We start from the raw sequence: 71685 nt of genomic DNA on the forward strand, positions 1-71685 counted from the left end.
GTTTTGTATACATTTTGTGCTATAAACACCGATTTCAGAGAGTTTGTGAAAAGGAGTAAATTGGGTAGAACCTCAAAGGTGGAAGTTGTTAATTTTCTCATTTGGGTCTGTGTGGTCATCTTTGCATCTATTCTGAGATCCCAAGTACAGAATCCAACTTTTACTTCTTTTTTCCTGTGTCATAAGAAATAATAGCTCGAGTTATTATTTCAATTTTATGCACTGTAATTTGAACTCTGCTCTTCCCTCCCTTTTTTTTTTTTATTTTGATCTCTTTTGACAAAGAAAAGTAAAATACTAAGTTTGAACTCTTAATACATTGTGAAAATAGTACCCCATCCACCCCACTTTGTGTTTCCATGTCTCAAATAATATTCAAAGATTGGCTGTCAAGTGCATAGCAAAGATCATAACTAATTTGTAAGGTGAATTGAAAGGAAATGGCATTTATGAATGTATGAACCAAAATACTTCATGTTCCCAACCAGGATTCAGCAATCCTGGTTGCTCATGGATAGTCCAGTGTGGAAAATGAGAAAATTAGATGCTCTGTTAAGTATTTATATATTCCGTATAAAGTGTGACTACTCTTTTCTATCTTTAAATTATAACCAGCAAATAGCCAAGAAACTGTCTTATCAAATAAATTTCATAATAAAACATAGATAATACATATATGTAGCACAAAACAAGTTTTATTCTGGCCTAATAGCAAAGGTTATCAAGCTAAATGTACCATAAATTCTCACAGTATTGCAATCAAGGCAATAATGCCACTCCTTCAGCTGGACATCAGTTTGGTATGTACAGTTTTAGGTATTCTCATCCTCTTCCTTTTTTACCACCAAAACTACAAACCTTGCTTTCACTATGTCTAAAATTCCTTTCAAAAATTAGTGACAATAAGGCCTGCATAAATCCTGCAACTCAGTAACAACAAAAAAAAGATGTTTTGGTGCAAGAGTATTTTGTATAGTTTTATCTACAAATTTGCCTACTCTTTTTCTAAGTAACCATACTTAAAACTGAGGTAAAGCATGTGTTGTACTCTCTCACTGTAAGCAGGAAATATCCATCCCACTCTCTGTGTTTGTTGTCCCGTGAGGCAAGATGTTGTCCTCTGAATTCTCCCTCTCAGAAAACACACCCTAAAAGCAAGAATCACTATTACGGTAGTCTGACCATAATTTTTCTAGATTACAGGTAATTCAAGCTGTTATCTGTAACAGGTTGTGATACCACACAGAGGAGCTGGCATCACATGAGGCCAGATCACTGACTGACATCAAAAGGGGCCAACAGTGTTTTCAGTTCTTTTTATCCAGGCAGCGCCAGCTGCATTAGCAGTGATTTCCATTCAAAAGCTCAGTGGCAGCAGGTCATAGAGGGGACAAACAGAAGTGACAATTTTGCATCTTGTGAAAAAAAGATCAAATGATTTAAAACATCAGTGCCAACCCTTTTAAGATCAGCTCTAGCAAGTCTGAGAAGTGAAACTTCTGACATCAGTTTTGTTTGTTTACTTTGCAGCAAAGTTTCGAGCTGCAAATCCCTCTTCTGAATCCTGAGGTTCACTGATTCTGATTGCTGGCCTAGAGTATAAATGCTGAAGTGTTTTGTTGTTTTTTTTTTAATTTTCTTTTCCTTGCTAATTGGCTAAGCCCCAAAAAACCAATTAATGTTTCTCAGTAATATTTACAGAGATTTTCAATCTGTAAACATAAATACCATGGTGATGTTTTGCATTTTTTTAAAGAAGCCTAAAGACTTCTTTAAGATTCTTTCTGCCTAAACCATGTGAATCAGTGAAATAGCAGTTGGAATAAAGGAGCAATAATTGACTGATCAGTTTTTTCCATACCTACTAGGATGTGTTTTCTGTTGAAATATTCTTGGTCTTGATACGTACTTGTGAAACCCTCCTGCCCTTCAAAGATTTGTGGGAAGGGACCACTATCAGAGTGGAGGAAGTCACTAATGAATTTAATGTATCAGAAACACAAATATCAGCTCTCCAAATATCGTGTCTTACCCAGAACTTCTGCAGATCTGGGCAGTCACTGACATGGATATTGATTACAATTTCTTTTAAAAGACTTTTTGTTCTTATTTCCTTTGAGAAGTGACAACTATCTCCAGCAATTATAAAGTTAAATTTCCTGTTCCACTGGCACTGAACTAGATAAGATTACACTCAAAGGTTTAGAGGGTCTAGGAAACTTTGATAAGAAGAAAGGACTTCTGAAGTATCCAAAATATAGCTGCTGGAGGTAAAATACCTGCCCAGGTGTGTTGGGGGTTTTTGCCTGTATTCTATCTGATGTTTCTTTAGCAGTTTATGATACAACTTGGGCAGGACGAAGCTTGTTACAGATAAAATCTGTCTTCCATAACTCAGTTTCTGTGGCTTTGCAACTTTTGTGAACACAGTACGGAAAATACCACTCTGCACCCAGAGTTCACTCCAGTTGATGAACTTGGAGTGTAACTGTTCTTGACACCTTTCCTTGCCCACCTCTTCCCACTGTGCTGCTGCCCACAAAGTGCAAAGCAATTGTCAGTCCCTTTCACATGTACTCTTCTTAAAGAAAGCACCTTTCCTGTGAGTGACCCTCTTGGCAATGCATCATCTGGAGATGCAGTTGTGTGTTAAACAGGGCAAGGATAATGTTGGTTGGTCCCAGGTAGCAGGATGGATAATTTCCTTCCATAATGCAATCTAGCTTTGTACAAGTTCTTCCTCAGCCTGTCAGCTGGTGTGATTACACCTAAACTGAGAAACACAGTCTAGGGTACTGGAAAAGAATGAGAGTTTTTTGAAGATTCATTGAATATAGTTACTGTTTTACTCCGCTTTAGAGGCAGACAGCTTTAATCCTTATTTATCTGTATGAGGTAAACTGCTCTGCTTAATTTCTCAGTTGTTTCTATGTGGGTAAACACAGGAAAAGTTATCTTAATTATCTTTTTAAATGACCACTCAAATGGTGCTATATTTCTCATCAGACCTTCTTACTGCTCAAAATTAATGTGGCTTAACTGTTTTTGTAATTTACTTAGAAAGTGCTTTAATAATTTAATTTAAGACTCCTGGCTGAAAGTATCCAAGTTCTAATTTTAATAAATCCATAAACTGTGTGTGCTTGTACTCATCTTCTAGAGCATTCTCTTTCTGACACATCCTCATCCTTGTACTTTTTCTGTTTGTTACACTGCTATCATGATTCTATATCTGTTTAGTGAAGGACATAATGTGAGTATATTTACCATATGGTTGCTGGGAGCAAGATGAATGGGGAGCTGACTAAGAATATATGTATTACTTATTCACCAAGCTAACTGAAGATAGAAATACTCACTGGCAGGAATAGTTTTAAAACATTATTTGTAAATGTAAATGATTTGGCTTCTTTAGATACTTTAATCCCTTACAGGAGTAAGAATCTGAGCTTGTGCTGAGATTTTTTTAGTGCAGCTTCTGACCTGCAAAGGTAGACAAACTAAACTGCCTCCTTTAATCAGAGCAAGCTTTAAACTTTCCTTTTTTTATAAGCTTTTATACCAGTTATTTAGGAAACAACAATGACAAACCTGCTATTTACTAATGGAACCAGATGAATTATGAGGATGTGAAGCCAGCACCCCATAGCTGTGCTCTCAGCTAACCCTCTGAGAGCTGCTGCATTCAATAAATGAATGAGTCAATAAAGAATACAGTATGGATAAAACACTGAGTGACATTCATCCCAGATAAAACTGACCTTAAGTCAGTGGTTATGTCCTTTAGTGTTTGTTTAGGGCCTAAACAGAGTTCCATTGCTAAAAACACAATACTAGGATTTTGTAGAAGGAATACCAGGAGTTTGTAGAAGGAATTAAAGCTTTTGGTTAGCTCAAGAGTGGGATTTATGTCTCTTCAATACTTCAATCCCAGGAGGCTCAGATCTTGCAGTATCTGAAGAACACCTAACCCAGAAATTACCTGTAGAACTCACCCTGTATAAACTTTTGTAAATTCAAGCCAATATCATCTCAATCTAGGGATCCAACTATTCACACATAAAACAAGTGTATCTGTGGGCAGAGGACTTAACTCAGATTCACTGCATGTGGGACTTCTGCCTCAGACACACAGCATGTAAATGCTAAGCCTGGAATTCTTGCAAAATTAGTATCATTTTAGAAAATCATTTATGTTAACCAGAATAACTACCTAGGATTAAATTATGCTTATTTATACTGTTTCCACTTAAAGAAAATAAACCACCACCACCACCAAACAAAACCCAGCAAAACCCAAAGCAAACAAACACCCTAAACTTAAACAAATGACCAGAAAAAATAACAGAGAAAAACCCGCTTCCTTTTTACCAAGGAAAAAATTGCTCCAGTTGGAGAGTGCTCTGTTTACAGGCATTTTACAATAAGTACATGTACAGCTGAACTCCCCCATATCCCCATATTCACCTTGCAACCCTTCTTGAGATTGCTCCCCAACCAGAATACAGTGATTCCCACAGCTCCATGTGAAGCTGAAAAGCCAAACAAGCCCAGAAACTTGCAAAAGAACTAAGTTTTCATAATCTTTTATTTTCAGACCTTCCATTTTTACTCAAAATTTCAAAAGAGAATACAGAGAAATGGGACCATGCTATTCAAGCATATGTCTGAAGTATTTTTTACCTTTTGTTAATGATTGTTAATTTTCTGTTCATTAAACTTGTGAAGCTGGCTAACAGGAAATAATTCTATGGCGCTGAAATGGCTTGTATTGCCTCAGAGAATTAATTCTTTTCAATCCACAGAACACATTTAACATTTTCATAGAATCATAGAATACTTTGGGTTGGAAGAGACCTTTAAAGCTCATCTAGTTCGATCCCCCTGCAATGAGCAGGGTCATCTTCAACTAAATTAGGTTGCTCAGGGTCTTGTCCAACCTGACCTTGAGTGTTTCCAGGGATGGGGCATCCACCACCTTTCTGGGCAACCCGTGCCACTGTTTCACACCACATTGTAAAGAAATTCTTCCTTATACCTAGCATGAATCTACCTTCTTTTAGTTTAAAACCATTGCCCTCTGATCACTTTTGTGGCCCTCCTCTGGACCAGCTTTTCTGTATGACATAAAATCATGGCACATGAAGCCAGAAGTACCTACTAGTTAATAGAAGCCACTTTCAGAGTCAGATCCAGCCTTCTTTTTTTTGAAACATCTGACAGTCTTCCAATGTTTGTCCTGATTTAGGTCATGTTCTGGTAGTGGCTTTGGTTCTCTTCTCCCATCTCTCTTCCCAAAGCACTTCCTTTATGTAATTTCTTTAAAAACAAAAGAGATTTCACCAAAATAGGGAAAAAATTACAGCTGCACTTGAGCAGCTGCACTCGCTTTAAGTGGATTAGGGACTAAAGAATGACAGTATACAATTAATATACAGAAATGCAAAACAATTTTAACATACTCAAAGTAGGCCAGATTTAATAAAGGGAACCATAGATCAAACTATGGAAATGCTGTTTATTGTAATCTAATGGTTTAACGGTCTCAAACCTACTTAAAAATACAGGTTTGTAATAATATGCTCTTACATACAAATAATTTTTTTTTTAAATTAAAAAAAGGTTTTGAACTTTTTAAATGTGTAACAAGGGAAAACAGAAGGACTTCACTGCCTTCCAAAGGTTAACCTGGATTTATATCTATTTGCCTGATTTCCCTGTGTTTTTGCTTCCTCCTAAGGACTGAAAGGCAAAGTAGATTTTCCTCATTCTTTTTTTCACTCAAGTGGATCTTTGATCCTTAAATATCAGAAAATGTGGTTCTATCAGAAATCTAGCAGATAATTAATGCTTTCTTTTTTTCATTAATAGAAATCATATTAACAACAACCACTAATAACTATTATGCCTGAATATTACCTTAAATTGTAAGAAGACATTCTGTTCTTCTGCCCATGGAAAACTAAGGCACAGAGCAAGGAGCAGCTCTTTACATCCAACAAAAGCCCTTTGCTACAAGCAGATAAATGTATATAAATGTTCTGTGGTATATTCCTATTGTTTCTTCACACACAAACCACGACACAGCATCCTCTTCGCTGAGAAAGAAAATACAAAATTAGTTTGGTAAGATCATGTGCAGCATTTCAGTAATAGTAATTTCCCACCCATGCTTCTGAGTTCATCAATAACACTTATTTTTTAAGGAGTAATGCAATGCAGCTATAGGACATTCAGATGCTCTTCCAGCTCAACCAACTGTACTTTGTGTTCAGCTGCAGTAGGTGTCTCTGAATATGATAAGTATTTCATATGGAAGATGATTGCCACAAACCCACTTAAGCAGGCAGATTACACTGGAATCAAGCCAATACATCCTAAAACTGATACAAGGATTATTACTTCTTAAACACCATACAATTAAACCACAGAACTCATTGAAATGTGCTACTAGAGGGCCTAAAAGCTGTCAAAATTAGACATTAACATAGAAAATAGAAATTTTAATAACTATAAAAATTACAAATTATAGACATGCTCTAAGGTAACTCAAACATGAGCTGGCAGTGGTTAGGAGAAAGAAAAACTCCTCTCCTGGCAAATAATGAAAATTAAAAATTTGAAATCTTTCCTACTTTACAATAAAGGTGGTGCTAACCAATGCCAGAAACAGAACATTGCAGCGCAGCACACTCACTCTGCTGAGCTAAGGACCATGAAAAAATATGTCATTTTAGAAAACTAGAGAATGTGAAAATATTGCAGCTTATATATTTCACTGAACTGGACCTGACAAGAAGACAGTCACTGCTGGGTTTATTTTTCGGTTGGTTTGTTGTCCTAAACCATTCTGGGAATACATATGCAATCTTCCTCTTTGCAAGTTATGATGATTATGCATTAGTACAATTATATCAGCTAAAAATATTCCCAGTTCTAAATAGGCTTGTGAAAGCAAAGCAAGCTGTGCTGCTATGGGCACTGCCTCGCTTCCCTCACGGCCTGTACAAACACTCCCTGGTGAAATCTCACTATCTCTGACACTTGACTATTCCAAGCAGTTTTCACTGGCTAATTCTCAAGTCACACCCCAAGTATCTTTCCAGATTTCAGAGGGAAAACGACCGTAAGAGTCCCATGCAATTGTAACTGCCAGACGTATTGTTACACTTGAGAAATCCAGTAAGCCTTCTGAGTCTTAAATTGGGAATCAGGAGGTGGATTTTTTAATATATTTTTTTAGTATGTCTGGTTCTGAGGAGCAGGAATCCAGCTGGTGAGTTAAGGTATTAGATGCAGCATTTCAGAAGACAACGGAATGAAAGCAAAATAATTTATTATATGGAAGGCTCAGTGAAATCTGCTGCAAAGGATTTTCCAAAGGAAGGGGAAAGAGAAGGGACCTCCCAGGTGGCTTAAAGTGCACCACTGTCTAGAAGGGTTGGAATGATCTTGCCTCAGTGAGTATTGTTAAATCAGTGTCACTCAAAGTCACCTCTATAGATATACAGAAGTTTAATAGCAATACTCTGCAAATTAAAATCCTGTAGAGAACAAGCACAAAGCCTTCTGCAATGCTTTGACACCATCCACGCTATATTGTACAATTTAAGCACATACCCAATGTATTATTAGTGCATTTTTCCAAGAGACAGTGCAAACAATTCCTCTAAAAGTCAATCTGCACAGTATGAATGGGTTTGCTGTTAAGAACATTCTGCTTCAGTAGAAGTGCCAAAAGAAATGTTTAAATGAAAAATAGAGGTGTATTTTTCAGTTTGGGTTTGGGTTTTGCTTTTTTTTCTTCTTTTCCCAGGCCTTTTTTTTTCTACAGTACAGCTCTCCTTGAGACAGGCTTCTATCACAGGTAAAACTAAAGGAGTACATTTCACATTTGGTTAAATGTGTGTGCCAGCTACTTCATTCATTGGGTGGGTCACGATGGCTTCGGAGAAAAATAAGGCTGCGAATAAAGGCACAGGCTGAAAAACTGCTGGGGAAATTAGAAGGTGCAGGAGGTGATTATGTTGGAGAAATTAACATGGGATAAACTAGGGTATGAATTGCCAGTGCATTACTTACTCGGCAGTAATTCTCTACACGGGTGCTTCGGCTCACATTATCTGCATGTCCACGCTGCTTTAATGGGGCACCCTGAATAAAGGCAGCCCAGCCAGGCCCCTGGCCAGCATGGGATGATGCAGGATGCACTGGGGTGCTGCAGTGCCACACAGCCCAGCCACCCTGTCACCAGCACTGTCTGGAACCCCCACCCAGCAGGGCCCAGCCTTGGAATCACTGCAAGGCAACCTATTCCACTGGGTAAGTCGTGGTGATTCCAGCTCGGCAACAGTAAGGGAAAGCTCCCAGCTCTGAAAGCTCCTTTCCCACATCTCGTGGGCTCCTTCCATAGGAGCCTGCCCGGCTTCTGAGCTCTCCCATATGTGCAGCAAGGGACATCTCTCTTCCTCTCAGCCAGATGATGCATCTGAGCAGCAACTCCTGCTCCTGTGCCACGCAGCCTGCAACGCAGAGGGTTCCTCAGGACACTTGATAGACATCCCTTCTCAAAATAACCGGTGCCAGTGCACTCGGGCTGGAATTATGCATCAATTCTGCAAGTTCAGACTTGCAGGAACAAATCCAGAAGCACCACTATGCCAATTGGAAACCACCTGATTTGAATTAAAGCATCACTGGTGTCCAGTGCAAGCGGAGGAGAGAAAGGGGGAAAATACAAAGGGGAGGTAGAATTTGGACAAATCACAAAGGGGACTGATGGATGCAAGGTGGCACTGCAACTGCTAGACATAAAATTCCTTTTTGGTTTTTTGGTTGTATTGTTTGTTTCTTTGGTTGGTTAGTAGGATTTGTTTGTTGGGGGGACAGGGGCTGTGGGGTTTTTTGGTTGGTAAAGTCAAGGGGATACACTGAAAAAAATATTCTTTTGGTAAATTTTTTCCCAAATAGTCAAACGAACGATTGGGCTGCTACATTCTCAGATATGAATAATGGTGTCTCCTATGCCAAGAAGTGAAGGAATTTAAGGAGAAGGTGAGACGCATGAAATAGAAGGCATTTCACAATTTTTTTTGTCCTCTGCATTACGGTTCACTGCCTTCATCAATTGTATTCATGCAGCAGGTCTCTGAGGCTGATAAAGTGTGGCACATCTGAAGGGATGCTATGAGCAGCCAAGCACAGAAACTTCTTTGGTTCCCACCTGCCAAAGTCAGTGTGAGCTATGGAACACCATATATCCTGCTGAATCCTTCAGCATTCAATCCTAAAAAAAAAGACCATAGCTTTAAGAAAACATTGCTGTTCTCCTACTGACCAAATGTTGGGGGATTTTCTGTTGTTATAGTAATAAGTATTTTATAGTATGCTTTAAAATAAACAATGAAATGTGACACTTTGTCACTATGCACCTACGATGTTTTGCAGGTTTCCCAATCCGTTCTCTTCCTGTCCTTCCCCCCCAAATATATATAAATTCTTAGTTTTCACTTACAGTTTAACAGTACTGGAATGCTTGTGCTGGAAACACTGAATGAGAATATTCTGCCACCCAATCCAAAACAAAACCCCTGCTTTCACTTCTGTTTTTAAGATTTGCAAGTAATTTTTTATACTTTTTACCCTGTTCAATAACCTTCATCAGTTTTAACACTGGTTTAAATCTTGTTGACTTTGCTGTTTCCTCTGTCGCTGAGGCCCACTGTCGCCTCCTTTCAAGCTGGATTCCATGGATTTCAATGGTGTTCTGCACAGTTCTGTTCTTGCAGACTTACCCGTGAAGTCCAAGCTGTTGCAGTAGTGTGGTTATTGTTACATGTGGCAAAGTGTCATTATATAAAAATTCTGGTATGACAAGTACGTGTCACAGTTGTGTCACCTTTATTTAACATGTATGAGCTCGAAACTTTCAGGTAGTTTGCTTGAGATTTTCCTTAACACAATCCAGTGAGTAAATTATGCTTAATGCTTACAGGTATGATATGGGCAAACCTACCTTGAAGAAGCTTCATCCCAGAGATGCAACAGAAAAACTCCTGTATGACAGCCCCCTTTAGGCCTTACATAACCCTTGGGACACGATGGCACGCTGTGTTGAAAGCATTAGGAATGAGGTTGGCTTTGGAAAGAAGCTGGAAGTTGTGCAGGATCATGTGTTGGGACTTGCCATCTGCACAGCTCAGGAGTTACTACAAGGATCACTTTCTCCCAGTCATCTGAACCGTGAGTCACACAAACCGAAAGCGGAAGGCGGATGTGTGAACAAAGCAGATGTGAATGTTCCTGGGGCTTCTACTCACCTTTCCAGAGCCCTTGTTTTCTGCCCTGCCCCATCCAGGGCAACTACATTTAAACCTTTGGGAAGGTAAAGCTAGCTAAGCTACCTTAGCCACCGCCTGGGATGATGGCCGGGCTGATAAAGGATAAAACCCCTCACGGGTGACTCTCTGGAAGTCTCCATAGTCAAACTTCCACCTACAGCTGGAAGCCTGGCCATCTTTGTTTTGTTCAACTGAGCAGGAAGACTCCACTACCTGAGTGCTTACCACGAAACACGAATGTGTTTTCCGAGCACTGGCTGTCCGAGGGGTGTCTGCAGCCCCGGACAGGCCAATTCACGGTCAAAAGCACATGCAGAGAAATAGTTTCCAAACCCCAAAAGCAAACCTGAAACTGGATCTGTACAGGCAGCCTCTTGGAGCTCAGATAGCAAACTTCGTCCTCCGGGTCTGATTGCAAGCTCAGGGCTACCGTCTGCTATCGGCTCATTTTTTTTTACCTCAGCCGAATCCGAAATGTGGGCTGACGGAGGGAGCTTAAATAAATTTATTAAACAAAATTTTAAAAACCACAAACAAACAAAAATCTTATGAACATATATACTAGCATATATATTAAAGTACCCTTCTGTGAACGTGCCTGCAGCTCCCACGGCAGGCCCCTGGCTCTGGAGCTCTGAGAGCTGCAGCTCGGCAGCGAAAGGCGCAGGGACACGGCGGCCGAGCAGCCGCCATGAAGCAGCTGCGCCGCTTGCGCAGACCCCGATGCCCTGCGCGGCGGCGCCGGCAACCCCTGGCGTAGCAGCATTCGTGAATATCGGTGCTGCACTGCGGCGGCGGCACGGCGCAACCAAACCTCCTCCCTCCGCCGCCCACCCCGGTCCTGGCACCGCCCCCTTCCTCGGCTGTGATTGGCAGGACGGGTGGAGCGGTCGGCGGCGATTGGCGGGTGCTGGCGGGAGGTGGGGTAGGTTGTGTGAAGGGTGATAAAGTTAGTGGGGCTGCTGAGGAGCGCCCGAGACGCGGCGGCGGCGGTCGGCGCTCTATGGAGGTGGCGGGGGGAGGCGTCGGGCCGGTGCTGCTGCTGCTGTGGTGACTCGGAGACTCGCCCTGTCCCGCGCGCTCCCCCCTTCCCCTCCCCAGCCCCGGTCCCCGGCTCCCTTCCCCTCCCCCCCCTTCTCTTGCCTTTTCCCCTGCCCTTGGTAGCCGCCGGGACCCGGGGAAGCTGACAAGGCCTTAGGGAAGGTGAGAAATGCGGGAATAGCGGGAGAAGCGCGGGTTTGGGGCCGGGAGTGAGCGGCTACTGCTGCAGCTGCAGCCTAAAATGGCGGCTGCCCGGACTGGCCGCCATTTTCTTGTCAGTTGCTTGTCTGTTTCTCCCGCACAAAATGGCGGCCCGGGCCGGTGGCCGCTCCCGTTGCCGGCTTTGCGAGCCCCGCCGCCTCTGAGCGAAGGGCTGGAGGAGCTTGGCAGCCCCCGCCGGTCGCGGAGGGGAGGCTGAGCGGCGGCGTATCAGGTTAGAGCGAGGGAGACGGTGTCGGGCAGTGCCTGTCCGTACGGGCCATGCCTTTAGTTGCCTCGGGTCGGCTGCAGGATGGTGGTCTGGCCGCGGTCTGCGGGCGGCCGCACTGCCCCCCAGGTTTCCCTTGGAGGGAGTAGCCGCGGTTACACATAACGGGCTGCTGGCTGAGGATCCACATTGCCGGTGGGGAGGTGACGAGATGAGTTTCTAACTCTCCTTTTACTATTGTTCACTGCCTTCCCTTCGCGGGAGGGGAGAGCGGGCTGCCGAAGCGCCGCGTCAGCCGGCAGCAGCCTCGCCCACGTTTCCTGTTCGGGGGCTCGGGCGCCGCGGTGCGGGGCGATACCGCCTGCTTTTTCCCCCTCGTGCCTCCCGGGGCGGCCGCCGTGGTGCGGGGGAGCGGGTCCCGCCCGGCGCCCCGGCGGAGAACAAAGAGCCGGGCGGGCGCGGGCAGCGGGCGGCGCCCGCCGGGCGGGGCGGGGGGGGGCGGCGGCGCAGCTCGGCGCCTGCGGGGGGCGCCCTCCGCGGCCGAGCCTTTTGTTCGCCGCCGCCGCCATGTTGTCCCCGCCGCTCGTGCCCGCGCCGGGCGGGCGGGGGGCACTGGCCGCGCCCGGCTCCGGGAGGGCTCCGGGCGCATCCGGGACACTTGCAGGCTTCGGTCCCCCGGGCGTTTCTGGCCTCGTGCTCGCCTTTCTGCTACGTGAACAGTGCGTTGAGGTTTTTCCTGCAAGCTGGAAGTTGAGGTGGTGGGTGGATTTGGTAGCTTAGTACGCCATTTGGACGCAGAATACGCGCCTTTTACTACATTAAGCTTGTGTTCTGTTGTCTGATTAAAGCTTTTCACTTTAGAATTCGGCCGCTTTGTCGTGCCATTATAAATCAGAGTTTCTAAATAACGTCAATAAAGGACTCATTGTGCTTTCTAATCAGAAAAAAAGTACTTTAGTTCTTTGCTGCGAGGACTCTTGGCTTTTGGGTAAACTTCAGGGTTTTGCTCAGTCCATGATTCCCGTGTATATTTCCCCTCACCCTCGCTGGAAAACACGGCTAAAATGATGAAATCGGCCTTTCTGTGACTGTCCCAAATATTGCATGAATGAAAGTTTTCTTACTTGTTGTAAAGTTCGGTGTTGGAGGGTTCTCAGTCTCAAACATACATCTGTACTTTTTAAATTGAGACTGTATGGCTCATAGTAAACAAGTATAATATGAATGCTTGGTTTGTCTTTCTAGGTTTTGTTTTTCCCTACCCCGTCAATTTAATTTTATTCTTTTGAAGATTCTTCGTTGTCAAGCCGCCAAAGTGGAGAGTGCGATTGCAGAAGGGGGTGCTTCTCGTTTCAGGTACCTTTTATTTGTTTGATGAGTAGCTCCTAATAGAAAATCTCCTTTGAGGAGATCTTGAATTAGTGTAATGTTCATACCAGAACTGAGCTATTTGGACTTACCAGGATTCCGTGTTTGTTTTTAACAGTGCTTCTTCAGGCGGAGGAGGTGGTAGGGGTGCACCTCAGCACTATCCCAAGACTGCCAGCAACAGGTATGTGATCTTGCTCTTTGATTTGCATGATTTCAAAGTCAGAGTATGCTTGGCAGTAAACATAGAACTGAAAGTAGGCTAACTTTAAAGTTGTACCAGAAGTACCCACTGAATTAAAGACCTTTGAATGTTTTCCAGTCTGTGCCCTTGAAAAAGTTACCTAACGGTCAATAGGATGTTCATGAGCTTGTTCATTTATTTAACTTAAAAAGTGTGAAGAGTTTTATTTGGGTGCCAGGGATTGTTGCTGTTGAGTACTTCTCTGTGCAGCAGATGTTGCAATGTTGGTAGGGGCAATTGCGAGCTCTTAATAAAGCAAGTAATGGAATTGGTTTTAGTAAGGCAACACTGAAAGGTTAAAAGGGCAGTTCTTTCAATCACTTGTTTCTGTTTTAACAACCTTATTCTTCAAAATTTTGTAGCGAGTTCCTGGGGAAAACCCCAGGGCAAAACGCTCAGAAATGGATTCCTTCACGAAGCACTAGACGAGATGACGACTCCGCAAACGACAAAGAACGACATGATGCAATCTTCAGGAAAGTAAGAGGGTAAGTTCTTAAAGAAATTACTTCTTTCCTTATGTTTTCAATAACAGTGTGTACTTAAGAGATGAGCTGGAGGAAAGGAAGATGTGGGCCTTGAGTTCGGGGGAGGTGTTGACTTTAGCAAGGAACCAACCTGATAACATAGCAAGAAACACTTAAAATAATTCTTGTAAGCAGGTTAGTGTTTTCAGTGATAGTTCACACTCTGAAGATCTCAGAAAAAACCAGTTGAATGGAGATTGCACTTTTCAATTTTTGATAGACTTAGAAAGTGAAAAGTTGAGTCTAAAGTGACTCATGGCATGCTTACAATCTGTATATTCTGTGTTTTTGGTTTTTGTTCCTCTGTAGCATACTAAATAAGCTTACTCCTGAAAAGTTTGACAAGCTATGCCTTGAGCTCCTCAATGTGGGTGTAGAATCTAAGCTCATCCTAAAAGGGGTCATACTGCTGGTAAGCTGGTTGCATTTCTTATAACTACAAATTTCTTGCATGCTAAAAAGCAGGGGGTTGGTTGGTTATGATGGGATACAGAAGTAGCATGAATGCTTTTGTGTATTTGGATTATTCAAACACCACCTCCCACCCCTGCTTTCTGTGTAAAAAAGGATCTGATAGGGAGGAAGTAGATTTAATGCTTCAAGTTTCTCATTTAGAAGTCTCCACAGTCACTAAACGTGATTGGGGTTTCTGTAATTACTTTTCTAATAATCTAAGATGCTAGTTAGCTGTCTTATTTGCTTGGCCTCCCCCTTTTCCTCTTTTCCTGAGGAGCAAGGCTCTTGGTTTTGGAAAGGCTACCACTGGTGACCTTCTGGGACACTAATGTAACTGTTACATCACTTTTTTAAACAAAATCAGATTGGTGATACTAAACTAGGTGTTGGGATAATAAACTCATGTTTTTTTAGCCAAGGATTATACAGGCTTTTCAGTAGCATGCAATGGTTTTTGTCCTTTGCTTCAGCATTAAGACTGGTGTTGTACTACACTGTTTGTCTTTTATTCAGCAGAAAACAGGATACTTTAAATGAGAGTGGTAGTATAATCCATTCTGTGTCTTGTAACTCACTTTGCTAATAACAAAAGCACCCTACTGCTGCCTTGCTCAACCTGAATTTCTGTAGATCGTAGACAAAGCCCTTGAAGAGCCCAAGTATAGCTCGCTGTATGCTCAACTATGTCTGCGACTGGCAGAAGATGCACCCAACTTTGATGGCCCATCAGCAGAGAGTCATCCAGGACAGAAGCAAAGCACAGTGAGTGCATCTCTCAATCTGGAATGGTAAATTTTTCATGCATTTGTAGCTGCCCTGATGAGCTTAACTGTTTTCTTTGTTTTTGTAGACATTCAGACGCCTCCTAATATCTAAACTTCAAGATGAATTTGAAAACCGAACCAGAAATGTTGATAGTAAGTTTTAGAACCGCTTTACTACTGAATCTATTTTGTCGTCTTTTCCCACAGCCATGTAAAACAGGCTTCTTTGTTTTCCAGTCTATGATAAGCATGATGGTCCCCTCCTCCCTGAGGAGGAGGAACAGAGAGCCATTGCCAAGATCAAGATGCTGGGGAACATCAAATTCATTGGAGAACTTGGCAAGCTTGATCTTATTCATGAATCTATCCTTCATAAGTGCATCAAAACAGTGAGTATTCAGACTGGGTGGGGGCTAGGAGCAAAACAGCTTAAAAACTGAAAAGAAACCCAAAACACAAAAAACCTAAAAAAAAAAAAAAGCAAATGTTAATGCTGCTTTGGGAGTCTTAGAGCAGGAGCATAAAATGCCACATAAATGTTTCTTGACTATTATCCATTGCCTACTTTTGTCTTTTGGCATGAATAAGAAGTAAAATCAGCTTTATTCAAAGCCATAGGATTTGTCTCCAAGGGAAAATGTAATTTGGTGTAGACAGAAGTGTGCCATAGGTGCATCAAAGTAGATATACTTATGAATTGGCAGTTCCTAAAGTTCAATTTTTAAGTCCATTTGCCTTCAGAACAAAACAATGTTTTTGTATGTGTCAGTGTACAAAGTTTGTATTTATAAAGTTTTTAAATTCTAAGTTTCTCCTTTAATTTTTCAGCTTTTGGAAAAGAAGAAGAGAGTTCAACTCAAAGATATGGGGGAGGATTTGGAGTGCCTCTGTCAGATAATGAGGACAGTGGGACCTAGATTAGATCATGCGAAAGCCAAGGTATGTGCCTATCCAGTGCAGTCATTAACCTAATTAAATTGTGTGGCTAAGACTTTGATTGCCTGAACCTTCTGTATTCAGTATTCATAAGTACAAAACAGAGGTTTGATTTTTTTCAGAGAAAGAGTGCCAACTATGGCTTGTAGACCAATTCTCTTGATAGAAAAAAGCCAATCTTTGAAACAGTTTTAAATGTTTAAAATTGTTTTAAACATTTCACAAAGATGTAATTGGGGTCATCAGGACGTAAAAGTGAGACTGTTGTTTTTCTAAACACTGCTTGAAAAGATGTGCTGAGGAACTAACTAGGTGATGTGAGAGACAGGAATTTGGAATGTAAGTTTAAAATGAACAGAATTTTGGCTGTGTTGCTTGTTTCTGATTCAAATACCTTGATGCATTAGATCTTTCAACTTTCTCGTCAAGGAGCTGGAGATGGCAGGAAAGGGCAGCTTGTTGCATTATTTTGTCATGACAGTCTTGAGTGAAAACATTCAAGGCACTGATAGAATTATCCCAGCTTGTAACTTTTGTTCCCCCAGTCCTTAATGGATCAGTACTTTGCCCGTATGCGCTCCTTGATGTCAAGTAAGGAATTGCCAGCAAGGATTCGTTTCCTGCTGCAGGTATGATGATAAAATGGCTTCCTTCTGTTTTTTTCTTGTAAGATTGTCTTGAATTCTTTCCTAATATCCTGTTCTGTTTCAAGGATACTGTGGAGTTGAGAGAACACAACTGGGTTCCTCGCAAAGCTTTTCTTGACAATGGACCAAAGACTATCAATCAAATCCGTCAAGATGCAGTAAAAGTGAGTGTTGCGTGTAAGGTCCAGAGCCTGGCTTGGTGCTGTGCACTTGGGAGTAGTTTAGTTCTCACAGAGTGACAGTTGGCTTAAGGATGAAAAACAGATGGACTTCTGTAGTTGGGGGCTAAAAACTTGGCTTTCTTGGGACTGCTGTTCAAAACTGACCAAAATTATAATTCCTGTTTTAAAGGATCTGGGAGTTTTTATTCCTGCTCCTATGTCTCAAGGGATGCGAAGCGACTTCTTTCTGGAGGGACCCTTTATGCCACCCAGGATGAAACTTGACAGGGACCCACTCGGAGGGCTTGCTGATATGTTTGGACAAATGCCAGGTACACTGACACCTCAGGAGTGCTGGGATGGCTGTGGCTCTGCTGTGCTGAATAGGAACTAAAACAGTAATTTGTTTCATTGCTAATCCAGGTAGCGGAATTGGTACTGGTCCAGGGGTTATTCAGGATAGATTCTCACCCACCATGGGACGCCATCGTTCAAACCAACTCTTCAATGGCCATGGGGGTCACCTCATGCCTTCTGCTCAATCCCAGTTTGGAGACCTAGGCAAATCTTTTCTGAAAAGTCAGGTAAGGAAGATGTTGGCACGGTGACTTGAGCTTGTTTTTAGAATCACTTCCTGAGATGCGTATGTTATGGATTGTAGTCTGCTTATGTTGAAAGACCTATTCAGAATTGATTCTGATAACTGATGCTCAGCTGATACAAAAATTCTAAACCACTTTTTGAATTGTACAAAAGATGCAAGGAGGACACTTTTTGTTTTTTTTTTTCACTGCAAGAAAAGGTGCATGTGGCTTTGGTGGGTCAGAACGGTGTGTTTTATTTAAAAGATAGCCCTGTTTTTAGGGATAGGTGATACTCTCCCACCACCCCTGCTCCTTCTTTCTCCCTTCCTGGCAAATAGAATCTTTGTTCCTCTGGTCCCTCTGGTACTACTTACCATATGATGTACGCCACTCCATCATCTGCACTTCTTTCTCTATATCTCCCTTTCTGAAATAGGGGCAAAGCCAACTCTACCATACCCAGAATCAGGGACTCTTATCCCAGCAACAAGGACAGTCGAAGGATATGCCACCTCGGTTTTCTAAGAAAGGACAGCTTAATGCAGATGAGGTACATGACATGCCTACATTATTTACAGCCTATTCTAAATATTGCCCAATGATTATAGCAAGACGCGTTATTATGAGGACTAATGCTGGAACTCTTTCTCCTCCTCCTCATTCTCCTCCTTTGTCCCTTCCTCTTTCACCTTTTACCCCTCCTCACTTTCCTTAGGGTATCCAGCGTCCTATGAGCAAGACTGAGATATGAGGGCAATTTTTTGGGGTGTCCCTTCCTTCCCACACAGTTCCAAGAACACTACTCTGACATCAGTTCCCATGCATCCTATTGATAACAGTACATTTAATTAAAACTTCAGGAAACCCTGAAGTGCTGGACCAGGTTATTTTTTTTTGTTTGTTTTCTTTTGTTTAGAACTGGCTAATAGGCAAAATTTCAAATGCAGAGTAAACTGCATTGTGATTTTGAGTGTTAACCAGACTTGTATCCCAATTTCTGAGCAATTTGGTAGTTTTGTCTTGGCTGTAAAATGGCAAATGTGCTGATTATCTTCTTGGGTCTCTAACATACTGCATCTAAAAGGAGCATTTCCAGGTTTTTATAGCAGTTGAACTAAATGCCAGTAACTTGCTTTTGGGGGAGTTGCAGAACACATATGTGGCTTTTAATCTGTATTTGAGTATTACTGTTGTAGAAATGGAGTCATGCTTCAGTGAGATCAGTTGGAATGAGTCCATGGCTGTGTACTGTTGGTCAGAATACTTGAAACAGTTTGAGTTTTTCTTCGACTTGCTGTTTACAGATTAGCCTGAGACCTGCTCAGTCTTTTCTAATGAATAAAAACCAAGTGCCAAAGCTTCAGCCCCAGATAACTATGATTCCTCCCAGTGCTCAACCACCACGCACTCAGACACCGCCTTTGGGACAGGTAAATACAAAAAATTCCTCTATGTTTGCTATACTTTCCTGTTCCTGCTTGGAAAACTTAATCTCTAATGTGGGAAGGGGATGCACAGAGCAGGAATTGGGAGGAGAATGTAAACTAATTTTGAGCTCCATCTGCTTTTTTATGTTTTGTATTGTAAAACTTGATATAAGCAAAGGTAGATGTGCTACAAAGAAACAAATTCTGGTCTCTTTCAGCCGCCTCAACTTGGTCTTAAAACAAATCCACCACTTATACAAGAGAAGCCTGCAAAGACCACCAAGAAACCACCTCCTTCTAAGGAAGAGCTACTTAAACAAACTGTAAGTTAGCATGCAGTAGTGAGTCTTGGAGCTTTCAATGTGCTCTTGAGAAAAAATGTTTAACTGTACTTCTTTCCTCTCCAGGAGGCTGTTGTGACTGAGTATCTGAACAATGGAAATGCTAATGAGGCTGTCAATACTGTGAGAGAAATGAGAGCTCCAAAACACTTCATTCCTGAGATGCTGAGCAAAGTAATTCTTCAATCCCTAGATAGATCAGATGAGGACAAAGAGAAAGCAAGTACTTTGATCAGCTTGCTCAAGCAGGAGGGAATAGCCACCAGTGACAACTTCATGCAGGTACTGTGGTCTGATAATCTTGCAGTCCTTGTTTCTTGGCTCTTCATGATGTGTAGCTGCTGTAAAGGCAGTGTGCAGATATTTAAGTCCTGTTAATCTGAGGAGGTAAAAAACAGTACATGAGCCTGTGAGGGGCACAAGAAGCAATGAAAGGAAGGCATTTGGGCAATTGGAACCTGGGATCCTCTTTCCAAGTGATTGCAGAAAATGTACTGTGAATAGTATGTTGCACAGGAACAGAATTACTTATGAATTTCATCTTGTGTGTGTACTGTCTCTTAGGCATTCCTGAATGTATTGGACCAGTGCCCCAAACTGGAGGTGGACATCCCATTGGTGAAATCCTACTTAGCACAGTTTGCAGCCCGTGCCATTATTTCAGACCTGGTGAGCATTTCCGAACTGGCTCAACCACTGGAAAGCGGCACCCATTTCCCTCTCTTCCTGCTCTGTCTTCAGCAGTTAGCTAAGTTACAAGACCGTGAATGGCTAACAGAATTGTTCCAACAAAGCAAAGTGAATATGCAGAAAATGTTACCAGGTGAGAGTTGCCACAGAGCTCTTCTGTCATCTGATCCTAGAGTAAGCGAGATGTTGTTCTAGTTTATGCCAGAGTAAAATAACATGCAGGATTATCTTGGTGGAATTAGCTGTCATTAGTGTTAGGAATGATGTTCCTTAAGGGGTGGCTGGAGCCATGAACCATCACTTACAGTTCTTGAGAAGCCCTTACACGTTATCTTTATTTCTTTGTCAGAAATTGACCAGAACAAGGACCGCATGCTGGAGATCTTGGAAGGGAAGGGGCTTAGCTTCTTGTTCCCGCTTCTGAAACTGGAGAAGGAACTGCTAAAGCAGATAAAATCAGATCCATCCCCTCAAGCCATCTATAAGTGGATTAAAGATAACATTTCACCCAAGCTTCATGTAGATAAGGGATTTGTGAATATATTGATGACCAGGTGAGATGCTGTTTTGATGTATTTTAGTACTTGTTTGATTAAACTTCCAGTAAGGCTCTAAATCTGGAAAGGCTCAAATGTAGTAGCTCTGCAGAAATCCGAGATGCAGTGCATGGGGAGATATTGTTCGCAGTGGACCTTCTTCAGTAAAAGCCCATTGTATTTGAGAAGAAAAGCAAGTATCCAGGCTTGCATTAGCGTGAAATGTTTTCTTCAGGAGGTCTAGACCCATGTGTTTTTCTGGAGTGTGCAGCTGTAACAAAGGCAGAACAATGATTTTTTGTGGTGCACTGTCAAGCACAAAACAAGTCCCTGTGCTTGCTCCTTGCTGCAGGTGTAAGCAGGAGAATAGTTGCAGTGATAGCTATCTGAACTTGAAATACCAAGTGCTTTGATCTCTTGAGTTTACAGAACTTAGCTCGGCTTTTCTTCTGTCCAGTTTCTTGCAGTATATTTCTAGTGAAGTAAACCCACCCAGTGACGAATCGGATTCTTCATCTGCTCCATCTAAGGAGCAGCTCGAGCAGGAAAAACAGCTGCTTCTTTCCTTCAAGCCGGTGATGCAGAAGTTCCTCCATGACCATGTTGATCTGCAAGTGAGTGCTTTATATGCACTCCAGGTGCACTGCTACAACAATAATTTTCCAAAAGGTAAGTGCATTGAGGTCTTACCTGAATTGGCTTATCCCTACATTTCTTAAAATGCAGTAAGCTGTTGAGAAGGTTATAAAGCTAACCAATTTTAAATTCACTTTCGTAGGCATGTTACTGCGCTTCTTTGTTCATTTCTATGACATGGAGATCATTGAAGAAGAAGCCTTCTTGGCATGGAAAGAAGACATTACTCAAGAGTTTCCAGGGAAAGGCAAAGCTTTATTCCAGGTAAATCTGCTAACATTAGAATAGAGACTTTTTTTTTTTCTGCTGCACTGGAGTGTTTGAGAAGGCTTTTGAAGTGTCTAAGACTTGTGAATACCTAGAAAACTTCATGGAATATTTCACTAGGAAGGAGTTAAAAAGCAAGGTGAAATAAATGTTTCCTATTTACTAGAGGCCTGTAGTGGAAGTGTGGCTGAAAGGTGTTTTAAAACGAGCTGGGGGAAGATGAGTGTTTTGCAGAAGTACTTAATGAGGAAACAATTCCTCCTCCCTTAAACTAATTTTGTGTAACTGCAGGTAAACCAGTGGTTAACCTGGCTGGAAACTGCTGAAGAAGAGGAATCTGAAGAAGAAGCTGACTAAAGAACCAGCCAAAGCCTTAAATTGTGCAAACATACTGTTGCTATGATGTAACTGCATTTGACCTAACCACTGCGAAAATTCATTCCGCTGTAATGTTTCACAATATTTAAAGCAGAAGTATGTCAGTAGGATATTCTCTGCAAAAGGTTTTTGTAGTATGTCTTAATAGTCTACAATAAAAATATTTTAGAGTATCTTCAATGTTTAGATAACAGTGTATTAGCAGCATGCAATAATTACATCATAAGTTCTTGAGCAGAAGCAGTCTGTTGCAAGGGTCTTCTTTGCTGCCAGTTATCATAGGCTGTTTTTAAGTTAGAAACTGAATAGCAACACTGAATACTGTAGAAATGCACTTTGCTCAGTGTAATACTTGAGTTGTTGCAATATTTGATTATCCATTTGGTTGTTACAGAGAATCCTTAACTGTAATCGATGGTTGTTGCCGTAATAGTATATTTGCCTGTATTTCTACCTCTAGTAATGGGCTTTATGTGCTAGGTTTTAATATCCTTGAGCCTGGGCAAGTGCACAAGTCTTTTTTTAAAAGGAACAGTTTACTTGCACAAAAACTGATCGGCTGAAGAGATGGTTTAATGGCCCTTTGGAGGAGGTTTTTGTGGGTGTGAAACATGACATGGTGAGAAATTTGAATTGGTCCCTCTTACAGTACTGAAATTAAGTCTACTTAATTTATCAAGACATGTTCATGCCCTGATTTTATATACTTGTATCTATCAATAAACATTGTGATACTTGACTTGTTTCTGAATGTCTCCCGGTAGAAAAGCTTTGGCTAATGACTTCTTCACTTAAGAAAGGAAACATCAGTGGGAGTTGCCTTAGGTTGCAACCAGCCTGAAGTTAATTTCACACTCCTTGTCTGGATAAGAAAATGAATTCTAAATAAGGTCACAGACAAGATGAGACACTATAGATGTGTTGTGACAGGAGGAAAATTATGGAATTCTGCTGAAGAAATGGTAGGGGTCTGCCTTGTGGTCCGATGTATGCTTTATCAGTGAGTATGTGCTTTTGACTTGGTAATGCTTTGAGCTTCCCCCAGGCCACGTGCATGTTTCTGAATCAAGTGGCACTGTCTATTAGCTGCCTGTTTCTCATCAAATTGGCAAAAACCCTACAAAAGAGTTGAATGATGTTGCATTGTACAGGCTTGAAATGTCATCTATTAAATACTCAAATTACCTTGCTTCTTAGAACCTTGTCCCCAGTGAGTTTTTTTGTCCTTGTTGATACTCAAGACTTAAGCTGTTGAAAGGTGGTGTTTTTGTAATGGCAGAAGGGTAGTGGTTCCTGGACTGGAGCTTTGTGTGCCAGTGGTGTGAGTGCTGAAGCCTATAAAGTGTTACACATCACAGGGGGAGAAGTGGAGCCCAAGAAAAGGACTAGAGCTGATAACTTGGCTTGCCTTGAGGAAAGGGGAATTGGAGTTGGCATGGGGCATCTTGAAACGCTGCGGCTGGAAGAGTAGGTTATGGTTTGCTTTGAAGGGCTCCCTAACTCCAGTCACAGCTCTGGTCTCAGAGTTGGTGAGCTGTTGTCTGTCAGGGAGTTCTGCTACTGCCTTGGGAACTTCTGTACCTTGTGGAGACCAGGAAATCCAGATACTGTGCAAGCCAAATGACATAAAGGGTGTTGCACTTGCATTGCTGGCAGAATTCCATGGCACCATCTCTGGAGTTCAGAAATGGGCTATATCCAGCAGTTCAAGGGAGAACAGGATTCTGGTGTGGGGTCCAGTTGGGAGACAGGAATGCTCCAGCTGCAGTTCAGTGGCTGTGTGTGATGGAGCTGCAGCTCCTGGCTGGCAGTGGTGAGCACAGCCTGGGGCTTCCCAGAGCATGTATTGGTATGTTGTTCTTCTGAAACTCACAACTCTTCCCTGTCTGTAGAGCGATGTAGTCACTGCTAGAACGACGGGTGCAGATTTCACTCTTCACTCCATGTGCAGGCTCAGGTGCATGTGTGCTGTAGGCACCAAGGTTCTGTGGTTCAATAGTCATTTAACAGGATGGACAAATACAGGGTTCATTTAATCCTAATTAATTCAAAATGCTGTTCCAGAATTGCATTTTTAAGTGTAATAAGGTGCTGTGAAGTGAAATTCACCATTGTTCCACTAATAGTGTGTTTCTCCAAGTCCGTCAGTCTAAGGATAAACTTTGCTAATCCTGCTGGTTGGTTTAGTGGTGTGTGGGAATATAATAATTCTTGTGTATCTGGTAATGTGTACGTGAAGCATGTGCTGCACTTTGCTCCTGTGCACTGCAGAGGGAAGATGGGGAGGAGGAACCACAAGTCAGGAAAGAGTGGTTTCCAACTCAACTTATACCAGAGGTGAGAGGAAAAGGTAGAAGGATGTGCAGGTAAAAACTTGGAAATAGATCCAGAACCTGCAGCTAAGCTTTTCTGCCACATTTTGGAGAAGGCTGAGCTTGCAGCTGTGGGTGGTTCCTTGGCACAGTAACTAAGCCTTGTATTCTTGCCCAGTCTACCCTGTCCTTACTACAGCCTTACCTACCTGTGCATGGAGGCTTTGCTGCTCTGCTTCTTTCTAACTGGTCACTGAGTAAGAGCTCTGGTAGAGAGAACTGTAGAAAGAACAACTAAAAATGCAGAATAGAACATAAATGGTAGAAAATGCCACAAAAAGGTGGAATTACCATCACATGACTTGGAAAAACCTCATGCAGTGTGAACAGGTCTGCGTTCTTCAAGCTGGTGTAAAAATGGTGCTTACTGCAGTGTGCACATCAAAGTGGTCTCTCCATAGATGAGGAGAGGTGGTAACATCTTCACGATCTTTACTGCTGCTGAAGTTTTTTTAAGTGCTCAAGTGCAAAACTTGTGGCTAATCTGAAACGGGATGGCTGTTGGGTTGGTCTCACCTTCTGTGTTCTTGTTGACTATGAGTGGCATTATACTTAACATGTAAACAGAGTGCTTAATTCTACATCGTAAAGTCACAGTCAAAATTAAAGCACTGTAACTGATAAACGACAATGGCTTTTATTAATATTGTTTTTGTTAAATGTTGGGTATAATTATACTGCCAGGAGCATTGGAAGAAGCTGCATATTACACATACTTCCTACCCCTTAGAGCAACTCAGTTGATCCTCTGAAATGCTGAATTTGGTCTCAGTTCCTGTTCAGGAGCCCTCACCCTGTCAGTTGTGCGCTGGATTTTGAGAAGGATGTGTCACGGTGAATTCTCACCTGCAACTAGAGTGTGTCACAGTTGGGCAGCCACTGTCTTGCCCCTGCTCACAGCAATAGTTCACCATCTATCCAAGCTGCAGTGGAGCTTAGGTATGAAATCTGGGAATTACAGGAATGTGTTCAGATCATTGAATCCTGGAAAATCCAACCAGCTTGCTCCACGTTTCATTAAGCCTGGCCTTGAACAGTTACAGGGATGGGGCAGCCACAGGTTCTCTGGGCACTCTGTTCAGTGTCTACCACCTTCAAAGTAAAGAATTTCTTCCTTCTATCTCACCTAAACTCTATTAGAAGCCATTCCCCCTTGTCCTGTCAATACCTGCCTTTGTCAGAAGTCCCTCTCCAGCCCTCTAGTAGAAGAACCTGACACAGGCTCAGGAGCCCCATCTTCAGCCTCTCTCCCTGGGAAGCGTGTTCCAAATCACCTGATCACTTCCTAAAACTCAAAACATCTTCATAACTCCTGTGCAGTTCTGTTTCTTGGGGAACAGTGCAGGAAGAAGCCTTATGCTGTGGGAAAAAGGAGAAGGCTGGGTCCAGAAAAAAATTTTTTAAGAGTGGCTTATCTGACCTATATTTTTAGTAGATGGAAGCCTCCCTCTGAATGCTATTTGGACTTGAGTGCTTTTTCCCCAGAGCAGTGTGTAAATCCAAACAATTTGATCATTTCAGCACACTCCTGAACTGTAAAAATTTAGAACAGATCTGAACCATGAATTATCACAGCTTATTTTGTAATCCAGGCAAGCAGCTGCAGAGATTGATTAGAAAAGAGTCTATTGCTAATTCATGCTTATTCTCAAAAGTGAATTCCCAGGGAGCTGGTACAGCACTGTGAAGGGTGGTGGGCTCATGCTCACAGAAACTGAGAAGCCTCCATTTATCAGCTGTGCTTGCTGCAGCGTTTGCTTCAAATGCTGCTCAGCTCCAGCCTTGTCCTGGTGTTGGGTGTGTGCAGGGGCTTGTGGCACCACTGGTGGCACAAGGATTCCCCTAAATTTGGGAGGAGGTTGTTATTTGGAAGTTGATAAACAGCCACGGTGTGTGTCTCCTACACCAAATGATTTGAATAAATATGAGAAGGGAAGGGGCAAGAGTGTGAGTCTAGTGGCAGAACGGGTCAAAGTGTCACACAAAGGTCGTGGCTTTTTCCCTCACCTCACATAAATCTCCTGTAAGTTGATCACTGCTCCTTTTTATCTCCAGTGATGCTGGCCAGAGAAGCAGAGCACGCAGCAAGTCCTCTTGCCCAGCAGGCAGGATACAAGCTCAGTTCAGGGGCCAAGATCCTGCAGGCAGGGCTGCAGCCTGGAGCAATCCTGTCTCCTACACATTGTATCTGCAGAAACAAAACAGAAACAGCGGCTGGTTGGGAGCTCTGCTCTGCAGCAGGAAAGGGAAAAACTGCACAGCTACAGTTGCAGGCATCAGGGTGTAACAGTAATTTAAAGGAGACTGTATCAATGTGGCTTTCAGTTTTTTTATACACATACAGCACAAGATACATCCCAAAAAATCTTGTCATTACTTCAGAAGTGGCTGTATTTGTTATTCAGCAGGATACAAGCCAGTTACACCATCTCCCTGGACCCACCCCTATCCTGGCATTTCAGAATTAGCTTCACTTCTAAAAGACCCAGAATTCTCTCAAACAGGTTCAGGCCTTTCCCTCTGACGGTCAGGAACTGAGACTCTTCAGGTCCTTGAATAATGTGCCTTTTAGGTGCTGCTGTAAAGGCCCACAGGCTTGTCTGGGTTTGATTTAGGGAGCCCACATCCCTTTCCTTTAAGGGAGGGTAGTTGGAGAGGAGCGAACTGTTATTTTTAATGAGTTGACGAAGCAGCCATGGCAACAGTTACACTTGGCATGGATACATGGCTGGAGTGAGGAAAGCAGCCAGCTGAGGGGATTTTTATCTTCAAATATTTTGCAGTTTAGAAAAACGTCAAGATTGCATTTAGTTTTTGTTTATGTTAGCAGGAGAAGTGCCTGAAAAATCTGATGTGTGAAGTATTCCCAGAATTTTATTATCTAAGAGGCTACACAAAACCACCTAAGTTTGTGAAAGGAAAAGGGATCTTTAACTGGTTTGATGGCTGTGGAGGAGTTTATAAAGTTGGTTCTGTTAGAAAATGGACATTTCTCCTTTGGTAGGACAAAGTGAAATTTGAGAAGTGAAAGTACATAGAGTTAAAACTGAAAGACAGGTGAAGGCTTGATCTGCATTTTTTCAGAGACTTTGTTTAACCCTTTAAGAAATGACTGCATGTTCTTTCAGATTTCAGAGCCATCTGCCTCCACAGCAGAGTAACAAACAAGGCTCCAGGCACATGCAGCAGGCCAGCCAAGTGCTCCTTCCCAGAGGCATAAAGCAGGGGAAGGATTAAAGCCTTGAGTTTTATTATTTATACAGATATGCACACATACATGTTATGTATATCCCCACTTATCTTTACTCCTTTTGCTCCTCTTGGAGAAATGCCATTCAGTTACTCGATTATTTTAAGCTTAGGTTGTTAATATTTCTCGAGTAAGAGTAGAAACATTAGTGCTAATCCCTCTTCCCAATATCGACAACAAAACAGGAACTGGCCTGGGTTCAGCTGCCATGTTAACCTTAAACAGCCCCATGGGCCGGGCTGGGAAGGGCAGGGCTCACTCAGTTTCATACAAAGAACGTTTTTAAAGTCAAGAGAGCCCCAGGCAGGCTGTGGGGAAGAGGCCCAGCATGACACAGCCATGAGAGGCACGGTAGGTGCACTGCAGTGCTTTTAGGCTGTACATAACTGATTACTCACTTGATCAACACAGCAGTTTCATTTCCTGCTCCAGTGACAGTTTCCATGGTGACCTCCAATTTCCCATAGTTTCCCAGCTATAGGATTGATGTAATTTAATCGGCAAGACCATGAAGTATTTAGCCGTGATGAAAGGCCCTTCATAAATTCAATTAGATAAATATCTCAGTAGATTTACCATGCAGGCAGGGACCATAATGCAGTAAAACCCCAGCAAGAGGTGAAACCTGTCAGTGGGAGTGCACTGATTGTGTCCTGGGATGGCTCTGATAAAAGACATCAGTTATAAATACAGAATATGCTATTCTATCAGCAGTCCTTGTGGAATTCTTGCCAGTGCAAATTCCATAAGTCTTCATGATGGACTCAATTCAGGAATCATTTCTGATTTTACATAATCTCCTCAAAGACTCTACACACTTAAACTGGTTTGTAAGGGGAAATGTCATTGATTCAAACTCTTCCTTCCCCTCTTGCTTTAGAAACAGGCTGCTCCTTGGATAGAACAATAATAAATCCAGGTAATCCTGTTACTTCTGACATCACACGAGCTTTGGAGTTCATCCTCCAATAAGGAACATAAAAAGACACTACAAATAGAGTTGAATCCTGGTACTACACCTGTTACTTCTACAGTGAGACACACAACCAGCAGCTAAATTAGACACTAGAGCCTGGAAAGATGGGAATGGGCCTCCTACAGAACCTGGTGCAGGCACTGGAACAGCTCAGGCTGAGAGCTCTGGATCCCAGCACGTGCACCACAGAGGGAGAGTCCCCCTGCACTGCAACACCATAAACACTGTGCTGTCTCTGTGTACTCACCCCAGCACCTCCAGGAGCTCCCAGTTCCCAACTGCTGTTTGCTAGGCACTTTCACAGCTTCACAAGAAGTAATCCTTTGCTTGCCTGACAATCTGAATAAAGCTTGCTGTTGGCATTTGCTGAAATAGCAGACATAAAGCACAATTTGGGGAGAAACCCCCCTAAATGTAACAAAAAAAAAAAAAAATAAAAATCATAAAAGCACAATTAAGAAGGGAGCTGGTAGATGGATGCCAACTGTATTTGTGCCTGTTCTGGGAAATCTCCCTTTCAGTTCCTCAGTGTGATAAAGGTTCATGTAAACTTGATCCTACTGGATTGGTCTAGGGAGGAGAGGGAAAAATTACATCTAAATTGGAAACTAATTAAAGTGAATAACAAAGAAAACATCTGAGCTCCTTCCTGCTGGGTGGGATTCCTCTTACTTAACTATCCAAATGCTGGGTGTCTAAACATCCACACACTCCTGGGGCAGCAGACAGGAACAGGTTCCTCAGAGTGACTCATTCCTCCTCCCTTACACAATTACCTTGAGATGGGATGATTTGCCCCCTGGGGATGCCAGGGCATGGGTCTCTCTCTACAAGGTGTCTAGACTGCTAATTTTTAGATGTCTGAAGATAAATAAAATTCACTTAAATCACCTGGCCCTGTAACACTGTAATAAAACTTGCCATTGTTGCTACAGGAAAATTAAAGAACATGATTGATCCAGCCCTTTCTTCTTATTTTTTTTTTCTGATGACAGTATGACATTGATGCAATTTGGAAATCAACATATTAATTTTCTCTACACAGCACTTACAGCAACCCATTTAGTTAGAATTTCAAATTCAGATATATAACCTGTAGGATCTGATGCAGGAAATACATACAGCTCTATGGGAAAAAACAAACTCAGCAATACACATAATGAACATCTTGGCCATAAGTGTCTCTCAAAGTCTCTGAAATCCTTATTTTTTTAACACAGCCTTTCAAATGCTCATTTTATCAAATTGGTAATCATTATTTACAGAATTATTTTGTCTTTTTGTTTTTCTTTCTTGATTTTTCTGCCTCTGGAGATTTCAGGAGTTTCTCCAAAACCCTGGATTTCTGCACCTCTAACCCACATTCCTTCCCCTTCTCTTCTTTGCCCTATTGAAGGGTATCAGCCCCATTTTCCTACAGCCTCTTCAGCAGCTGCAGCTCTGAATTGCTGAGACAGCTCTCTCTGAGCCCAGGGAGACAATTATGGAATTTAGAACTACCACAAAGGAAAATAAATGCACAAGTGCTTCTCCACACATCACCCTGTGCTACCTCCATCCTCATCTTCCACCCTAACCATGTGAGATGAATCCACCAAAACCTAAATCCAGAATGTTCGAATTAGAAATCTTGACACATAGTAAATTCTGGTTTGTTTTTCCTTGCTTTTCCAGTCTTTTATCCCTGGGGCACTTCTCTCCAGACATCCAGGCTTTTCACTGCAGCCACCAAGGCTGAACACTTAACAAACAGCCAAACAAAAAAACCCAACCAAAGACAATAAAACAAAACCAAAAAATCACAAAACACCAAGGAGTGTTAGCTCTCATTGTTCTTGCAGGTAAGGCTTAGAGAAAGCAGCAGGTAAAACAAGAATCAGGATCAAACAAGGCAGTAATACTGAATACAGAACTTGATGCTCTGCTGCTCAGGAACAACTGCATTAATCAAAAGTAACTCCTGGGAAGCAGACAGTAGGTAAAGAAGCCCTGTAATCTGACAAAACTCCCTAGATTTATTAATATATCAATACCTTTTATTTAAGAAGTTTGTTTTGCTTTAAATTTAGATTTGTCCCCCCCTGATTCTCTCAGCTGGATTTTTAGCTTACTCTTTTCATGTTCTACATGAGTGTTTCTCCAAGATAACTCTCCATTATTCTGTGCAGTCCCAGTTTGCTTTCAAAATAATCCTTTTCCACTTGACACTAATCATGGCTGTAATTTCCTGTAACTGAAGTGACAAGAACATTCCCTTCTACCTCCCTCCACAGGTCAATCAGAAATTACAAAGTAGCATTTTAGTTGTGAGATTATTACCAGCTGCTTTTGTTCAAAAATGAAAAATAAAAAAAACAAAAAACAACCCACCAAATAACAAATTTATAAACATTATTCCCAAGAGTGGGTGTGGATTTGGCACATTTGTTACCAGGGGCTAAAGCAGCCCCTGTTGCCTCTCAAGGCACAGCAGTTCCCAGGGAAGGGAAGAAGCACAGCCAGGACATGGCTTCCACTGCCCTACTCTGCCCACGCCCTCAGCTGAATTCTGCTCACACTGTTGTTGGTTTTTAAGCTGACTTTGTTTTCTGGTCCCAAGGAGCCACTTAGAGCATCCACAAGAAAGTACATTCCATGTGTTGACCCAAATGGCCATCTCCATCAGAGCGGTGCAAGTCGGGAGGACTTCTGCTTCAGGAAAATAAATGATTTGCTATGGAATAACCAGCCCTGCTGCAGCTTTTCTCCTATATCCCAAATTTACACCACTGGCTCATTTCAGTCATGTCAGATTTACTAATTCTTAAAAAGAGATCACAGGAATGCATTCTCATAACTACTAAGAGAAGCCATGTCTGCATTTGTAGCAATTATGAGTTGAGACAATTGACCAGGGAGCTCACAGCAAAGACCATCACAACTGGGCATTAAACTAACCCCAAGTGGAAGGCAGGAGGGAGGATGCTAAATATTAGGATAGGACCATAAATCTAAGGAGATACAATCACTGGACTGTACCTAAAGCAGTTCTGATTCTCTGTCTGGGACATCTGTGAGCCTGCAGGTTTGTCTAGTGAAGTTTTTCCAGATAATCCACTTAATATGTGGATTTGGAGAGGGTTTTTCATGGCTTTTTGGTTCTGCATCCCACACTCACCCCCTACTGCCACCCCCAGTGACTGGTCTGTGGTTGTTTTGGGTTTGTTTTCTTAAACAAATCATCACAGGAAGTTTTCCCAAACAAAACAAATGCATGTGATTATTTGGCAGGCTCAGTGATTGAGCAACTACAACCACAGCCTCTGCTGAAGCTCTCCAGGAGATATTGATTAATTGCCTACAAAAAGTACTCTGTGAAAGCAAAGCAGCTTCACAGAAGTTTAATTTGGAATTGAATCATGCCTGGCCAAAACCCAGCTCTTCAATGTGGGGATCAACAAGGATGGTCAGCTTTTAGCAATAAAGATTTAATTCTGTAAGACAATTCTGGCCCTAATTTGTTTTCAAGTCATATTCTTGGCCAGCACTTCAACCTTTCTAATAGCAAAATTATGTGTTTATAGTTTTCTTTATTTAAATTAAACCATTCAAAACCAAACACAGATCTTTTTCACTAGACTTCATCTTATGAAGAAGGAGAAAGAGGCTGTGGTTCTGTTACTAATCAAACAACAACATTTGTAATTTTTTTAATCAAGGTACAATTTATACTCCAAAAACCTTACAGATCAGACAAAAATTCAGTACAGCTCAGTAAGGAATCATCCTGCCCCAAAGCAGCTTCATGTCAGTGCTGCATGAAATGCAATCCTGATGCACAATTCACATCTCACATCTTCACCCACCCCTTGCCCACCACATTTTCTTACACATTTCTAGAAAGCAACATCAAAGACAGATATGTACGAAAACCCTAAGAAATACAACATCTCTTCAGCTGGAATACAGCAACAGGACATTCTGCAAAAGTACAGCTGAAGGGAACTGCTGCTGTTTTGGGGCAGTTTAGGCTCTTTGTGTTGGAGAACAATTTAAAACTTGCAATTCTTTTTCACTGAGAATAATTTCTATGCAAATATTATAAGTACCACCAACCTCTAGTGAGGTTGCCCTGCAGCCAGCTGAGGTGAATCTTGGATTCTTCTAGGATCACAGCACAGTCTGGAAAAATCCTTTCAGATCCTTGTGTCTTTTATGTTCCTTTTTTTCCTATTTTTAATGTATACTTTACATGATTTTACTATTACAATTTCCACTCTCCAGTTTTACAGTTGGATAGATCAAAAATTCTTCCACATGCACTGAATAAAATATCTTTTCCCTGCATTTTTTAAAGGCAACAGAAATTTAAACACTCAGGGCAAGGCAAGCATTTCTTGGGGCATTAGTTACAGACGAGTGCAGAGCAAAAAACCAACATAGAAGATCCAAGACAGAACTACAGAGACCCAAGTAATTAAGGATCAAGACTATAAATAATCTCTGTCTAAGCACAATCTGACACATAATTGATTTTCCTTCCTTCCTTGCCCCTTCCAGTAATACCATTCTGTTTATATGGCAGTTCCTAATTACCTCATGGCCATACCTTGGCTACTGCCTGGACAAACCTCGAGCAGCCCAGACTACAGAAGGAAATGAGGAACACTCCAAGAGTTATGGGTTCAAACTCCTGCAGTCCATGCCAATTCTCCTAATGCAGTGACTACAAAACAAAACAGCTGCATGAGTATGGAATTCTCTGTATGAACACTTTGACTAAAATCAACACCTTGAATTTGTGCAGGAACATGCTTTGTTCTTGCAAACCCAAATGAGACCTAATTCCTCTTTCCTTTTTGGTTTTAGTAAACAGCTGCTGACAATAATTCTTCCTCTCCAGCTGGTCTGGGACAGCTTCCCACAAGAAAAAATGTTACCTTTTAGTTAGACAGATTCCCATGAGAATGGAACACGTACTGGAATAATTTAGCACAGCATAACAGATACAGACAGTTTAGAGCAGTTCAAACTCTGACTTTGAAGAGTGGAGATAGATGAAGAGATGTTTCATGTTCTCTGAGGCATCTTCAGAACTGGGAGTTAACTGTCACCAGCTCAGAGCAAGACTGGTATTTGTTAGTATTGATCAGTATTAGCTCTGTCTGTGGTTCAGCAGTGTCTGCACAGCCAGAACCTCCAGGTGCAAAGGTGAGAGTACTCCAAAACCAGTTTTCTCTAATAGAGTTGTGGAACCAGACAGAGGGAATATAGCATTGCGTGAGATTCTTCTTAAATTACAACCTCCTCTGAATTAGCAGATACAGTCTGGGACATTATGGCTGAGACCTATCTGTCACTGAAGACAGATTGTGCAACCAGCTCAACTGCACCTTGGACAGGAGGCCCTAAGAACCAGAGTGGGCCCACAATACTCCTCAAAATGTCCAAGAATGTTTGAAGTATTCCTCAGTGTGTCCAAGAATGCTTTAGATGTTGCAATTAGCATATGGGATTTGCATATGAGAGAGGCAAGAGAGCAGATTCATGTGCTAAGAGCTCTGAAGGGTTCAAAAACATTTAAAGAGCCAGAGCATTGCTTGGAGCCTTCCAAGGCAAAAGAAAACACCCCTGAAGTCAATACCACAAACACTCTCTCTCAGGTGCTAAAAACTCCTGCTTTCTTCAGCTAAAACTGGGTATTTGTATTTTAATCAGCCAAGGCTGGGTGGGAAGATATGAAATTCTTGTATGCTGTTGAGCCAAACAGCACTGCTGGAGTTCAGGCAACACCACAACATTGCTGGGGGCACTGCCAAAGAGGGAGGTAAAGGGATGTGCATAAAATAAGGATGACACATATTTAGAATCAGCAATAGGGACTCTTTAGCATTCATCATTTCAAATGGAGGTAAACTCAATCAAGTCTGCCAGCCCCAAGCTCTGGAAGCTGCAGTGAAAGAAGTTTTTGCCTCTTGCAAAGGAAGAATTAAAAAGAGGAAAAAACAACCCAGAGGCACTTGAAGAACAACACAGCTATGATGAGCATTCTTAATCTCTCCAATAGTAATGAACCACAGGTAAAAAAGACATTACAAGTTGCATGACTACACAACTGTACCTTCTATAGGTGCAGTCAAGACCAAAAAATCCTGAAGTTCCAAGTAGTTATAGTATAAAAGTGTGAAGCTTGAGCAGATGTCGACCAAAATACACAGAGAGGACGGAAATAATACACATTTTCAATATACTGACATTGAATTTCTCTCCTAAGTATTCCCATATCTGGTATTCCCTTAGATTCTCCCTCCAATTCAAATCCTGTTCTGCAGAGCAATTAGTGTTTAGATAAATATCAAAATACTATTATTAAGAGTACGTACTAGTAACTATGGCAACAATGAGCATTCAGTTGCATACCTTTTTTCACATCCATTTTGCCAACTTGTTTTGTTACTCATATTAATACTGAATTTGTCCCTGCTGACTGCTGCTCCATCTGTAGGAATATTTCCAGGTAACTTCTGAGCTCCAGATTTACTGACTGTAAGGTAACTACCAGTATTTAACAAGGGAGTATAAAAAAACTGCAAAACAAAGTAAGGAGGGAAAAAGTAGGGAGCAAACTTGTTCCAGAAAGCCTGCAACCTTAACAGAAGATGTCAACAGTATTAACTAATCTAAATATAAGTTTAAAACTTTGCTGCAACAAACACTGCTCTAAGCAGTGAAATATTTAATGTGGAAATCAACTTATTCCCAGGAAGTGGCACTTCCTTATAGAAAGAACTGACATAATTTTAGCTGTTGTGCTCCTACCATAGGTCTTGCCTTGTCCAAACCCCTCCTTGTCAGAACATTCCCAGGTGTATTCCTTGCTTCTGTGTGGAGAGAGTACTGTGGTTTTCTGAGTTAAATTAGCAGAAGTGGACATTTACAAAGAGAATGATCGATTTACACACAGATGCTTTGTCATTCAGCAGTGACAGCTACTCCTTCCCACCAAGTACTGACCTGGAAAAGCTTCTGAAAGAGAAAATTGAGTAAGTAGATTATAAAGCCCCAAAAACTTACAAGCACACACCCCAACCAACTCCCCTCTTCTGCCCCTCCTCCAAAAAACCCCCCAAAACCAAAATACCCAACCAGCAACTTTATCTATCAATCTATCTATCTATCTATCTATCTATCTATCTATCTATCTATCTATCTATCTATTTTTGGTCAAGTTGCATTTTAAATGTTCTGTGAAAGGCCAAATATGCAAACTTCAGGAATGAGCAAATTCTGCATGCCCCTTTCCTCTTGGATTCTGGAGATGTTGTGCTGCTCGCATCTGAGGACAGCAAAATGCTGAGCTGCAGCAGAGAAACACTTCCTACAGTCATGGAACCGTGGATTGAATGGATGCAATCCACATCATGCAACTGTGGATGCAAAACAGAAACTAGGAATAAACCACTTCTCTAGCAAGGCAGTGTTACACTTCTAACTTGCTGTATTTTATCCAGGAATAGATTACTGCTAAAAATAAAGGAATTTAATAACTGCAAGCCAACCACCTACTTCAGAAGGCAAGGAATGCTGCCAAGAGAGAATTACAGCAATGTTATTCCACCACGGCACTTTCAAAAAACAAGCATTAGAAAATATGAATTAAGCTAAAACACAGCTTTCTCTCAGACTACAGCAACACATGACTTTTTATATAACCTTAAGCCTCCCATTAACTGCATTAACTCTCCTCCTCAAAGGCAAGAAAAAAGAAAATCTGACTTCTGTTTTTTGATTCCTCTTTTACTCCATGAAAGCAGAGGAATAGCGAAGCAAAAGCATCCTGTGTTCCCTTTCTGACCCTGGTGATTGGCCTCTTGTACATCACACAGCTCAAGCTGTATTAAGTCATAACCTCTTCTTACACAACCCCTTTCTGTGGAGAGCACAAAAAATACCTCTCACACAAGAGATGTCTGAAAACCCCTGCTATTTCACACTTACTGAAAGCATTTCTCTCCAGCTGGATGTTAGATCTGAAGACACACTCAGCACTTCTTCATCTAGAGCTAGCTTTAGCCAACAAAAATGTATTTTCTATACATACAGCATCAAACAAAATCTTCAGACTTTTTACAAGGAAAACAGAATTAGTAATATGATAGAGAAAGCTATGAGAGCAGAGATGTATTTGAGGCAGAGAAAAGTCTCCAAGATCCCATAGTAAGTGCTGGACATCTTTTTCCTTCCTGTTGCTAAAAGCTGGCTACTCTCACACCTGCCACTGCTGTCCCTACTCCATTTGTTTCACCTTGCATGTATCAGTTCTCCTTACTTGCACCAATCTCCTCACGGATCTCCACAGCCTCGTAAATGAAGCCATGTGACATCAAGCATTCCCACCTCAGCTATCCACTCCTTCCCTGTGGTTCTGGGTCATGACTCAGCTTTGCTCTGACCCAACAAACATGAGGGTTGTTCTGCTACTCTGATGCTAAATTTTAGGTAAGGCCACAGATAGAAACTTGATACCAAATGGAGCCACAGAGACATCATGAGTGTTCTGCTGTCTGCTATGGTTACCAACAGCCCATAAACACATGAACAAACCCATCCACAACGAGAACAGCTCACGCTCACAGAAAACCAGAAATAGCAGCATGGGAAACTTCACTTTCACGTAGTGCTTCAAGGGAACTCTCAGCAGTGACAATCCAGGCCTCTCACAAACAAGGCAACACACTTAGGCCACACAGTCTATTAGAACTGGTAGCAATACCATGATCCAGACCTACAGAATCTTCACTTAGCAAATGCTTGACGCAGGACTTAATGACCAATGAAAAAAAAAAATATTTCCTTGGACTGGCACAAAATACTGATTTTTTTTAGAATCACAGAGAGAAATCAGATTTAGTCTAGAGCACAGCAATTTTTCACTGTTATTCCTGAATACATTATGTGAAAGGACTTAGTTCCCAAAGCCATGTACTTACAATAGTTAGGACCACCTCCTCCAAAGAGATTCCATTGTCAAATTCAACCTTTTCAGGTATTCCGCTTATATCTTCTAAAGAGTAAAATAAATCATTCCAAGCAAATAAGCAAGAACATTTTATTGTGACACTTGCAGCTTTACCTTTCTCAAGTAATACAGAGTTCTCCCAAATGTCTTCTCCAGCCAATTTAAATATTCCATCTACATCTGCATCACTAGTTTATAAAATTTCTCTAAGATCTGCATATTTTCAACTCATTTAACACAAAAACAGAAGCAAAAGAACAAACTCTTGAAAACATAAAAGAGTTGCATTGTGGCACATTTATTCCTTAGTAGAAAGTAAGTAAAACCTCCCTACTGACCTTTACTCCAAGTGAGGAAAAAGAGAAATATCCACAGCTCTTTGTCCCATCTGGCAGGATTTTAAGATCCATCTATGCTTGTATAATCACAGAACAAAGTTTTAGCCACACTGAAGCACCTAAGGAGATTTAATGTTCCATAGTTTTTACATGCAGTCTGTCCTCGGTGTGCTGACTACAGGACAGAGATTCTGCAAGCCTACAGTGGTTTCAAATTAAAAATACACCGTAAGCCAACTTAGAGAAACATCCATTAGAAACTAATAGAAAGAATCACAAGAAGATCTCACAACAGTTTGCTAAAACATTAAGGTTTTTAAATCACAGTTTTGAAATATAAAAATTCTATTTCCCCTGTAACTGAGATATATTTACATGAAGGTTTTTAAAATACGGTCTGTAACTCCACTCTAATCGCTGTCATCTGAGCCCCCTTCAGAGCCCTCATCATTGGATGCCTCTGGTTCAGACTCGTTCCCAGAAGCTCTGGCAGAGCCCTCGTGGTCAGAGCCTCTCTCGGAGTCTCTGTCGGACTCGGCGCTGCGCGAAGCTGGGCGCGATTCGTTCTCGGAGCCGCCGGAGCCGCGGCTCCTCCCCGACTGCACGGACTCATTGTCCGACTGCTCCGACTCCGAGCGCCGCCTCTTCCTCGGGGACCTGTCACTGTCAGACTCCTCCTCGGATGCGCGGGCGCTGGACCTGCGGGGACTGCCTGCCTCGCTGCCAGACTTGTTCCTGTTATCGGAGTCGCTGTCGGAAACAATGCGTTTGCTGTGCTGCTGCTCCCCTTCCTCAGAATCACTGTTGCTGTTTCTCGTGTGCCTGTGGGGAAAAGCAGAGGGGAAAGATGGTATTAAAAGGTGATCCCTTTAGTTGATAAAGCAAGACACCAGGATTTGGGTAATGCTAGTGTTAGAAGAATGAGTGGAATTAATTTGTACTGGGAAGGGATGCTGTGAGTACAATGAAAAACTTCTCATTACCTTTATATTATCTCATTAACACTGCATTTTCTCTTGAAGGCATGCATCGAAACCCTAAGTTCACACAAAGTTAATTAAGGTTCTTACCCATCATCAGCAATTTTGAGTTTGTCCTCATCAGAAGAATCATCACTTGATGAAATGATGGCTTTTGATTTGATCTTTCCTTTCATTGAAGGAGGCAGACGTTCTGGTTTGGGCTGTATAGGGGGAAAACAAAGGGCTGCTTGTTCATGTGGCACAGAGCCCAAATGAACAAACACATTCAGAAAACCAGACATGCTTTCAAAAAATTTTCCATTTACTATCACTTAATTCTAGGTGGCTTTGGAAATATCCTCTTCATCCTTGAAGCAGCAATAGCAACAGGAGAGGAGGATAAAAATAAGCTCTAAGGCCAGTTGGCTTCAAGGGGTTTTGCTGTAATTTTCAACACTAATAAATCTCTCTTGACCAGGGTAATGCTGAGCTCCAAATGCATATTTAGAGAGTGATGCAGTTATTCAGGGTTTAACTTACAGCCTTCTTCTTCTCTGCTTTGGGTGGACGCCGCTTTTTAGGCCGCGGGCCGTTTTCGTGTTCTTCATCATCACTACCCTCTTCTGCCTTCTGAGGTCTTGAACAGAAGAAACACATTTTATATGACATAAAGCATAATATTGCAAAAACCATACAAAAATACCAGTCTCAAGAAATGTCCAGTTCATCAAGTGTTACTCCTACTTCTTTTGCAGTGGTTGTTTAAGTCTCATAATGTGTAATGTCTTAAGTAAAAAATAACCATGTGACCTCTTGGTAAGAGTTTGTTTTTAAACTGTTAGAAAAGACTGCAGAGAAATTACTTAAAAGCTCAGGGGAGTCTAATGTTAAATTAACATGGAATAATAATAAATTAATTAAAATGTCAGCTACCTCCTCCTCTTCTTCTTCTTTCTCTCACCCTCCTCTTCTTCCCCATCCTGTTCACTGCCACTGCCCTTCCTCTTCTTTTTCTTTCTAGAGATGGGCAGATCTTCATCACTGTCATCGTTGACAAACTCATCAAACTCCCCTGCTCCTTTTTTGGAACGCTGTAAGAAACACAGACAACACAACCTATTATTCACATCCCAGTTACAAAGCTACCAGGAAACATTTCAAAATAGAAATTCAGCTGAACATGTTCTGGAAGAGGTGACAATACAGACTTCTAGAGACTATGGCAAAGTTGACACAAGATGGGTATGATTTAGAAACTGGCTCTGAATAGGCACATAATAAAATAATCTGTTATATTAACAACTGAATGCATTTTAGTGATGCCACCATGCTCACAACTTTTAAGTATTAGATTCCAGTCTTGATGTTTTAGTATTAAACCTGTGCAATTTTACTCAGGATAGCCTAGGAGCTTGAAATTAAAAGCCCATGCTCCTGCAAGAGACCATATATCAAAAGGAGAAAACTAAGGAGGTTTAAAAGGAAAAAAAAAAACAAAACCAAACCAAAAAAAGAGATTAAAAAATGCTGTTCTACCCTGCCTCCACCGCCACCACGTTTTTTCTCCTTTGATCCTTCTACTTCACCAGTGAACATCAGAATATTCTTGGTCTTCTCCACATATTGAGCCCTTTGTTCCAGAAGTTTCTTCTGCTCTTCTTTTTCTCTCAGACGCTTCTCTTCCTGAAACACCAAGACAGCAATCCATTACCACTGTTTTTGCACCACTGTGGTGATTATAATACCAAGCACAGAAATTATTTGCTGTCAGGAGACTGGAAAATTGCTTTTTGATGCGCTGTGTCACCGCTGAAGGTGCACATGGCAAAAAAAAGTTTTTTGTACAAGAAGTTTTCTACAAAAAAGCTCACAGTAGAATAGACAAAAATCTGGTGGCAGAACTTCTGGCACATCTATCTTATTTCATTATACAATTAAGTATTTCTGAGGCTATGGGGAAGAAAGAGCATCAACTGTTAGCTGTAATATTTTCAGCTAGAACTTACTATGACTAAGAAAAACAGCTACTGGGTACCACCCCAGACCAGCAGGGGCACACATACTGTCAATGTGTACACTTATAAAATGCTATTGCATACAGAATTTAGTGGAATAAAACCTGTTCTTTAAGCAGTTTCTGGCGAAGCAGCTCCTTCTCCTGCTCCTGCTTGGCACGCAGCTCCCTCTCCTCCTCATCCTGCTTGCGTGCCCGAGCCACGTGATACTGGGCCTGGCTCAGTAAGTCGGAGCATTGCCTGCAAAATCCAAGGTTCTTAGGTAAGGTAAGGTGGCAAACACAAAGAGAAATGCTTTTATAAGGTGCGTGCATCACAACATAACATTCATATCCCCAGTGAAGTAAAAAAACAGCTACTTGAAATAGCGCAAAGAAGAGCAGTGCAGATTTTTGAGTAAATTAAAGCATTTTTAGTAAGCTAATTTATCTTCCAATGTATCATTTGAAAACATATTTCTTTACACTTCAAACTCAGCCAATTCATATACAAAAAACCCACACATGAACATAAAAAGAATCGTGCCAACCAATTTGGAGAGCTCCAGAAGTATGGTTAATAAGAACTCGTATTTAATCACAACAGCCTAACAAACCTAATCAGAAAGGTAGGGCAAAATTCAAGCTTAAAAAGCTCAACAGTGTGTGAGACTTAAGGTTGCATAAAGTGTCCAAGTCACATGAAACATTAAAGCAAAGTGCTTTCACCACCTTCTTACGTGATGCCAAAATGACATTTCTTTTAATTGAACTTTTCTTCTCTGCACAAAGTGCTTCAATGATACCCATTCAGAGGTACAGTGCAGGGTGGCCAACACATGGTACTTGTATGGGGCTATGGAAATCTTACAACAATGTGCAGAAACACAGGAAAAGAACAAAATAGTAGTAGCGACCCTGAACTTGTATTTCTTCTGCTCTAACAAACTGACAGTTGAAATTTTGGAATCTAGTTTTAATACCAAAAAAAAATATAACCCACAACAAAAATATTCCACTTAGAATCTGAATGAAGGATTTGTTTATGGGTAGTTTTTTGTTGTTGTTGTTTTGTTTTTTTTTTACCTGGCTTCTGTAGCAGCAAGTGCCAAGTCAAATCTCATCTTATCACCTACTTTACTCAAGTAACTGAAGTACCTGGAAGAAATCACAAGAAACCAAAGTAAGCAAATACGGCATTACTTACATATTTATTGCAATTTTGCCTTAAAACAAAGCATTTACTCCTGAATTACAAACCTGTAAAACTCAACAGATGAGGAAATCTCACCAATTTCCTCTGTGCCAACACCTTTTAATACAGCACCTTTTAGCAGATAAAAAGTAAATTCAGAGTTCTCCAAATTTAAAGCATTCTAAAACCACTCTGGAGAGGAAAAGTTCTAAAGAGAGTTCTGAGATTTTATTTGCTGGCTCCTACCACGAAGTACATTGCTGACCCCAACAGACTGATTCCTTATCTGTCACAGATTACATGTTTGAATTCAGCATATGAGAAGGAAGGAAAACTTATTTTTCAAAAATCCTTTCAGAACAGCCTTCTTGACCTAGTGGACAGGTCCTTGAGAATACAACGAACTTCCAAGTAGATCAGTAAGCTGTGATGATCAGTGCTTTCAAAAGTTTCTCCAATTTAAAAGAAAATTACTTCTAGCTTTCAAGATTGCCACAGTTTCTTCCTATATGCCCTCAGACACATTTGGAATGAAGTGTTCTTGTGCTAGACTCAAATTCTTGGGTATATAAGTATAATAATTCCTTGCTTGAGTCTGGACTACGGCGAGTATTTTTGAAAAATGTTAGTTAATAGGCAAAAATAAATTAATGCAATTTCTTCAAGACAACAAATAACAAGCTTCTCATTAAATTTAAGTCAGAACTTCTATCTTCAATATAACAGCAGAGCTAGGAATGCACAAATCATGCACCAGCTACACCTAGGAGCAGGATAAATGGTTGAAAGCTGTTCAAGGATGGTGACAACTGGATCAGATTAATCACATTGGTGCCTGCACAAAATTTTATATTATTGTTTTTTAAACAGAATTAAAATATCTCAAATGAACTTGAGAAACTGCTTCTGTTCTTTAACTGTGACAGTACTTGGGCTTTACTTGCCAAAAGGAGAGTGAGATTAGTTTTAAGGGACTGCCAGTCATTAATTATGCTTATGTAAGATAAACAGATTGGCTTTTAAGCCTTCTAGTTTGCTTTGAAAGAAGTCATAAAATAGTATTCATGTTGTAGAATAATTGTCAACATCTTTTCAACTGTGCATTCCTGGGAGGAAGGACATCTTGGTCACAGCAGTAACAAAACTCTGAGAAACACATAGTGGTACCTGGTCAAACAAAACCAGTTCTGAAATAAAATCTGAACACACACTTCTGTTGGGCTCAATGTTTTGTTTTCCTACTAGAAACTCTAGAATTACACAGTGCTTTGTAGAAGATGATTGCTCTTCTAACCAGATTTGTAGTCAATACTGCAAGTATACAGAAAGGGGACAACAAAATAGATTATAAAGATTAGAAACAAATAATCTTTACCTGTGGGCAAGCTCCAGTTCTTTCACAGCATTAAGAACTTCCTTCAGATTGCTTTTTTCATCTTTCAGGACAGAGGTAGCAAGTCTTTGCAGCACTAATGCCACATTAAACATGAGGACTGTATCACTTGGAGCCACATGCCTGGCCTGGAAAAAAACCAAGTTTTTAAGATAAGCTAAACATGATACAGAAATGACATACAGAGAATAAACACCATGATTCCAATCCTTGACCACCAAACTTAGAGAAACACAAACACACATCAACTAACAGCAATTTTATTCTATGATCTATGATGTTCTAGATCCATACCTTTAACAAAGTTTGTTTGCATTCCTGTAATTTGCCACATTTAAACAGTGCCCGGGCCAAATATAACAACACTTCAGTGTTTTGATGCTTATAGAACTTTCTGAGGCAGTTTTCATACTGAAATAAAAGAAAAAAAAAAAATCAAAGTAAGAGGTGACAGTGGTTTGTTATTTTGGTTAGCTAAGTTTCTAGTCCAGCAAGTTTCTAGTCCTAAAAAGTATTACTGCTAATATGCCTTTTGTTTTTTTAAAGAAGTGTGTTATGCTACATGGGTGCCTCCTTTTCACTGATCAGAACATTCTCTCTCCTATTCCACTGCAAGTACCTGCTTTTTTTTCTAGAAGCTGGCTGCAGCCCAGAAGGCTCTGTAGGTCTTAATTAAAAAAAAAAAATACTCTTTAAAGTACCATTTACTGCAACAAATATTCTCCACAGTATGGGGGTAGGAAATAATCTATTTTCTTTATTCATATCAGATATTTTACCAATTGAAATATATCTAATATAGTAATTCCATATATCTGATTATTTAGTTAAAGGGAAAAAAAAAAAAAAGAAATTCAGATAACTTAACATCAAATTTGTTCTGTCCACCCAGCTGAGGAACCTCGCCATGCCAAGGGATATCAGTTTCTCTAAAGTGTAAAAGATGACTTGTTACTGTAACTTTTGTGGGTCTAGAATTAAAGGCTTAAAAGATACCAAACTTTGCAATTTTCAGTAAAAAGCACCTTCTGTTTGACATACTCTTTTCTCAAGGAACCCTTCACCCTCTCTAAGCCTCCAAAATAGGAAGGAATACAAAGTAAGTTTTATTTGCAGCTCAAGTACAGAAAAACTGCCCTCAACTGTAACACCTGAGGTTGTTACTCTTGGATCTCACTGTGTTGTGAGCACCCAGTTTTCACTCACCTTCAGCATCAGAGAGTTTATGTTTAGCTCAAGCCTGCTCAGATTTGTATGCTTTAGGGTAGAGAACTCAGTAGGATAATTACTGTGGCTGCAGTAAGCTGGGCTAGTAAATTCAATTTGTCTCCCTTTGAGTCCAATATCATGTATTCACACTGTGACTGCATAGCAGAACCCAGGGAACAATAAAATACTTCAGTAAATACACACATTTCTAATAACAACTTTTCTTAAATAACTTAGCAAATGAGTAAAATATATTTTTCTCCTACACTGATAGGTGACAGTGATACCCACTTCCCCACTTCAATTCAATTTTGTCGATAAAAATAGACAAAATGCTAAAAGAACAGCAGACCCCATTCAAGCACAACAGACTGAACGTGACTGTATTGCCAAATCTTGCTAACAATAGTTCACTGGAGGACAGTGACTACTGAGCTCCTGATCATGTAAGAAAGGCCCAGTAACATTTCTTTATAAAGCATCACAAAAAGCTTCAGAATAGCTCTGAATGAAGAGTTTTTGAGCCTCAACAAGGACTCAAATGACACAAGTCTGTTCTTAATTTCTGTCCTGTTCAACATATGCTGTGTTTTCAAGCTTATTTGTATGCTTTTCATCAGTTAGTTGATGAATTAAGTCAATTTACTCAGAATAAGTTGATACTTGAACGTTCACTTGCTTGAGTAGGTCAGGTCAAACTATCTGACCTGAATAGATTTCTTCCAACATTAATTATTTTGTGATTTTAACTGTGGTGTGTGAAATTACAGCCCAGTCATCTTTTAAGACAACTCTTAAAGTATTCATGTGGTCATTTACAAGAACAAAAATAGGAATTGTTGCTATTTAAAAGAAAACATCAGCAACAAATTGTATTTATTCACTTTGGAAACATCTGAATGTAAATCACATACAGTAACTACACTGATTGAAACCCTTCTGACTAGTAATTTATTCCACAACCAAAATTCTAACCCTGGTACCAAAAAAAGTGTAAAAGTTGTTAGGTACTTCGTTACCCCTGGCTCACATTTGGTAGTATGTTACTAAATCTAAGTTACTGTTACTAAATCTAGATTTGAGAGCTAAGGGCTTGTTAGAAATAGGATTTGTTACAACACTGCTCAGAAACTTTCCCTGCTGCCCTTAAAACAGGGAGACATCTAGAAGTGATCTAAGCCAGGACAGGAGGTAGTTCAATGTGGAGATGTTACCATCTGCACAGCACTGATGTACTGTTTCTGCTCTACGTAGATATGTGCCAAATTCAGCCACACATCGCTGATATCTGCTGTGGCCTCTCTCACTTGGGCAAAAACATCACGAGCTTCACGGAAATATCCTTTATGTGCCAAGACAGCTCCTGAGGGGAGAGGAATATGGACAGTGTGAGCTTCCAGGTTTATGCACTGTGCACTCCTACCACAGAAAATTCAATACTGCCTCAATAAAGTGCCCCTTCAAAAACTGACATAGCTTCCATTTTCTGGGCTCCAATCTACAGTGCTTGGGCCCTAGAAAAACAACTTTCTATTAAAGCATGAAATTTAAAAATATGATCACCTCTGAAGGAAAACTAGAGTCTGATATTCACCTATGCCATTAGCAGCATACAAATTCTTTGGGTCATTTCTGAGGACTTGCTTGTAGATGGCTAAAGCGCGGTCTTGGTGACGTTTCTCCTGCAGAAAGAAATGCCCCAATTCATCACTCACTTCTACAGTGAGGTATTAAAAGATCTATCCAGAGGTTTTATGAACTAGAAGATGCCAAACAGACATCAAAAAGGGGCTCTGAATAGCTAACAACATACAAAAAAATAAACCAACAAACCCAGACACAGGGCAGAGAGATGCCCGTTACCTTTTCTCTGTCTCTTGTGGGTTGATGGAGAGTCTGCAACCAGACGTTGCCAAGAGCCAGCATGGAATAAGTATCATTTTGTGTGGAGGGCTGCTTCAATATTCTTTCAAATTTCTTCTGTCCTGGACCCCACTCTTGTTTAGCCAAATGAAGATTGCCAATCAGAGACCAGGCATCTGGATGATCCTAAATGAAAATTCACTCTAAGTTACAAAAGCACTCTTTTCCTTTGCAAGGGTTCTTATCCAAGTATAAAGTGTTACTCTTCTTAAATGTAATTCCATATTCAAAACAACCCCAAACAAAACACAGAGAGCAGATCTGGCAGCTCTCTCTTCTTCCCCTAGTTTATGTGAAAAAACAAAATAAAAACACAAAAAGAGGAAAATTAAACTTCAAGTTAACTTATTATTTAGAGTGTTTCAATGTTAAACACTTATAGGGTTACAAACCTGATTTATTTGTAGTGCTTCTTTAAACCAATCAGAAGCCTCATAAAAATTGCCTTTATCCCTGGCCATAGCTCCCAAGCGCAAGTAGCCTGAAAATAAAATTAGGAAATAAAATAAAAATCAGGGAACAGGTTAAAGTCATCTTGAACAAAGAAAATATTGTCCATGCATGAATTTCAAGAGCAATCTTTCAATCAGCTAAGGACAGCAAACACTGAGACATCTTTCATGTTCTATTCACAAGAAATATGATGTGAAGAGGAACTTGCACCCATGATGGCCATACAAAAACTGCAAGTTTTGAATAGCTAAAGTATTGTAAATGTGTTAAATTGGCTTCATAAGTTAAAGACAACTGAAAAACCACAAAAAAATAAGGATCCATCAGTTACATAATTCTCCTCCCTCCTCTTTAAATAGCTCTCCCATCTCCACAAGCTTTGGGAAGGGTATTGCAGGTGACAGTGGAAAACAAGCAGGGAAAAGGCTACAGATGGGGCATCAAGTGTGCTGCAGCTTGGTCAGCCCCAAAACTACTGTGAAAACAAGGGAAGACAGACATAAGGAGAGCAGAAGACACTGTCAACCAGAAGATTTTTAGTATTCTAAGGACGACTGTAGAACTGAAATATCAAATGTTTCTTACAATCAACATAATTCGGATGTTCTCTCAAAATGTTTTTATAGAGCTTTTCCGCTTCATGAAATTCACACATGGCCTCGTAGAGCCTGGCAAGGTTGTAGGATGTTGTCACAGAGATGGCATTGTAGTAATGCTCATCATGCTCAGCCTCTGCTTTCGCACGATCCAGTGACGCCAAGAAGTATTTCTGAAGTACAGAAAGAGGAATGAAGCACTCCAGAATATCCTCAAAGAAAAGCTTCCGTGTGATCAAGGAACACCATTCAGACTGTGAGTAACTGCATACCTTTGCTTCTCCCAGGTTTCCCAGCCTGAAGTGCAGGGCACCCACATTATTCAAGATCTCTGGAGGGACATCAGCCTGTACTTTCTCCTGCAGAATGCGTGTGGCTGTTCCATAGGCTGACAGAGCACCCTTTGGAAAGAAACAGAAAGTAGATGAAAGAAAGAAGAGAAAGATCTCTACATGCTCTTATGAAAAGCACACACATAATTCACCAAGTGTGTATTAATAATACCTGTATATCAGTCTGTTCTAGAATTTGGGCTAGCTCAATCCATGCCTCTACATCATCAGGATATTGTTCCGTGACTTTCTTTAAGTGCCCCTGAAAAACAGCAGAAGGTAATTATGCCACTTCAAAGACACACAGACTATTTTAAAAAATGGAAATAAAAGAAAGAATGAATGCATTAACCTTAACATTAGAAAGATATACCATACTGCAGAAGCAAAGATCCTGAACATCTCCACAGTAATAAATCTCCATTAGTTTCCTTCCTTCATTTTACTATTCTTCTGTAGAACAGAACACCTGCTTCAAGTCTTAGAGAAGCAAAGGCTATTATACCAACATGAAAAGCTAGAGAAAAGTCTAACATTTCTTGCATTTATCTACCAAACATCAGATTTAAAATACCTTTCATTTAAAAAAAAGAAGCATTAGTGTCCTTCCAGACAAGCCAAGCCAAGCCAGCTGCTTTCTGGAAATCACCACCTGATTTGCTGTCTTCAGGAAACCCTGAGCTAACTTCCCATCTTCAGAGAATTGTGTGTGTATATATATATATAGATATATATGTGTGTGTGTGTGCAAAGAATTCTGCCCTTTTTATGTACTAAATAGAAACATGAGGCTGGGGCTTCTCTAAATTCATGGATGTGCTTTACCTAGAGATCAGTGTAGTCTCAGTTCTGTCCAGAAGTTGTGACTCTTCACAGACAGGAAGATCCCTCATGACAGGCCATATGACATATTCCAGATCTACAGCCACCTAACCCTGAGTTTCGTCCTGCTTAAGGAACAATCTGATTTCAAGTCCGATTTCCAAGTTCTACTCTTGCATGTAAACACATAGTGCTGGCAGAACGAAAGCTCACCTTTGCAATATCCCGTTTCTCCTGGTCTTCTGAAGCTGCATAAAGAGATCCAAGGATTTTCATTGTCTCATAATTGTTAGGATAGGCTTTCAAGACTTTTTCAAAGCATTGTGAAGCATTCTCTTTGTCCCCTCGATAAATGTACATTTGACCCAATCCAAAAAATGGAAGTACGAAAGAAGATGAGGCAAACTGAGTGGCCTGGTAATAATACTGGAAAGCTTGATCATAATCTTCCTAATTAAAAGGAATTAAATGGAGAACAGTCAGTGTTTTTAAAGGCAACCTTTGCACAAACTTTTAAACAGAGACTTTTTAAAAAGCTCAAAGGGGACTTTAAAAACTGCCCTACCTGCACATGAAAAGACCTCGCCAGCTGGTAACAGCTCTCTGCCTGCATCGCTTCCACTTCTGTGTTATGGAAAGCATGAAGAGCCAAGTGTTGTACTTTACCATAGTCCTGATTAAAAAAAAAAAAAATTACATTTGGAAGTCTTCACTTTATTTATGGTCAAGTGATTTCATGATTTAAACATCACTGGAAAATATAACAAAGCACTGACTAAGTAATAACAGATTTAGTTTTAGCCATTACTATTCTTTTCTCTATTTCGTGTTTTAAAGTATGTAAGAGTGAGGAGGTGAAAAAACAAACCAACAGAAACCCCAACCAACCAAAAAAACCAATCCCAAACATCAAAACCCCTTCAGGGTTGATTTTGATTTAAGTAAGTGTACCTTTTCTTGGTTTCCTTGAGAAAGGTTTACATAAAATTCAGGCCAAAAACCTCACATCCGTTCATCCAGATTAACAGATATTAGATGCCTGATTAAATGTGTTTGAATCTAACACCAGAATTCAGAGGTTATCAAGCATTTAACTGTAAAATTTCAGTGATCTCTTACCTTCTTGAAAAAGAAGTGATTAGCCAAGTGATTCAACACCATTGGATTACTGGGATCAATTGTGTAAGCCCTAGAGAGGAGTTGAACACCATTCTTGATGGAATCAGCCTAAATGAAACATTGACAGGTATCAGCAGCACCTCAATGTCTGTATCTTATCACCATCTTTAAAACTATTTTTCAGTCTAGGCTGCTCAGGATTTCTGACAACACCATACTGAGCTCACAAAAAAAAGTAAATTCAGCTACCAGTCTTTCTTCCTGCAGCATACAGGAAATGGGAAATGAAGCTATCAAACAGGGATGGAAGAGAGCAGAGCAGGACTTTCTAGGGAAAAAAAAAGCAAAAAAATCCAAAAGACTTAGTCTTGATGTCCTTTGACATGTCACCCTCACAACCTGAAAGCCTTCCTTCTGTTCCTTTTACTGTTCAGTGTCCCCAGTGCCTGTTTTGTTTAGGTTTCAATGTTTTACTCAATCATTCAACAGTAGAAATGTTCAAATTCTAAACAACAACTTTAGATCTCGTTTTAAAGTCAGTACAAGTTTGAGGTGTTTACATAGGAATATCATTGCATCAACTTACTCTTTTCTAAAGAAACTTTACACCTTAAGAAAGCTTCCTACGGGTAAAAATGTGACTTACCTACAAGTTCAAATCCACAACTGATAAAATAATTGCTTTTTATTTAGGACAACCATGAAAACTGTATCACAAGCATGTCAGCTTAATCTGGACTTATTTCTGAACAGAAACACCAAAAATGCTATCAATAAATCGTTTAACTGCTGTGCTTTACTTTTTAATTATGATGAGCAGAAAGCTGTCTTATTGAACAGATTAGGTTTTAAGAGGTTAAAACATAACACGAAAGCACCTAAAAAATCAATTTCAGTTTGAACAGGTGCAATCTTTCCAAACCTAGCATAACAATACACCTAGATAAGGAGATATTGAATCATTCCTGCCTTCATTTTCAAAGGCAAATGTGGTTTATCATCACACTGTGCATTTGTCCAAGTTCTCCAATAACTTGAGTCTCATGTGCAACTTCAATCAAATCCAATAGATGGGTAGAGGTCCCAAAGCTCTAAGTGCTTTCATTTAAGAAAAGCAGATCAGACAGACGTGAATGAGAGCACAGTGTGATCTCAACCCTGATCTGACATCGTAACATCTTCTAGGAGGAAGAAACATTAGAAATACCTAAGCACAAAAAATATACCAATTATTTTGATACTCAGAGAGAATCTTTTTCCCCAGAGTGTTCTCCCTTCCCTCTGTTAACTCTTCAGTGTTACACTAACTTTTACTACAAAGTTGTGAGAACAGTTTGAGGTAAAGCACAGATGATGTATTTCTTAGAAAGAACACAAAACATCTTTGAGCAGCTCAGCTTTTAATCACAGCTTTTTGAATCTTCAGGTGAGTTGGCTCATCCCTTGACTTCAGTCAAAAGATCTTCAGGGAAAGAAAGAGAAATATACCAAGTATCATCGATTTCTCATTTGTGGAATTTATTAAAATTTGACTTTTAAGTATTTTTGGGTCTCTCCGTAGTTTTATGAGAAAAACCTTTTATGCCCACTATATTTATTTTTTTTTTTTAGTTTTTTTCATGGAAGTATTAACAGGTTTTTCTTTTCTCCCACCAAGTAGTAAACGAAGAAATTCTCAGACATTCTGTGCTAACAAAAGATCTTTCTAGGGAGGTATAGAAAGCAGCATATTAAATTTTAGCTACAATTATGCAACAATATTTATTTTTTAAAAAACACTTAAGGGTCTCATCACCCAGTGATAATATCTATGATGGTTAATCCATGCTAAGGAAATTATGATCCTAAGCTATATTTGCATGTATTTTTCTAGCGATACAATACCTAGAAAGGTGGATCACCATTTATTTGTGCTTTTATCAGCTCAGTTACAATCTCTTCTTGCCTACTCTTTGGTTTACCACGCAGCATGCACACCTGAATGTAACTTTGAAACTTGTATGAACATTTGTTCTCAACTCCTAAACTTCTAAAAAATTTGTTCTAACCTCCTGGGAATATGTCTTTTACCTTGACCTTCCTTCACATATCTCATCAAGGATTTTTATTATTTTGAATGAAACAGTTAACTTAGCACTGTTTTTCTGCACTTAACTCTTCTATAGATAACAGAATTGAACTTTTTTAACAACAGAAGAAAGCTGCTCACATCACAAGCACCTATCTATAATTCATTCAACAGCAGCACAGACCTAAAATTATTCAACCATAAAAGTTATTACCCATTTTAAAACAGGACTATCTTTGAAAACATAAAAAATTTGCTTTTTTTTAGACAAAAGAAAGTAAATTGAGCATGGATTCCTGCTAAGTCAGACTCACCTCCTTATTATTGAGTTCCAGAACAGCCAGTCCAACCAAGGCCCCAACACACTTGGAATTCAGCTCCAGAGCCCTGCTGAAGGCCAAGCGAGCTTTTTCCAGCTTGTTCAGTTTCACAAAGCAGTGGCCCATTCCCAACCGAACCTCGGCTAGAGAACAACATGTCAGAATCCCAAAGTTTCAACTTTATGCCTTTTTTTTTCACAACCTGGAGTGAAAGTAGAATTTTTCACAGTTCCTTAAAGCCTGTAAAGCCATCTAACAATTTGCTGTTTTTCAAGGCAGCAGCCCATATCTGGCTGACCTCAAAATGAACTTGAATATATTAGTAAGATTTTATTTCTTCATAAACCGCAGAACACTGATCTATCTCCCACAGACTCCAATGCCAAACAAATAAAAAATTACTTTTATGGGAATGTATTAAAAATAATAGAGAAAAGCATTAAAAAATTGCCAGATGGAAGGGTTGGATGTTTCTTAGGCAAGTTAAGTTCACCCCAAACTAGCAGGTCTTCAGAAAACACAGATGAATAAACAAGTTAGCTGGCACTTCTCAAATGATCAACTGATTCACATGCTGTTTATCATCCTCTAACTTCCATGACCAAGTACAGATGGACTAATACAGAAAATTCACATCATATTGCCCTTTCAGACTGCTTGTGATCTAAGAGTACAGAGACTTTATAAACAGCAGTTTCAAACCTGTGTCTGTTAGAAAAAGGGGAGCAAAGGAAAGACATTTGTTGTAAAGTAAGGCTTTTGTAGCAATCATTCTTAGGGTAAAGCAGACCACAGAACACACATCAACTTTGCAATAAACCTTTTCTCAGACAGGTTATGGCAAAGCCTATCACATCTCTCAAGAGACTTTAAAGTATTTATGATCCTAATGTAAATACCTTGAATTAATGTATCTAATCCCATGTATCACTTTTACAGCCATTAAAAACCACTTTCCCAGATTTTTTGCATTAAAAAAAAATACAAGACCAGAAAAACTCACATCATGCACTATATAAGTAGAATTTTGCTTTTCATATCTTGTTTCATTATTGTTATGTCATTTCTGAAGCCTTATTCCACGAGCTTTCAGAGAAAGAAATTCTGCAAGAGTCTTGAATAATTCCCTCCCTCCCCATACAACTTTAACTTCTCTTACATGCAATTCTCATTTTCCAATACCTCTTGAAAGGGTAATGCTTTATAAAAAATAGTAGTATTTTCCTAAACACAACTTCCTTCTCTAACATTTAAGAACTAGGTCAAGTCAATGAATGCCTAAATCCCTCTATAAGGAGAGCTGGGGTTCTTTTACAGATACAGACCTCAAAAATGCCCTCTGAATTTGAATTAGGAAGACCTGAGTTAGTTCACAAGCAGAGCAAATACCTCCAGTAGCAAGTACTTTCTGTCTCACCTGGGCAGCCTGGATTGGTACGCAGTGCTTTCTTGTAGTAGGCAAGGGCTCCTCTATAATCCTTCTTGTTAAAAGAAATGCATGCCTTACCTGTTAGAACATACCAGGAATAAAACCAAAATTATAAACCAGAAGCTCCAAGCATTATTTGGTTAACCTGTGCTGTGCCCATTTTCAAAAGTTACAGTTAAAATCTAACAGAAAATTCAGACTTTTATTGCACTTGATGATATCAAGTATATGAAAAAAGCATGAAAACACATTAAATTTACATTTTCATATTTTTCTGCAGAAACTTAATTCCATACTGGTCCAGAGGAAAGACATGTACTAAGACTAGTGAACAACTTAAATTACAAGTGTTACAGTCTGTTGACCCCTCACTAGTGGTAACTTCACCCTTAACAGAGTGTCCAACTTCACTGCCACCATCAGGGAAGCATAAATAGCTGAACTGGATGTATGTCCATGGGTCTCAGAAGATGCCAGTTAGCACTGCATTCTTCCTAGCTCTTCCACCTATGTGTACTTCACAGATTTGAATTAGTCTCTGCTATGTGTGTCTTGATCACATTCTCTCTACACACACCCTCTGAAGCATGTAATTCTTTCTAAAACTCAACCAGAGAGACCAGGTTCTTAAAAATATCCATAAACTCGTACCAAGTAGGGCAGGAATATTATTTGGAGACTGGTTGAGCACGAAGTGGAACTGTGCATCAGCTTGGTCCATCTTATCACCTTCAAGCAGGCAAAAGCAGGCTCTTCCCAACAAGTGATTCTAGACAAGGAAAAGAATTTGCAATACATTTATCTTTGTAAAATATGAAGTTTGGACTATGTGAAAGATTAACTGCCTTATAATGCTTTTTACAATTAAATTATTTCTCTTGCATTTGTCAAGCAAGAGAATACCAATCCTTCCTTCACAACCTCTAGAGTTGACTGAAGTAGCTCTATCAGGCGTGCCAAGCTAGAGTGAATTATTCCTGGTGGCACCACACACATTTTAGATACAAGTTTTGCTTAGATGTGACTTTAAAGCCTGAGCAGCTTCTATCTTCCTTCTAGTGAATCAATACTTGTTTTCTTTACAATCATTAATTTACAAAAATGTTTTTTTGATCAGGTATTGGTTTTACCTGATCGTACATGATGATTTTATCAGCCATAGTGTACAGCAGGGTGGCCTGGGTGATGAGCTCCTTCTTGTTGTCTTTGTTCTTCTCCTTCCGAGCCTGCTGGACATAGTAGGCTGCCAAAGTGTCCAGACATGTCATCTGATCTTTCTCGTGGTCTCTGTAGTCCAGGTTGCCATCGATGCGGGCAGCCTCCAGCAGCTTCACAAAGTCTTCTGTTTTGCCTTGCTTGTAGTACTCCAGCTACAAAACACAGTTTTAACAGACAACGCCACCCCAGTGAGCACACGACATGTCAAGCTGATGCTTTAGATATCACATAAGACTCTTTTTCCAGGATGTAGAAATAAAGCAGAAATAAATGTAGGCATCATCAGAAAAAGGTGTTCTGATAATGCCAAATATTTTTCTATCCTAGAATCATTGAATGGCCAGGGATGGAAGGGACTTTGAAGATAATCTCGTTTCAACCCCCCTGCCATGGGCAGGGACTCTTTCCACCAGGCCAGGTTGCTCAAAGTCCCATCCAACCTGCCCTTGAACACTTCCAGGGATGGGGTATCCACAACCTATAAAGGCAAACTGTGCCAGTGCCTCCCCACCTTAAAACACAAGTTTTTGAGCTATTTATAAGTGAATAATACATTGGTCTTCCTCTGAACTTCTTTGACAATTTGACATTTAACCATTCTTTACACAGTATAGAGACTGCCCACTCCTTTTTTATGAGGCACGTAATCAAAGGCACAAACCAGGAAAACTATAGATTGAGGGGGAAAAAACCCATAGAGAGCAACCCTCAAAAAGCATTGTTTCAGGAAAAAGAGATGAAATTAAAATCCTAATATGCATATGTCAATCAGAAACATCTGGCCTAGAATCAATGACTGAATGACCCCCATAAAGTTCCTGTTCAGAACTCAGTTATCACTGGTCATAAGAGTATGGAAATTATGATTTGATTATGTGAATACAGTATTTAAATACACATTTTGTATCTATACTGACCGCTAGAGCAATCCATATGTGCAGCTGGGTGTGTTCCTGTTTCAGTATACTTATAACTTCATCACCCTCAGGCAACTGATCGAAGTCAAGCTCGATAACCTAGGACCAAACAACACAGATCATCTTTTCACAAAGCATTAAAAACATCATCTATCATTGAGCTCAAAAGAAACTGGACCTGTCAGAGCACAAAACATAAATAATTATTTGTGTTTTAACAAGGTCATGGATGAAGAAAGGAGAGATAATACATTGCATTCTGTACAAGATAAAACCAGTGGTCTCTCTTTAGAGAAAAGACAAACCAATGTTTGGGATACAAGTGAGGGAGAATAAGCAGAGAACCTAATTCAGCTTCTTTCACTATGGATTTCATGCTCAGAATCAGCTAATAATCAACTTGACTGCACATTGCTGACTTGCTAAAACTTTTCCTACAGGTAATACAGAGATCTAGCTCAGAGACAAAATCTTCCAAGTCATCCAGTGTCAGAAAATCAATACCTAAGACTTAGATTCCTGAAATTTTGTAAAGTCGTCTTTATGCCCTTAAGACATTATTGAACCAGCTAAATTTCTGAACATTCACAACTGTAGATGTGACCAAAAAATGACATCAAGAACTTTTCATCATTCAGGCATTGTTTTGTGAGTACTAGTCTCCCATGTTGATCTAATCTTCTGACATTATAAAATGAGGAAAAAGGAGCAGGTACACCCCAGATGGGATATTTGGAACACAATTTAACTGCTTGTTAGTTCACCTTACTCAGCCATCTTGCCTTTAATAATTAGTCACCTGCATTACAAGTTAATTTTACGGCAAGAAAGAAGTGCAGTTGTTGCACCTTGATTACCAATGCTGGGACTCCTCTGTAGGCTGAATTAGAGCAATCCACTTAATAAAGGCTTATAGTTTCGACTATACAAGACTTTAGACTACCAGCAAAAATATTTCTGCTTAACTTTTGCTCATTTTAGTTTTGTCTTGCATAGTACCTCCTGTTTGACAGATAATGGCCCTCATCCATCAACTAAAATAGTTATGAATGAGAAATAGGTATTACCAACACAGCAAATAAAAATGGAAGTAAAAAAAGAGCAGGGGTGAGTGGAAGGGCATTTTACTGCATTCCCTAGTGATTAATTCAGAACTTTGGGATCCAAGTAGACCTAGCCTGAAGAGCAGCACCAAGATCACAATTCATGTTGACAGCTCCAACAGAAATTTCTGTCACAGAAGAAAAAGCCCCTGAACATGTAAACTCTGTAGAACAAAGTAAACTTGTAAGACTTAAAACCTCAATGGCAGCCACCTAGAAATTTGTTTCTGTATATATTTTTGCGCATATATGAATGTCTGTGTGTTAACGTATATATGTATACATGTATGCATATATGTATGCGTGTGTATATAGAAGAGGAGGGATACAGGTGGTCACAGAGAATATTCTTCAACCTGTAAGCATTATGTTCCTTAGTTTTAATTTACCTACTTAGCTACACTATTAATTTAGTATCTGCAATGGAATGATTTAACGTCAAACTCTGTTATACGCTGTAAATTTCCACATACTTCTGAATCTTTCTAACCTTGGCTAGCGACAGTGTACTTTAAATAAAGAAAAGTTAAATAAGTTCTTATTTCCACGGCGAAATAACTTTAGAGTGGGTCCTCTGCCCTGCCTGTGCCTATGGGCTGCTTGAAGAACACCAAAAAGCCCTGACACACCAGAGCGCGGCGAGAATGTGGCCGGACCCACACCTGCGACCCCGGCACGGGGGCTGCGAGCGACACTCGCGCCCGGCACAAGCACGGGCAGCAGCGGCGACCGCCCGCTCCCCGGCACGGATCGCCCTCTCTGCCCCTCCCCGCCGCCTCCCTGCCCTTCCCCGACTCGCCTCGTCGGTGTCCCGGAGAGGGATCTCGATGGAGCCCCGCGACATCTTGGCGACAGCGCTGCCGGAGCCGCCGCTCGCCGGGCCGGGGCCGCCGCGCGCACTTCCCCTCACGGCAGCGCCCGACCCGGACGTGCTCGGAGCGGGCCCGCCCCCGGGGCGGTCGGAGGGCGGGCTCACTGCTGCTCGGTCGGATACACATCACCCACCAACCCCAAAGTGTATATATATATATATTACATATATATACATCTATGGAACACCGAAAGGCAGCACTGGGTGTCTGTGTGTACGCAATCCCAGTGGTGAATCGAGGAGATTTACCTGGGTGCTCCCTGGGCTTTGGAGCACGGCTCCCTCAGGCGGCGCCTCCCCTCAAGGCATCTCAAAATCGCCAACAGGTTTCCAAATAAACTCATTAAAATGTGCAGATTTCCCCCATTTCGTGGGAAAGCAACGGGTTAATCTAAATTGATAATACCCGACTAGCTCAGCTGATGGAATATTTTGATGCGTATTTAATTATTTTTTTTTACTATATTCCAGTTAGGTGAGTGTTTTTAATGACAAAAAGGGAATCTGGTAACATTGGAGCCCGGTCTGTGTGAGGGACTCCGCCACAAAAAGTTGCAAAGTAAAGAAGGAATTACACAATTGGGCTCCTAAATTGTGTTTTTCTAATTATGACAGCTAACGCATTGTGTATTTGGATCAGCAAGCACAGTAACCTATGACCCGTCTTGGTCATTTTTACAGTTGTACCAAGGGGGAAAACGGGTAGTAAGACTAAAAGATCCTCAGACACATTTCTACAGAAATTATTTTAAAAAACCCCAACCTCTGATGTTATTTACACAGCCTATTAAACCCTAGAGCTAATTTGATTTTGCCCTATTGCTAATCATCCGCAGAATACAAAATTTTGAATTAATTGATAGTCACAGCTATAAGGCATTAAATTAGTTGATTTTATTTTAAAAATAAGTATAAATTACTATAATGATATATTTTATAATGGTAATGACTAGATGACTTGCAGCGTCGCCTGTTTTGTGAAGCTGAAGTAAGTAGCATTTTTAATTACTTAACATTTTGAATGTGACCTGATTTTTCTTTATTCACTTATTATGTGAATAAATGAACTGTTACCTGCTCCCATGCATTGTACCAAACGTTTCTTCTGCTCTTTGAGTAGATTTCTTCCATAAATACCTATTTTAGAAAAATATGGCAGGAGAGCAGAGTGATGTTGAAATTTTTGTGAGAGAGTGTGCATTTTTTTCACTAAAAACATGCCAGAACCAATGTTATGCAGAGCCAGATGCCAACTAATAGAGTTCCTAAGCTTTCTTTTCTGATTTATAGGCTGATTTTCCAGAAATAAACTACTTTTTAGATATTTAATTAATGATGAAGCTATTTGGATTGAAAATAGAGCCTGTTCCTGAGGTGTTTGTTCACCACTGTCTGTAGAAAACTAGATTTCCTCATGGACAGAAAATTAATTTTAATGAAAGATTTTATAGGGTCAGACCTTAAGAATATTAAGCCAAAGTTAAAGAAGGAAAAGGATTCTTGCTCCCTGGAACAAACCTACTACACACATTTTAAAAAGTTTAAAATTTAATACTATGCTGTTGACTTTTGTATTGTTTAAAGCTGGAAGACTCATTTTCTTTCCATATACGCTCATAACAATAAGTCACTGTTGGCTATGTAGCATCTCTTCAGTGTGTAAATTATTGTTCTAGTGAAAAGAGCTGCTTTTCTTCCTTTTATGAGTGCTTAGGGACACTTCAAGAAAAGAGGCTTGTTTTATCCTGCTGTCTTTTGTTTTAATTTAATTGGATTTTATTACTGGGGAAATTTAATTTACTACTTTTAAACTCGGATTGTTAAGAAGATCTTGTTAAACAGGAAAAACTTATATAAAAAAAGTAAGATACAGCAAATTGAACTTTCACTTGTGATATATACAGTAAAAAAAATCTCTGAAAACTTCATTATCATATAGAATTATAAGCCTTTTTCAGGAATGAAAATTGAGCTTAATGAAGCTTCTTTAATAATTATAAAAAAAAGACCTCTATCTACCTATCCACTACTCTTTGCAAGCCAATTACCATTTGTGCTTTAGGTACATGCCCTTAAAAAAAGCCCCAGTAGGAAACAGCTGAGTTGTCAGCATGATATTTTAGTAACAAAATATCTTTACAGCTGATTTTTAGCATAAAAACCATGGGCTGTAGGTAGGGCAGTGGCAGAATGGCACCAGGGCCATCAGAATTTACTAATCTGCTTTAGGCCCTGACACAGTATGTACGTCTTGGAAAGGTAGTAAGCAGGTTTAGTAAAGTTCTGGGCAGACTGGTTAAAACGTGCTAAAAATGGGTTTAATGGGTATATTTATTTTTTTTATTAGATAGTTTAATATTGTGCTAATTCCAGAGGCTACTTTATTAGCTGTGCATCTCAAACTTGTTACTTTAAGGAATTAGTATTTTCTATCCTGCTGGTAAGGAATGCTGAAATAGGCCATACTAAATGGATTTTAAGCAATGTTATGGGTATGCTTTTCCTTCCAAACAACATGAACTGTAGCAAACCAGAGCTGTAAGAATGGATGGTCCTTACTGGTGAATGATAATGTTTCACCAGAAGGTGTCGTGTTTTTGCAGACCTAGAAAAATATCTACCACCTCCGTAGTGCATTTAGTAGATATAAAAGCGTGGTTTAGAAAAATGAAAGAGAAACAGTTCTGTCTTGGCTTTGCTTTGCTTCATAGAGTTTCTCTGAGAAAACTCGAGAGAGGCAGCTGTAGGATGCAGGAAACTTTTGTTCTGTCTCCTGTGGGGCTAGTGGGAAGTGAAGAACACCATAAGAAGTTAGCAGTACAAGCGCAATTCTACGAAGTTGATTTTTTTGCTGCTTAAATCGTCCCCAACTTTCTAAATATGAAGCTGTCCGTGCAAGTACAGTGTCGTTATTGCCACCTTCTGGCAAGCACAGGGATGATTCCTAGTCACAGTCACTATCCAGCGTTCTGTTTACAGAGGATTTGGAGTCACCCTCTGGAGTTCAACATTTTCTCCGCTTATAGCTTTGCTTTTTCCTATTGGAGTCACCTTTTTGGCTTTGGCTTAGTGTTTTCCTACATGTCAAATATGTTACTTGTTCCAGGAAGATGCGATTGATAAACACTGAGATGTTCAATGATGAATGTTGTTTGAATGATAAGCACCTCATAAACAAAGAGTTACTGGGAAAAGGCCGATTATTGCCCCCTTCCTTTCTCTTCCTGTTGAAGGCTGTTTTTAGGGATTATGCATCAGCATTACAGGTTTAAAATGCATGTCAGCAATTAATAGGACAAGTGAGGATTACACAAAGGGCTGTAGAGGTATCAGATGACTTTGTAGTGCTGAAATGTAAAGAATGAAAGTATCACTGATTTTTGGTATAGAATGTTTGCTAAGAGAAACTGGTGTATTTAAACAGAATTACACCTAGAGAGAGATATTAATTGTTTATGAATTTACTTATGACGAACTTCAGGAATTTTGCTGTTCTGTATCCTCTCTCTTTTAGAAATTCTTAGTTTACAAAAGCTTGTGCTTGTTCAGTGGAAAACTGAAAAGAAACAAAAGTTTCAGATGGAGACTACACTGATTATTCCTTGCCAAAGCTTTCTTCCAAGAGGACTTCTGAGTCGTGATACCACATTATTTTAAATGAACAGTATATTTCTAACACATTAAATCATATTAATGCCTCAAAGGAAATATTAGCAGCTAACCCAGTAACAACTGAGTTCTAGCATCTCCATCATCCTCCAGTCTTTTTGATTAAATTAGTACACATGAAATGTTTGGGTTTCTTAGACATATACTCGGCCCTAAAATGTTGGCATTTGATAATGACAGTTGGTTTTCATAAAATGCTTAGAATAAAATACTTTCCATTTTCAGTAGAAAGTTATTTGTGTACTGAAAATAGAAAGAAAAGGCTACAGAACAAATATAGAAATCTATGTCTTCTGGTAGTATAATGGTACTTCGGAAAATGTTAGAAAGTAGTGGAGGAACTTCAATTTATTTAAAATATATCCTTTGCAAACATTTCTTTGCATTCTGTAATCTGTGCATTCTCTCTAAAACCAAAATTTTTAACAGAAAGCTTAAGGAAGGGAAAACACATTATAGAATCAAGGACTTCAGTGCAGAAGTCAGTTCCAAAAATAACAGTGAGCACTTGTGGTGAAATTCTCAGGAAGAATGAAGCCCAAGAATCAGCCTGAAGATGAAGAAAGCTTATGGGAATATGTCAACAAATCTTTCTCTGTTTCCTGGAGGTGACAACTTGTTCTAACATCCTTTTCATTAATGAGATTTATAGTATAAACTCAATACTGACTTCTATGCATAGGAATTAAATAGAAAAAAAACCAATTGATTTTCATTTATCTAACATCCAAAATCCTTTCTCTGATAATTTACTTTTCTTCTATGTCTCCTTTCTTTTTTTCGCCTTATAGAACCCTTTCTACTTTGGTTTAGGCACTAAAAGAGATTTAAGCAGATCAACATCCTTACTTTTTGTGGGTAGAGTCCTATCTTGCCAAATGAGATCTGAATGATCTGTTCAGTTTTGCTCCTCCCCAATGTTTCATTAACATCTCTTACTTTTCGGAAGATAGAAGTCATTAATTTTTCTTGGGCACATTAATAACTTTTGCTCCAAGGGAAAAGACAATAAATATATGGGAGAGAAAAATAATAGTTCTAATTTCTTTTCCACTCAAGATGGAAACTATTATTCTACTGGATCTAATTACTAGTTGTAAAGTAGGAATATTATCTGTAATTTATTTCATCCCAGGAAGATAATGTGCGCTTTTCAAACTTGGCCTTTATGCCAATGATTCTGTGTCATGTCTTAACATGCATCTTGCTAATAATGCAAAACTATTTTTATCATCTTACATTGGGGATGAAAAACATGAATCAGATTACTTTAAAACTCTGGTGTAATAGTACAGTGTGTATTTAACTATTAATGTATTTAAGAAATGTCTGTTCTGTGTTTCTCCCTAGCACTTGATGCATGTTCTTCTTGGAAAGGCAGGGACATTTTGTTTGGTGATTTGAGAAGTGATGTGGATGGATGCCACGCTTGAAGCCTGTTTTCATATCTCCTATCAACATGTAAGTTTACAATTAACTTGATCCGTGCAAGTAGAGCCATTGATTCTGGATTAAGCAGAAGCCTGGCTATCTTCTTGAATTAAGGCCTCAGGTTGGAAAAGAACCAGCAAATGTTATCAGCCAGAAGCAAAAGATATTTTAAGATGCCCCGAGGTACTCTAAGGAATGATTCACCAGATCATTTGGGACCTATTTCCACATATTGCTCTGAGTAGATGTTCTTGCTCAACTTGTAGAGCCACATGGCAAGGGGGTAATGGTCGTGTGTGAGCAGCAAGAAGTATTAATTTAAAAGTAATTTAACTGAGTACATGTTAAATGCAACTTCCCAGAAGCAGGTAACCACACTTAGAGAGAAAAAAATGTACAGTTGTAAGTTTTCAGGGATTCCTTCTCACAACATCTTCTAGAATGGGTATTCACTCATAAGTCATGGTGGTTATACTGGGAGATATTGGATTGAATATTTCCAGCCTTGTGTTGTTAATGAAATCTAGACACAGCAGTAGCAAGCTACTACACTAGAAATGCTTTATGGTGGACTGCCTGGACATTCTGGGGTTTGCATTTAATACAACAATAACTACCATCCTCAAAGTGAGCAAGATGGAATAGTGTAAGGAATTAAATTGTTCTCTCTCAGTAAGATGCATGTGGATGTGTGCCTGGTGTTCTGTTTTCATTTGCTGAAGCAGTCAGGTGCTGTTGGTGCCTTGTAGTCCTTGAATTGTTGCTGGAATTGCCACCCATGCTGCAGCATGTTTATAACTAAAACCATTTCTAGCTGCAAGCTCAGCCTGCAATGGAAAGTCAGGTTGTGTTTTTTCTGACTTGCACGTTACCTCTAAGAGAGCTTGACTGCTGGCACTCAGTCAAGAATTCTGTTGATTCAGAAGCCAGTAAAGAAACTCAGGACTGTGCTGCCTCTGCAAGTATGAGTAAAAGTTTATTTATATCAGTCAAGTGACTATACATGAATACAGATCTGACCATTCAAATGAAGGAAGGTGCAATTTTCACAAGTAACTCATTCTTTTTGTCTCACTGGGTTCTCATTTGCACCTTAGCAGATAATTTTAGAATTTCAGGGTGCATATATGGTAATTCATAATGTTCTGGAAACACAAAACTTCTAAGAGAAACACCTTTAACTAATTAATTATCATTTAGGCGTAATTCCTTTGTGTTATTCAAATATAATACAAGCAACAAACCAGATTCTCACATTTTTACTCAGATGTACTTCTAATATTGAGTAATTTTTAAACAGTGCCAGGGGTCATTGTGTTTTCTAATCTTAGAAATCCAGGTTTCTTTCTTCATTTAGCTGTGCCATTTTGTGCAGTAGCTGTAACTAAGGAATACAATACTGATAATCATCTGTCTGGAACTGTAGTGATGGAAACCTTTCAACCCTTGTGGTGAGCAGTTTCATTGCTTGACATTTTTCTTGAATTTTTTCAGAAAGTTTAGCCTGAATTTCCCTTGCTGTTCTGTCCCATTCAATAGTACATAGAAAAAGACAGGGGTTTACCTTTCTTTAGTGTAATTTTTATTTTCCATGGGCATGCAAACAGAGCATTTCTTTGTAAACAGATGTTTATAAAAGACATTTAAACACTATGAAGGGTATCTGAAATCCTTTGAATTCATGCATGTGTGAATGGCCACGTCACTTCTGCAGATATTTTTCTTAATACCTTACCTCTATTGTGAAAATACTTGTATAACTTGCCCTCAGGATGGTTCAATCATGGTGGTGGCTAATAGGTTATTATTCCTGATTAACTAGGGAATACAATCGGTTTAATAGGAACTCTTACTGCCCATTGAGACTGTATGAATACAAAAGAAAAACAAAAGATTACAAATGATATGTCTAAAATAAGAGCAAACACTTCTGCAAAGCACTTCAAAGCTTGGAAATTAGTGTAAAAATTGGAAAAAAACATTTTTGTCTAGAAATTAAATTTAAATAGACTGAAAATTTTGAAGGGAGAACTTTGAGTCTCTTTTGCAAGCCTTTATAACAGTTTTGGTAAAATTTAATTCTCATATAACCGAGAAACTTCTAAAACATCCAGTCATAGTCCTGACAAGTGTTTGGAGAAGCTCCATACATCTGTTGAGAGTTGTAATGTTTGTTTTGAACATACATACATTTTAATTGTGTCTTAAAACCAACACTTTGATGTTGCCCTCCTAAGTAGACTTTGCCAAGGGTAATGACAATAAATTACACCAAAATCCTTTCTTTACTAGAGGTTATAATAAGTTTTTTTATCTATCACTTGCACAGTTTTGTATATGTAAAACTACAGTTCGGGCAGGTGAAGATGAGTGTTTGCTAATTCTGATATTCCAGGTTTGAGAGTTTTCTCTATCGTGTCCTTTTTAATCTCCTCTTTCAAGTTACCTGCATGCACCTGCTGTTGTAGTTAGGGAGGCTGATAGCTCTTTTTGGATGTTTTTATGTGTTCTGGGAAGGATTGTTCTGTAGCTCTGAAGGCTGCTGTGAAATATGCTAAATTTTAATGGCAGAGGGTGAAGAGATCTGCTTTAATACCCAAACAATTTCCAAACTGGTGAAGGTGTCGATGACTTACGTTCTTTGCTCTCTGAAACAAGAGCATTCTGCAGTTTTCCTTCCTTCATTTGCATGAAAAGTGTTAACATGTTCCCATAACATACCCTCACAATTTTTCCATGCAAATAACCAAGCAGGAAAATATCAGCAGAGGGCACTATTGAGTTATAAATAGAATAATAGTACGTTGACATTTAAAAAAACCAAAAACTGTTGCCATGTGTTGTCAGTTTCCATTCATAGAATCACAGCATAGTTTACAATGAAAGGGGCTCTGGGTGTCATTGGGACAATCCCTGCCTCAGAGAGCCAAATTCAAAGTTAAATATAATTAATATGGCCATGGTAATGTGTCTACATTGTTGGATCATCTGTAACAAACTGCAGATTCAGTTTTTCTCCAAACCACTTTTATAATAATTTGTGAGGCTGGATGCAGAGCATGCCCAGAACTGAAGCATAGTTATTTTGTATGAGTAAGACCAGAAAAAAAATTGTTTAACCATTTCTGTTTCCAAAGTCAGTAAATAGTTTTTTGAATGGTTGATCCTCAACTTCGATAAAAATAGGCAATCATTAAAAAAAGAAATCTGTTCTACAATTACAAGTATTCTGCAAGTCTATTACCTCTGTAAGGTGAGATTGACCAGCATGGCAATTTCAATGTAGGTGCTGTTGAAACAGAATATTGTCTACTTATGGGTTTGTTTTTTTTTAAAATATGGTTTCTACAGTATTTCTTACTCAATAGTATGATTTTATTTCTTTCCAACCACTTTACTGGACAGCTGAGGTAGATAGCAACAGGAAGAATTTACAAGTGAGGACTGCTCTCATGTTTTAAAACCCTTTTTTCCAAAGGTGCTGTATTGAATGTGTGGACAGGTTTATGGAAAGCAGAGGCTTCTCCAAATCAGTGAGCTTTATTAAGGATTTTTTTTTCTTGTTTTAATACGTCCTAGCCTGTCATCATTACTTGAATTAATTCCTATTCCTTTTTTCAATCTAGTTGCTTATATTAGCTGGAATTTTATTGGCTACAATGGTAAACTGTTGAATTTTGTAGGATACAGCATTTTCCTTTAGCTTATCCAGTTCTGCAATGCTTTTCAAGACCGTGTTTGTGACTAAATTGCAGACTTCCAAGCTGAGGAACAAATGTCTGTTATAAAATACCAGTCACAATGCTGCTTTAGGGAGTTTACTGACACTCATGTCACATTGAAGAACTTCTGATATTTACTGAAACCACTGGGATACACTAATAGTTTGTATAATTGCCTTGAAGTAAATGTTTTCACTACTGCCTTCAGTCTGAGAAGCAATGTAGTTACATCTTTGTCTAGTTTCCACCCTTTTTTTTTTGGCAAACTGTTAGTTACAATATTTATTCAGACAAAATATTCGTGATTTTACATATTAAACAGGGTGGTTGAAAAAGGTAACAATTGTTTTTTTAAAATCCTCTTTTCACTTCTAGAAAAGTGAATATTTTAGGTATTGTTAGAGTAATGCTTGCCTACCCATATGGATTTTGAACGAGAACAGCTCCTAAAGAGATTTTTTGCCTCTTAAAAGCACTTTCCCTCTCATTTAATCAACTATATTTGAATGCTGTTCAACTAAAATTTTAGCTCCTCTCAGATGATGAGCTATCCCTTTAACACAAGCAGTGGGGTTAGTGAATGTCAGTTTAGATTCCTGTCAGCTCTCCAAACAAATTTGTTTTAACAGGCAAATGGCCTCCTGAGCCACAGGCATTTGGAAGTGTTGCTGTGTGCATGTCCTTGCAGGATTCGATACCAGCTGGTGTGGAATTCTGTGGAGGTTGGAAAGGGCTGCAGGGAGCTGAGGTGGAACTGCTCTGTTATCAGCACCCAGCAGAGCCAGGGTATGGTGAGTGTTTGGATTGTGGTCAGAACTTGGGCAGGAATTAGGTGCTCTGCAGTGTCTCCGGTTCCTGGAGCAGCACCAGCCGGATCTTTCTGCCACTGGTAAAGTGTCTCCTTGGTGTAGCAGCTGGAGGCAGGTCAAGCTGAGCAGGCAGGGTATGTTGATCACAGATAAGTAGTTTTTGTCTTCAATGAATAGGGATATTTGCCATGTAGAAATAATACAAAATCAGAAAATATACTTCCAGCTAAAATGGTATTAAAAAACACTGAAACAACATTTTTTAAAACTCTGCAATATTCTTAGTTTCAAAATGCTGAAGATCTCTTTACTTTTAAGTTAGGTGACATCAGCAAAGCTTTTATTTTTTTTTTCTATTTTATATCAAAAATAAAAATTGCTATTAAACATGCAGCTGAGTAATATAAGTTGTCAAAGAGAGGTAGGCATGAACATCTGTGAAGGTAATATGTGGTATTTTAGTGTGTTGGAAAATGGTGGAATGGAGATGAGAAAGTTCTGGTGTAGGGAATTTTGAATGACGTGGAAGACTTGGGGCACAGAAAAATTAAAGTTCAGTTTGGGACAACTGCTAATGACAACACTGTATTTTCTGAATGCTGACCCAGACTGAAGAATGGCTGGGCTTTGAACAGCAAAAAATTCACAGCTGGGCAGTCCCAGCAGTGACAACGTGGGAAAGGCCCCTACTGTAAACTTTTGTATCTCCTGCAGAAAATGTAGCTCAAAAGGGATACAGGGAGAATGAGGAGGGACTGACCAAACCTTAACAATGTGAGAGGTTTTCTCTTGACTCGCAGCATACAGTGGTGATCACCACTGTAAACAACAGCACACTTAGCACTCCTGCTGGCAGTGCTTTTTGCACTGAGTGTTTGGAGTGTTCTTGGTGAAAAGGAATTCAGTCACACGTTGGATCATCAGTTACTGAAAGGAGTTGAAATACATGAAATTATGTGGGAATAAACTGAGTTACACCTGGCAGACTGCAAAAGGCACAGGTTCCTAGTGCTTTCAGACACATCTACAAAGCAGTAAGTCATGAATGTAGCCATGACTTTGTGACATCAGTGTTACCCTCACTGATTAAAATCAAGCACATAGCACTACAGATACTTCATGGAACTTCCTGTGTTTTGGTGTTCCTCTTCCTCTCCCCCAACCACAAACGCTAGCGCGTTGCCCTCAAATGGCTGCCAAGCAGTTTTGGACTCACATAATAAGATTCTATAGTGCATACTCTTAAAAAAACAAAATAAAAAAGTAGAAGTTGCACATCATTGTGTAGTCTTACATGACAAGTTTTACTTTGCCTTCATAGCAAATTAGAGTGAGAGTGCTGTGATTTTCTGTTGTTACCTTACTACTGTTAAGTTGCAATTCTTTGCTGACTTTTACTATCAGGATGACCAATTACTCTCTTGCTGAGTTTATATTCTGTTGCTATTCTAATGGGATGAGTGAAGAGAAGAGGATATTGTTTATTTTTACTTTCCTCTGTAGAGCTTTGGTTTGTGACACTTCTCTGTGAAATTATCCATATGTTTCCTTAGGAGTTTTCAAGGAAGGCTGAAGTTCACTATTACACAAAAAAGGATGATATCCAAGGTGCTGCTTTGTTTTGGCAACCTGAATTTAGTTCCAAAGATTCTGTTTAAAATAAAATCAGTGGGATTTATGTCAAGGTTGTTTAAATGCTTCGTACATTGTGGAACAAGTTAGAATTAATTTAAAATTTTTCATTTCCCCAAATTTATTCTGAACCTCTAAAGAAAAAAAAAAAGTGATGGAAGGGAATTTCTTATAAACACTTGTAGGAGCACTTACAAACAATGTTTCTTGAATTCCTGGAATTAAAAGCAACTGTGTGTAGTTCATCTTCCCAAGTCCATGCAGTTAATTATCTACAATAAACTTTCTAAAAGCAAACAGATGAGTTTATCTTGTAAGAGGAGCTTTACAAGGAGGCTCTACCTCCGATCTGGAAACAAAATTGATAGGAATTTCCCATTTCTTTTGAGAGACTGGTAGTGGTTGTAGTGGATCACCTATCAGTTCTTTTATTAGGGATATGTGGACAGAACAACTGTATAAATGAGGGAAACCAGACTTTTGTGTTTCTTTCTATTATTCAACTATTTTAAAGAAATAATAAATTACTTTTTGGCAATATTTTCAAGAGGAAGGCCAATGGCATCCTGGCCTGGACCAGCAATGGTTTGGCCAGCAGGGCCAGGTCGGGGTTGTCCTGCTGTACTCAGCACTGGTGATGCCACACCTTGAGTGCTGTGTCCAGTTTGGGGCCCCTCACTGCAAGAAAGACATTGAGGTGCTGGAGAGTCCAGAGAAGGGCAGTGGAGCTGGGGAAGGGTCTGGAGAGTCCTATGAGGAGTGGCTGAGGGATCTGGGGGTGTTTAGCCTGGAGAAAAGGAGGCCCAGGGGAGACCTTATCCCTCTCTACAGCAATCTGAAAGGAGGGTGTAGCCAGGAAGGGGTCAGTCTCTTCTCACAGGCAACCAGCTACAGGACAAGAGGAAATGGCCACAAACTGCACCAGGGAAGGTTGAAACTGGACATCAAGAAGAAATTCTTCACAGAAGGGGTTAAACATTAGAATGGGCTTCTCAAAGAGGTGGTGGAGTCACCATCCCTGGAGATGTTCAAGAAAAGCCTGGATGTGGCATTTAGTGCTCTGGTCTAGTTGACAAAATGGTGATCAGTAAAAGGTTGGACCTGATAATCCTGGGGGTCTTTTCCCACCTTAATGGTTCTATGATTCTGTGCTCCATACAGTGCATATGTAATGAAAAGGGACAATATTCTGGAGGCAAGATTAGGAATACAAGATGCTTTACAATCTGAGTGAGAAAAGGGCCTACATGGGATTTAAATGCTGCAGACTGTATGGCAACTTACTGCAGCCCCTAAAAATTTAAATGCAGATATGAACTAAGCTGGATGGACAATAAGCAGCAGTGTCAATGTTGTCTTGCTATGACTGCAAAAATAGTAAGATTTTTATTACCATATTCACAAGCTTTTGTCAACTTTGTAGAATTCTTGCATACAATGCTATATGCAGTGCTACAAGAAAACTTTCATTTGAAAAATACAAACCTACTACTGAGCAGATGAAGGGGGGAAACCACCTGGAAACAGATGAAACTCCAGGCTGATTGTTTAGATGCTGCACCTTCTTGTTATGCTTATGAACTGCTAAGCAGTTTGTTAAATCCATTTCCAAATGCATGACTTTTTACATGAGGGTGGCTTTGAGCCAAGGCTTGTGCTGGAGGCTAGGAAGTGACAGGCAGCTGCTTCTCCCAGTGAGAAGCTGGAGCCAGCAGTGTGGAATAGAGAGTGTGGTGGGATCTCATGTCGTGTGTCTGGAATATGGTTATCCCTTCTGGGGAATGAGGCTGACTGTGGCTGAAGAAATGCAGCTTCTTAAAAAGAGTTTGTGTCCCAGATGCAGAAGGGTTGGAAGAAAGGGACAGCAAATCGGACAGCAAATCAGTATCAGGGTAGGAGGGGGAGTCTGGTTTGCTGTGGGCAGGCAAAACACAGGAAATCCTTCCTCACATATGTGAGTGATGGAGGTAGTGAGGAAAACCTCCCCAATAATGAAAGATCCATGGAGTGGTAGAGCCAATTTTGTTGTTGATCCAAAATTGGTTCCCTTTGACGTTGTTTTATAGTGGTCAGATCTGCTTGGGAAGTTGAAGGCTTGAGATTTAGAATCTCAGGCCTAGCAATTAACTCTCTTCTAAAATGGGATTTGCCATAATAGTTTTGTTCTTGTAAACTTCATGTTTGCATGAAAATAATTGAAAGCATTCATTATATATATGCTTGTCTCAGACTGTCTTGCCTCATGTTACATCTTAAAAATCAGTAGAAATATGCTTGGGAGCTGTCTGGCTTTGATTTTTGGGTTTTGCAGGGTTTTTTTTCCTTGGCCTTTTATTGAACGTGCAGAAAGAGCTGGTATGTTGAAGATTTGCTTTAGAGCTGTTATGATCGGGGAAGTTATGTACTGTTGTATGACAGTATATAAGATGACAGCAAAAAGCATTTTCAAGGTGTTTGCAGATAAATAAAATTGTTTTCAGACATAATGAGGTGTGACTTTGTCTTGGTTTGAAAAGATAGGTGTCTGATAAGGAAGGCAGGAGCCTTCCTTAAAATGGAAAATGTAAACCCCCTCTCTCCAAATTATTACAATTTTGTAATTAAGGGGCTCTTAGGCAAAGACATGGGAGTAGGAATAACAGTTCTTTACTAGTATGTATAAATAAAAAAAAAATACAACTCAATAGGAAAATTTAAATAAAATGCAGTAGTACAAAAAATACTGACAGAGTCAGGATACAACCTGACACCCTGCTGGTCACGGTGTTGGTAGCAGTCTGATTAAGTGGTGGCTG

General features: G+C 40.0%; 2 protein-coding genes and 1 non-coding gene across 3 annotated transcripts; 2 read left to right on the plus strand and 1 right to left on the minus strand.

Moving 5' to 3' along the window:
- The first annotated feature begins 11063 nt into the window (after positions 1-11063).
- On the plus strand, positions 11064-22509 carry EIF4G2 (eukaryotic translation initiation factor 4 gamma 2). The gene is made up of 23 exons (XM_088057426.1): positions 11064-11265; positions 11311-11390; positions 13100-13164; positions 13295-13360; positions 13783-13908; positions 14257-14359; positions 15034-15165; positions 15254-15320; positions 15405-15556; positions 15996-16106; positions 16649-16732; positions 16816-16914; positions 17102-17243; positions 17335-17495; positions 17932-18045; positions 18800-18925; positions 19141-19245; positions 19330-19545; positions 19828-20086; positions 20303-20507; positions 20947-21158; positions 21268-21389; positions 21684-22509. Exons 1-23 carry the CDS (start codon positions 11064-11066, stop codon positions 21747-21749), a joined length of 3015 nt encoding a protein of 1004 aa, XP_087913552.1. The 3' UTR covers positions 21750-22509.
- Positions 18087-18252, plus strand: LOC148183949 (small nucleolar RNA SNORD97). The gene has a single exon (XR_015773042.1). It is a non-coding gene; the product is annotated as a small nucleolar RNA SNORD97 (small nucleolar RNA).
- Positions 22510-37442: 14933 nt separating the features above from the next.
- On the minus strand, positions 37443-57658 carry CTR9 (CTR9 component of Paf1/RNA polymerase II complex). Its single transcript, XM_005529035.3, has 25 exons — positions 57556-57658; positions 55654-55752; positions 54649-54888; positions 54170-54287; positions 53507-53596; positions 52084-52232; positions 49702-49809; positions 49148-49255; positions 48796-49032; positions 47933-48022; positions 47701-47829; positions 47418-47601; positions 46772-46860; positions 46320-46505; positions 46051-46138; positions 45671-45819; positions 43542-43658; positions 43230-43375; positions 41746-41817; positions 40786-40921; positions 40203-40349; positions 39600-39757; positions 39207-39303; positions 38775-38887; positions 37443-38526 (listed from the first exon to the last, which is right to left on the minus strand). The coding sequence occupies exons 1-25, from the start codon at positions 57598-57600 to the stop codon at positions 38115-38117; spliced, it is 3507 nt and encodes a 1168-aa protein (XP_005529092.1). The 5' UTR covers positions 57601-57658; the 3' UTR covers positions 37443-38114.
- Positions 57659-71685: the final 14027 nt, after the last annotated feature.

This window comes from Pseudopodoces humilis, chromosome 7 (genome assembly GCF_049639895.1).
Source record: "Pseudopodoces humilis isolate 2021_Gansu_Grassland_sample_001 chromosome 7, ASM4963989v1, whole genome shotgun sequence".
Lineage (NCBI taxonomy): Eukaryota > Metazoa > Chordata > Aves > Passeriformes > Paridae > Pseudopodoces > Pseudopodoces humilis.

What these genes read in the sequence shown, in the direction of transcription:
- EIF4G2 (XM_088057426.1), top strand. Translation starts at nt 11,064, where the DNA reads ATGCCCTGCGCGGCGGCGCCGGCAACCCCTGGCGTAGCAGCATTCGTG. An exon ending in TTCATAAGTGCATCAAAACA is followed by an intron (nt 15,557 to 15,995) that starts GTGAGTATTCAG and finishes TTAATTTTTCAG; the next exon opens with CTTTTGGAAAAGAAGAAGAG. An exon ending in GACAGCTTAATGCAGATGAG is followed by an intron (nt 18,046 to 18,799) that starts GTACATGACATG and finishes TGCTGTTTACAG; the next exon opens with ATTAGCCTGAGACCTGCTCA.
- CTR9 (XM_005529035.3), bottom strand. Translation starts at nt 57,600, where the DNA reads ATGTCGCGGGGCTCCATCGAGATCCCTCTCCGGGACACCGACGAG. An exon ending in GTGGTGGCGGTGGAGGCAGG is followed by an intron (nt 39,758 to 40,202) that starts GTAGAACAGCAT and finishes TGTTTCTTACAG; the next exon opens with CGTTCCAAAAAAGGAGCAGG. An exon ending in AAGAAGAAGAAGAGGAGGAG is followed by an intron (nt 39,304 to 39,599) that starts GTAGCTGACATT and finishes CTTCTGTTCAAG; the next exon opens with ACCTCAGAAGGCAGAAGAGG.